General features: G+C 40.7%; 2 protein-coding genes across 2 annotated transcripts; one reads left to right on the top strand and one right to left on the bottom strand.

The window, feature by feature from the left end:
* Nucleotides 1–13,390: 13,390 nt before the first annotated feature.
* Nucleotides 13,391–25,868, top strand: lto1 (LTO1 maturation factor of ABCE1). Its single transcript, XM_080885330.1, has 5 exons — nucleotides 13,391–13,476; nucleotides 13,541–13,646; nucleotides 13,729–13,799; nucleotides 14,703–14,820; nucleotides 18,640–25,868. The coding sequence occupies exons 1-5, from the start codon at nucleotides 13,418–13,420 to the stop codon at nucleotides 18,709–18,711; spliced, it is 426 nt and encodes a 141-aa protein (XP_080741456.1). The 5' UTR covers nucleotides 13,391–13,417; the 3' UTR covers nucleotides 18,712–25,868.
* An 8,038-nt stretch (nucleotides 25,869–33,906) lies between these two features.
* ccnd1 (cyclin D1) lies at nucleotides 33,907–39,884 on the bottom strand. Its single transcript, XM_080885831.1, has 5 exons — nucleotides 39,317–39,884; nucleotides 37,790–38,005; nucleotides 37,018–37,177; nucleotides 36,715–36,863; nucleotides 33,907–36,637 (listed from the first exon to the last, which is right to left on the bottom strand). Exons 1-5 carry the CDS (start codon nucleotides 39,512–39,514, stop codon nucleotides 36,482–36,484), a joined length of 879 nt encoding a protein of 292 aa, XP_080741957.1. The 5' UTR covers nucleotides 39,515–39,884; the 3' UTR covers nucleotides 33,907–36,481.
* Between the last annotated feature and the right edge of the window lie 32,205 nt (nucleotides 39,885–72,089).

The following is a 72,089-nucleotide window of genomic DNA, read 5'->3' as shown; positions in this document are numbered from 1 at the left end:
TAGTAGTTAAGAGTGGGGGGGTGGGGGGGTGACAGCATGGGGTCACAGGAAGGGTGGAGGTGAGGATTAAGGGGCAACAATGAGTTAAATATTCCCATTGTAGAGCACATGGAGGCCAATGCATCCCCCAAGCATAATTTGTCTGAATGTCTATGTGTGTGTGTGTGTGTGTGCGCGCGCACGTACACACACACACTTTGTGAGGACCAAAAATGTGACTGTTACTACACTTGTAGGGACGAACAGTCCCTTATGGGGCCCAAATTCCAGGCCCCACAAGTTTAAAGGCATTTTTGAGACTCAAAATGTAGTTTTAGTGTCAGGGTTACAATTAGGGCATGGTTAGGTTTAGCATGAGGACTGGGGTCAGGCATTTGTTTTTGATGGTTAGGGTTATGGTAAGCGGCTAGGGAAAGCATTATGTCAGTTAGATGTCCTCACTAAGATATAAAAGTCAAGTGTGTGTGTGTGTGTGTGTGTGTGTGTGTGTGTGTGTGTGTGTGTGTGTGTGTGTGTGTGTGTGTGTGTGTGTGTGTGTGCGTGAGAGACTAGAGCTCAGGTCTTGGTCCATGGTTGTTGGAGGTGAAGGGGCTCTCCAGAGAGTGGAGGACCCTTGCTGTCAGACAAGAATCTGAAGAGACCTCCCAGTAGCCATCAGTGGTGAGATCCTGCAGCTCCAGTGCTTCACAAACCTCAGCAGTGGAGGGAGGTAAACCAAGTGAAGATTTCCAGCTGACTCCAGATTTACACATATTATGAGGCAAACGTAACACAACTACCAAACCACAAAACTCTCACCCTGCAACACTAGCAGTACTGGTTACATGTGACAAATACATGTTAACAGTGTGAACTGGAATCACTGGTTTACTACAGGACAGGCAAATGAATGTTAGTGTTCATTTTTCCAAATCGATATAACTAGCATATATTTATACAATAAACTGCAATAAATAAACCAGAAGATTTTTCCACATCGTCTCAGTTTCATGAGTGCAGGATATGGAGATGCTGTTTGAAGTGAATGGTGAAGGTGGTGTCAGAGAGGACACATGAGGATGTTGCTCTATTGCTCCCGATAAAATGATTTTCTTTCCCACTGCTGAATGTCACTGATGGTGCTCACTTTCAGTGTCACTTTAAATGAAGCACTGCCATCTAATGGCAAGAGTCAAACATTCTGCAGGAACACCAACACAGTGCTGTGAAAAACCTGCTCCCCCTTCCTGATTTCTTAAATTTTTATTGCATATTTGTCAGATTTACAAGTTTTTGAGTTTTGGTTTAAAGAATGATTTACTTTATTATAGGAAAACAACGATCTAAACCTTCCTGCCCTGTGTAAAAGAAAAAAAATCCCATTGCTTCCTTGTTAAATCATTAATTAACTGATTAATGACATTTTTTTGTAAAGGTGAGGCCTGATTACTGCTGAATCAAAATACCACAAACAAAACAGGTCCAACAAAATGAAGCAGGCTAAAAGATCCTGTGGCAAACCATCGGTGCCATGATTCAAAGAAACTCAAAAACAGAACTGCACTGAGCCTCTGTCAGTCTAGAGGGTTACAAAACCATTTCTAACCATTATGGGGAAACTTGGAACAGTCCAGAACTTTGCCAGAGTGACCAGACTACCAAAATCACTCCAAGAACACGTCAACAACTCATCTAAGAAGTTGCCAAAGAACTTATGATGAGACAAAAACTGATCATTTTGGAAGGTTTGAGTAATATTACATAAGGCATAAAAATAATAGCATTTCATAAAAAGAACATCACCACAACAGTGAAACATGGTTTCGGTGGTGTTGTGGGCTGGTGCTGCTTTGCTGCTCAAGGACCTGGATAAAAATGGAGCCCTGAATTCTGCTCTCTTCCAGAAGATCCTAAAGGACATAATCCCAAACACAACAGCAACTCCAAGAAAGAAAGAAAGAAAGAAAGAAAGAAAGAAAGAAAGAAAGAAAGAAAATGAGGGTTTTGGAGTGGCCCAGTTTGGACTTAATCAGATTAAGATGCTGTGGCACCTTAAAACAGGCTGTTTGTAAATGCAATCATCATGTAAAAACTGCATTTTGTATTTACCAGGGTTATTTATTTCTAGAATTAAAATTTGTTTGACAAATGTGACAAATATGCAAAGAAATATGAAATCAGGGAGTGAAAAATACCTTTTCACAGCACAGTATCATTTCATGTTGGGAATCCCGTTCTTTGTAAGCCAAAAGACAATATAATAATAAATGTGTTGTTCAAACTTTTCAGGGGTGTTAGAAACATGGACTGAGTTTGTGCTTAAAGTGTGACCAAAAACACTCTGCTCTAAGCATTTGCTTCTTGAGCAACCATAAACATAGATGTGGTTTCCCTGATGAAAATACAAAGACTGATGGATCACTTCTGAGCAAACTCCAAGTCTGCAACATGGTGGTGACATCTGGTGAAAGACGAACTACCAGGAAACAAAGCTACATCAGAAAGACCTGCATCCTGTACTTAGCCCCAAACAGTTCATTAGTCCACTGAGTTCTTTTTTTTCAAAGATGTATCATTATCCTTCTACCTTCATTGGCACATGATGAGTAAACATGGTCACGTTTGATAGTTGCATGCATTTTGCAATATTCCTCATTTACAAACACAGCTGCTCACATATGCACACGTGCCCCTGCAGCTGTCTTCCAGGCCAGGCTGTGTGGGCATGTTATCTGCACGTCCTGACATGTTTGGCTGTATAAAGAGTGGTACAAAGTAAGCAGCCTGTGCCGTTATAAATCTGCACAGGTGCAATAAATAGTAGTAGCGAAACATAATATGTAAATTTCTTTTACCGCATGGATCCAGACCTGTCAGTGGCTGTTTGACGAAATTATGCTAAATCATATATTTAGTTACATTTGCTTTATACCGACTTGATGATGTAGACTTACCTTTTTATTGCCAAGTGAAAATGATTCAATGATGACCAATCTGTATGTGTATGGCCAGGTGTTCGTGACGTACTGTTTAGAAGAAAGCCTGAGGTTTTATGACATTTACATAATCTTTGTTTTTAATGGAAAGTAAATCTGCTGTTACTGTGTAAGATAAAACGTGGTAGTCACAAGGTGACATACTGTACATCCATGTTTATTATGCCCCATCTTAGAGAAGCAAAAACATGAATCGTGTCTGTGTTTGCTCAGCCTATCACATACCTGCCCTTCACCTGCAGTAGGGGGTGGAGATGCTGCATGGTATGTCAGTGTAAATCTTTAGCATATCACAAAACACACACACAAACACACACACAACCCCTTCTGATGAGTTGCTTCTTTTGAAGTTCTCAGTTTACTTTGTCTTTGGCCTTTTGGATAACCTCTAAACCTCCGTAACACAGGCAGAAGGTTACTCTAGTTCAGGTTCATTTCATCTTTGGAAGAACGGACTTAATATATGTATTTTTACCTGACTATACTTGTAAAAATATAGTATTTAAAAAAGGGGGACACTTGACATGACAAACAAAGAAAGATAAGCACATTCAGTTAAAGCAATAACATGGACACATTAGATTCAATTAAAGCATTAAGATGGGATTTAAAAAGTATAATGCATATGTGGTATAGGGCATATGCATATTAATAACATTGTTAATCAGACTGTATAGTCTATGGGAAGATATCAAATATCCTTAGTGCTCAGTTGATCAATGGCAAACTAATTTCACTCTCAGAGTACAGACTTGTGGTTCCTGGAGTTTCTTAATAATAATGGATTGGATTTATATAGCGCTTTTCGGGCCCTCAAAGCGCTTTACAATTCCACTATTCATTCACTCTCACATTCACACACTGGTGGAGGCAGCTACAGTTGTAGCCACAGCTGCCCTGGGGCAGACTGACAGAAGCGAGGCTGCCATATCGCGCCATCGGCCCCTCTGGCCAACACCAGTAGGCGGCAGGTGAAGTGTGTCGCCCAAGGACACAATGACCGAGACCGTCCGAGCCGGGGCTCGAACCGGGGCTCGAACCGGGGCTCGAACCGGCAACCTTCCGGTTACAACTCTTTGAGCCACGATCGCCCCAGAACCAGCCAATCACAGACTTGGATGCAAAAAAATCTGATCGGCTGCTCTGGTCTCCAATCAGCTCGAAATGACGAAATGCAATATCCCAGAATGCATGTTGTCCAAAACTCAAACGAGGCAGTGGCGGAGGAACACAGAGGGGCGGAGTTTGAAATATTACTCTTTCTGGGTCACAAAATAAACTTTTAAGATATTTTCATGTGAGAATGTTTCTGTGTAAACTTCAAATATCTGCTCGATTCATCAAGACATCACATATTTGCATAAGTGCTCTGACGTTTTCGGAGATGCCTGTTACCCACCAGCTGACCGCATAGCTGGACTGGCCATTGGGCATACCGGACATTTGCCCGGTGGGCCGATGATGATTTTTCATTTTTATGTTTGTTTGTTTGTTAGTTTTTGTAACAATATAAACAATGAAAGGTGGTGGATTAGCCAATTGGTCATGATCAACTCTGGGCTGGACCAATTACAATACATCCGTATTGAGGGGAAAAGGAACGCGATTCGTCCCGGACTTCAGCTACAATGAAAGAATAAAGTTACGTTGAAACCAAGCACACCATTGTTTTTCTTGTGACATTACCAATAAGTCTGATGTGTCACATGACCCTCTTCCTATTGAAAAAACAAAAGTTGTATCCAAGATGGCCGACTTCTAAATGGCCACCATGGTCACCACCCATCTTGAGGAGTTTGCCCCCTCACATATACTAATGTGCCACAAACAGGACTTTAATATCACCAACCATTCCCATGTTATTACAGTGTATCCATATAAATGGCCCACCCTGTATAATAAGTATATAATAAAAATATATCATACACAACATGATATAGCAAGAAAATGTGGATTTTGTTCAAAGGGTTAATAAACATCTCCGTTCCAAAAAACAGAATTTTCTGGCTATCTTTTTGATGGGTTAAGACTATGATCAAAACTTTGTTCTCTCCCATACTTTGTTTTTGTCCTGTTTGTGGTCTCTCTATTCTGTCCTTTCTCTGTCTTCGCTATCCACTCAGCCTCCAACCAGTCACATCAGATGGCTGCCCCTCTCTGAGCCTGGTTCTGTACTCTCTTCCTGTTATAAGGGAGTTCTTCATGCCCAGTATTTCCAAGTGCTTCTTGTATAATTGCTGACAATGTCCCTATAATAATGTACGGTCCTTACATCACTGTGTTAAAAATGTACAATTTTTACTAGTCATATAATACAATGGCATCTGGCTAAAGACAGTGAGCAAAATGCTAATGCTGAAGCTTCCTATTAGGGATTAATAATCCAATCAGTCACATCACAATACCTAAAACCTGATCTTTCAGTTACAGTCTATGTAGTAAAGCCTTTCCTAATGAGTAACCCTGTGAGCCAGTAGTTCAGGTTGCAGATCCTGCCCTGATTTAAGGCCCGATGCCACAAGTGTGAATGTCCCCATTATCCGAATATGTACACAGCAAATCCAGCATGTCCAAATTAACACTGTCGGATTTGATTTCAACACTATTAAAGTGTCTATATGGGTCCACACCAGAGAGTGTTAATTTAACTCTTTTTGGAGAATTGGTACGTTAACTCTGATTTAGTGTTAAACACCAAATCTGTCTGGAGTTGATAATTTAACACTTGGTGTTAAGAGTTTATATATTAACTCTCAAAGAGTATTTTAGTTTAACTACGTAAGAGTTATCTCCTAATTAATTCTAAAAAGCGGGAATTTTACTGTTCTGAACTTCTAGAAATTTCTTTTGGAAATAAACATTTACTAAAAAGATGCAATGGTTTTTGAAAAACATTTATTCTGAACTGTGCACCACAATTTCAAAACATTTTCTGAAAGATGTAACAGTGTACATGTTCTCACTTTCATTAGAATTTTGTTTATCAAAAGGTCTGACATGGTAAATGCAAATAACAGCATCTCATCACTTATTTCTTCAATACAATATGCATGTCCTTCATTCATCCCTTTGTGGAACTTCAATGCACTTCTGCTCTCCCCCATATTCCATCTTCACAAGCATATCCTGTGCGGAGATTGAATAAAAATTAGTTGACACTAATTAATGGCACAAATAATCCAGTAAACAATTGCAGCACAGTAAAAAAAAAAAAAAAAAAAAAAAAAAAGGAATCCTCTTTGAGCCATTACTTGTGTAAAGTATTTTCCCAAAAGACAAGGACACAGGCAACAGGTAATACTGAACTAAATGTAAAACCTCAACCTTTTTCATTTTTACCTAAACCGTGTGCACAAAACTCTGGAGGGATCTATGCTAACGTAGAATCCAGTCAGGACGCCTGCTACTGCTGTTTGCTCGTTTGTTTGTTTTTTATGGGCGATCGTTTTCAGGCTTCAAGTAGCACCATTATACCAACATTTCACATTCTAGACATTGTTTTAGGTGTATTTGACCAAAAGTTTGACTGAAAATTCACATGCAAGCTTTTTTTCAAGGCTGTGGTATTTGCCCACAAACAATACCTTTCAGCTAGCTAAAACAGAATATTATGCTATCAGCGAGCAACATGGCTAATGCCTTTCACACAGCTTTGTCTCAACTCCAAAGAGCCACAGAAGTAAAAGCTAATAATAATAATTGAAACAATCTTTGAAAAAAATGACTTACCAAGCAAACAACTCAAATACAGTGGGGCAAAAAAGTATTTAGTCAGCCACCGATTGTGCAAGTTCCCCCACCTAAAATGATGACAGAGGTCAGTAATTTGCACCAGAGGTACACTTCAACTGTGAGAGACAGAATGTGAAAAAAAAAAATCCATGAATCCACATGGTAGGATTTGTAAAGAATTTATTCGTAAATCAGGGTGGAAAATAAGTATTTGGTCAATAACAAAAATACAACTCAATACTTTGTAACATAACCTTTGTTGGCAATAACAGAGGTCAAACGTTTACTATAGGTCTTTACCAGGTTTGCACACACAGTAGCTGGTATTTTGGCCCATTCCTCCATGCAGATCTTCTCGAGAGCAGTGATGTTTTGGGGCTGTCGCCGAGCATCACGGACTTTCAAGAGATTATCAGTGGTCTTGTATGTCTTCCATTTTCTGATGATTGCTCCCACAGTTGATTTTTTCACACCGAGCTGCTTGCCTATTGTAGATTCACTCTTCCCAGTCTGGTGCAGGTCTACAATACTTTTCCTGGTGTCCTTCGAAAGCTCTTTGGTCTTGGCCATGGCGGAGTTTGGAGTCTGACTGTTTGAGGCTGTGGACAGGTGTCTTTTATACAGATGATGAGTTCAAACAGGTGCCATTCATACAGGTAACGAGTGGGGGACAGAAAAGCTTCTTACAGAAGACGTTACAGGTCTGTGAGAGCCAGAGATTTTCCTTGTTTGAGGTGACCAAATACTTATTTTCCACCCTGATTTACCAATAAATTCTTTACAAATCCTACCATGTGGATTCATGGATTTTTTTTTCACATTCTGTCTCTCACAGTTGAAGTGTACCTCTGGTGCAAATTACTGACCTCTGTCATCATTTTAAGTGGGGGAACTTGCACAATCGGTGGCTGACTAAATACTTTTTTGCCCCACTGTATGTAGAGCAAAATGTTCTGAAACGGCTTCACTTCAGCTTCGATTGGAGCCGTGCTGGGGGCGGAGTCTGTGAATTTACTCTGTTGGTGTCATAGCCCCTCTAGGAGTTCAGAGTTAAGAGGTCAAGAGTTAATGTTTCCATTGTAACACCTCCAGATTTGACAGAGAAACACTCATTTTTAACACTCGATTTTAACTACTATCATTTTACACCTCAGAGTTACATTAAAAGAATGTGACTCTGCTTAGAGTAAAATTAACTCTACTTTTGCAAGAAGACTATTAACACCAAAACATTTAACACTTTTGAATTTGCTGTGTATGAAACAATTTGACCAATTTTTAAGTCCTGGGAAGGTTGCCATGTAACAATACATCCAATTTTTTTTTATTACTTAGTTTTTAATAAAGGTTTTACATATTTTTTACAACAGAAAAGGAAAACAACAAACAACCAAAAACAACAATAACAAAACAAGCAGTCGACTGAAAAGCACAGCTTTTTCCCACAAAGCAATTCTGGCAGTGAGAACATGACTTTGTATTCATGAACTGACAGCACATCTACAGATGTAAGAGCAGCCTAGGAGAGGCATGCAGAAGTTTATATAGATGTGAGTAGGCACAAACAGGAGAAAGAAAAAATTTATTAATTTAAAAAAATTTCGGATAGATTTCAACTACTTGTCCCATCTTGTGGTATAAATATTAGCTTGCAACCTTAACAAAAAGGTAAGTTTTTCCATTTTATGAATCTCCTCAACAACGCTCAACCAGTCCAGAACAGGGGGGTCAGTACAGAGCCACTTACGAGTAATTTCTAAATAAAATGTTATGACAGGCCGTTGTTTTGATTTAAAGCCTATAGTTTGTTCTATCTTTGATATAACATCTTCCCAAAATTTAGAACGTTTTCGACACGACCAGAATATGTGGGTATGGTTTGCAACAGTTTCCCCAGCATGAAGAATTTCCCCGTGTTTGTTGTTTTGGTGTTATGAAAAATCGTACCACGTTTTTCCAACTAAATTCTCGCCAGTATGCAGAGGATGAGTTTGAAATAGCAGTCTCACACATATTGTCCCATCGCTCAGAAGTTATAACTGAGGACAACTCTCTCTCCCATCTTCCCTTTATATAATCTGTTGAAGTTCCCCTTCTTTTTAATATGCCCTGGTAGAGTTTAGAGATAACTGACTTACATCCCTTAAAGTATGTTTGTGAAATCAGATTAATTATTTCATTGGGTTGTGTATTAATTTCTTTAGTCACGTAATTGTAGGTATCTGAAAAAATCATTTTTTCCTAGCTCATATTTTTCTTGTAATGTTTGAAAACTTTGCAGGCCTTTCTTATCCAGTATTTTACAGTATACATTAATGCCTTTATGCGACCAGTTCTTAAATTGTAAATCCAATTGGCTTGGTTTAAACTCAGAGTCATAAGCCACCCACTTAAGTACTTGAATGTGGTTCCTTAGATTTAGTTCTTTCACTAACTCAAACCAGATAAGCAATGTAAAAGATGCGAAAGGGTTCAGTTCTTTCTGGTGGGCTGTTGCCAGCTTCTGATCACCTATCAAGGCTTGTATTGGAATGACCCCACACATATTCTCAATGTCGTTCCGTCGGGCCCCATAAGTGTCATCACACCATTGTATAATTATTTTGAGTTGAGCGGCAAGGTAGTAATCTCTGAGACTTGGGAGGGAGAAGCCGCCTTTATCTTTATGGAATAATAATGTGCTATATTTAATTCTAGGTTTCCGCCCCCTCCAAATAAATCGAGATATTTGTTTGTCCCAGTCATGGAACTGAGATTTGGGGATTTTGATAGGCAGAGACATAAACAGATACAGTAGTCTGGGTAGGACTGACATTTTAATGACCTCCATTCTTGCACTAAAATCAAAAACAAGTGTTGACCATTGAGTGAGGTCCTCTTTAATCTTTTGGTTCACGGGCTCAAAGTTTTTTTTATACAAGCCATCTAACGATTTAGTCAGCCATACTGCTAAATATCTAATTGCTTTCAGAGACCAATCAACAGAATTTTTTTTTTGACCTCACTCAACGGGCTATAGTTAAAACTTCAAATTTGTGTTTTTCCTATGTTGAGTTTGTAACCAGAATACATCCCAAACCTTCCCAGCAAATCTAAAAGGGTCCGGATGGACTGGTCTGGATTCGACAAGTACAAGAGGACATCATCAGCATATAGTGCTATTTTATGTTCTCTTGAATTAACCACGACCCCATGAATACTATTATTTTCTCTTATTGCCTGTGCTAAAGGTTCAATGTAAAGAGCGAAAAGAGTCGGAGACAAGGGACAACCTTGGCGAGTAGATCTTTCCAACTTTATACGGTCCGTGACTCGTCCATTTATCTTGACTCTCGCGGTAGGCATTGAATATAATGTCTTAATACTGTTAATGGAGTTTTCAGCAAAACCAAATCTTTCTAGGACCAAAATCAAATACGTCCAGCTAACGCAATCAAAGGCCTTTTCGGGATCCAGACTTTTTAGTACCGCTTTATGATTACTTCCTCTTACATTATTGATTATGTGGAGAGAGGGTCTTATGTTGTCTTGGGTTTGCCGGCCCCCAACAAATCCAGTTTGATCTTCATCAATCAAATCTGGGATGAACGAGTTTAGCCTATTAGATATAATTGAGGCGTAAAGCTTATAATGTTGGTTTAGGACTGATATCGGCCTATATGAGCTGCACAGCATTTTGTTCTTACCGTCTTTAGCTATAATTGTTATGATTGCCTCAGACCATGATGGGGGTCTGATGATGGGGGGCCGGCAGGCCATCTGTACCTGGTGTTTTGTTATTTTTTCGTTTCTTTAAGGCCATTTCCAATTCTTCTTCTGAATCTGTTTGGTTAGGCATTCATTTTGACACTCACCAATTGATGGCAAATCTAATGAGTTAAGAAACATTTTTATATCTTCTGTATTGGCTTGTGCAGGTTGTGTGTATAACATTTTGTAATAGGTTTGGAATGCCAAGTCAATGTTGTCAGCTTGAAAGGTCTTCTTACCCTCAAATCACCCTCACCATCAAATAATGTGTACAATGCACAGCCAACTTATGGAACAAAGCAATACTTCACACAGATCAACTGGACCTGGCCTCTTGTAACTTTACATTTGGCTTGGAAACTTTCATCATACCTTTAGAAAATTGGAAAAAATATTCTCAAACTACAAAATTGAGAAAACATGGGATTGTCAAAATTATTTCCTTCGGGATTAATAAAGGATTCTGATTCTGATTTCGATTTATACCCGATATATAATTTAAGTCTATGAGGGTTTGGAGGTTAGAGCTTTTAAAGTGGGCATTGGGCCTAAATCGTTTCAAAGGTGTTGTCTGTTTTTTGTGAGGTTTCAGTTCAGCTCAGTTTTATTTACATAGAGCACAGATCGCCTATGAATAACATTTAGTAGGGACAAAAAAAATCTTGGATCCCCTGTGGCCCCTCCACAATGACAGGCAAACGGCAGGTCAGCATGTCTCGTGGTAGCTCTGCTACCACTGCTGTCTGGTCTTGTGTGAATAAGAAACACACTGTACAGTGACACATGTAGATTCTGTGTGTCAGCATACACATAATGTGGAGGAGGTGGAGGGACTGAGTGATTTTCACAGCAGATTTTTCCATTTGTTAAAAATTAGATTTAAAAATATAGACCTTCCATTACAACTTGTAACATGAAGGTGAAAACACTTGACATGAATTTTCACCCACAGAAGAGCCAGTGGGCTATGGCCTCATAGAAAAGTTTGCTGAACTCAATCATTAATCTGTGATAGTGTTGCTGATGGTCCCTTATCCAAAACCTCCAGCTGTGTTTTCACAGCTGGCAGATAGAAAGCACAGAAACACGTTCTTGGCAGTCAAACACTTCTGGACTTCTGAACTGTTTAAGATAACTTGTTTTCAAAGGTTAAAGCCATTACCCCGCTGACCAATGCTGCCCATGTTGGCACTTAGCTTTCTTTTAGAAGAATTATTAAATGGCCAGGTCAGCATACTCATACTCACTCACAGAAACCTTCCTTCATTATTCCACTTGGTTTGCAGTGCCCCCTGCTGTTAGAAGGCCACATTTCAAATAAAAGAAAACAGACCTTTTTCATCCAAAGCTCTATAATTACATAGGTGTCTTGCAATGTAAAGTCAGGGTGGTCTGGCTTATTTACAGTTTGCTTTCTTTTAAACGTTTGGCAGGCTAGACATGCCATTTAGGTTTGCTGTGTTTTCTGTAATCTGTAATGTTGAGGAATAAACACCTGGTTGATCTGCACCTCATCTATGTCTCAAGCCTCCTGCTTTATTCCTGCTGTTAATGGCCAGTCCAACAGAGATGAGATTCACGTGGTCTAATTAAGAGTGTCTTTGTTTCTGTAACAGGAGTAAAACAGGAAATAGCACAGAAGCTTAGTTAACAGGCCAAAGCCGTTGGTGAGGTTCCCTAACTGCCAATTTATTAAAACCTAGTTTAAAACCTCAAGTATTCCATTAGTGGGCACAACAAAGTACACGGCAAACTAAAACACAATACTAAATAAAGAAAGATGTAAAGAAAAATTATATTGCTTACATTACTTGCAAGAGTGTACACCCATTATGCAAACTGTGCACTTGACCGACAGAACCTGCAGCATTGGAAATGGACAGGATTAAAACCACACTGATAAAAATGACTAAGAAATAATTCTAAAAATGGAGGCTAAATACTGAATAAATGATCCTTAACACACTTAACACACTTAATCCTTACTTAACACACTGTTTGCTGCTACAACTACACGTTTCTTTTCCAAATATTTATTTATGAGTGACTTATGTATGTATGTATGTATGTATATATATGTATATATTGTACTATTCTTAGTTAGTGTATTGTCTGTCTTGTCTTAATGTTGGTTTAAAATGGAGCACTGTAACAAAAAATAATTTCCCCCAGGGATCAATAAAGTATTCTGATTCTGATTCTGATTTCATGGTATAGAAAAGGTCGGTACTGGCTTAGTGTTAGAAGGGTTTAATAAATATACATGGTAATAGCACTCAATGTAAAGGTGCATTAATTTAACGTACAAATTATTCATTTATGATTAATAAATAAGGCAAAAGGTTAAAGGTAACATGCTCTTTTCTATTTACTAATGGTATTTTTTATTCTGTATATGTTGTAGCTCTCACGGTGTGTTCACGTACAAAGCTGTTTCATAAAAGGATTGTGAACCATCGGCTTTAGAGACCATCTTTTATACCGGGGATGCTACAGATTCATGCTGATTAGGAGCTGGGTGAGAGGACTGTTAGTCATTTTCTATTGTGAAAGACAAAAGAATTCAAACTTTATTACAGGACTTGAACCCCATGTAAGTTCTCCCCAGCAGTAGTAAATGAACAACTTTTATGAAAACACTTAAAGTTACTCACCAACACACAAAACATTCATCTTTGCTAAATTAGGCTAAATTACAAGCACCGAATTATACTAAAACAGCCGTTTGGGAGCTTTAAGATTTGGCTCTTTTGTGGGAGCTGAAACTTTGAAAAGAGCTCAAACAGGCTGCTGAGAAACTGCTTCATTGGTTTCTATGCGTTTGTCAAAGCAAAAAATAAAATCAAAGAAACTCATACCGTCTGAGAACACTTTCCCTCCTACCCTGGGGGTGGCACTGCCGCCGGGTTCAGAGTTCAGTCAGATAACAATTTCCGGCGAGTTAGCCGGAAGTTGGAGCAATGGCCGACGTGAGAATGGACGATGACCTGTTTGGTAGCATTGTGTTTGCAGAAGAAAGGTGGGTTTAGTGAATAGATGCTGCTTCCTGTAGCAGTCTGAAGCTCAGTTTCGTTGTTTCACAGGTTCCGAGATGAAGGCTACCGGGAAGGTTTTAAGAGGGGGACCCGCCGAGGGCTTCAGGACGGCCGCAGACACGGAGCTAATCACGGGGCCCGGCTGTCCTGCGAGGTGAGGACAGGACCCTTAACTGCGTGATTCAACGTGAACCTCCGGGTGCTCAGAGAGGTTTACTGTCTGTTGTCTCTGACAGATGTCCTTCTATTACGGCTTTGCAATCACGTGGAAATGTGTCCTCCAAAACAACATAGATGGCAAATCAAGGTAGGACCGCCTTAAACACGATCCTCCAGCCGTTCCCGTGCTGCTGTTCATCGCCACAGCTCAGCTAGTACAGGCGCTCTGCGTCTGTGAAACTCTGTGATCGCCATGTTAATCCCGAATAACACAGCACCGTGATGAAGTGCTAGTTACAGAGTGGACTGAAACCTGTTCAGGATCCGTGTATCGGGCTCTGTTGAGCAGGTGTAGTTACAGGAGATAGTTCGCATTGTTTCTCTCTGATGCTGCTGTGAGTGTTAGTGCTCTTTTTAATGCTCCGGAGGCAGTGTGGCAAATGTCAACGCTAGACTCAAATATCCCTAGAAAATACAAAATGCATTTTTTACAGGACAAATCCAAACCTACATGGCCCGATGTGACAAAACGATTCCTCCTAAGCTTAAAAGTAGGTTTTGCCAGTTTGCAATGAATCGTTTGCAGTATAACTGGCAGTGAGTCTGGCACGTTGCTGTGAAGGAGTTTCAGCCTAATCTTTGTAGAACTGTAGAATGAACAGCCTGTTTAAAGTCGTGACAAAGCATCTTAATCTGATTTAAGTCACATTTTGACTAGGCCACTCCAAAACCGTTCAGTGGTGGACTTGCTGCTGTGTTTGGCATTATTTGGCATTGTCCTTTAGGAGTTTCTGGTAGAGAACAGAGTTCAGGCCTCGATTTTTATCCAGGTCCTAAAGCAGCCCCAGCCTGCCACACTACCAACACCATGTTTGACTCGTGTTCTTTTTATGAAATGAAATCATCATTTACAAACTGCGTTTTGTATTTATTTTAAGCATTTACTGCTCCACTCCTTAGGAAAGAAGTTATTTGTTTCACCTGGTCATCACTCTTAGCTGCAGTGTGTGGAATTGTTACAGCTATGTCAATCCAACTTGTGTGCCATCAGAAAGCGTGTGAAAGCACTGGACGCCCTCCTTGGAATGATCCAAAGCTCTCCTCTTGATGATCCGCACTCTCAGAAGCTACAGGATGACATGGACAAGCTTCGAGCTAAGTTCAGACAGGTACTTGATTTCTTGTTTTAATCGGAGCGGAATGAAGGTTTTTGTGGAGCCAGTGACATGATATGAAATCAGACTTTGCTACTGTCACTCACTGGTTTGTGGATGATCGTTTTAAAGCCTTGAGTCTGAGATTTTGGTTTTTCTCTATTTGGACAAAAAAAGAGGTTTTTTTCTTCTTTTTTTTTTGAATCAGCTAGCTATTGGGCTTGCTAGCTAGCCTGGCTAGCTGCAGTTTGCTGAGCAGTTGCACTGTGCAGTAGGGCTGCTCGATTATGGCAAAAATGATAATCACGATTATTTTCACTGAAATTGAGATCTCGATTATTTGACGATATTTATTTAACCCTTACGACCTACTATAGAACCAAGTCCGCCAGAGCTTATATTACTTTTTTACATGCTGTAGTGCCATTTGTGGGAGCATTTCAAGTTGCTATACAACTGATATAGCCCATATTTTAATAATATGTATGCATTAAGTCCATAGTAACTACATACATTGGGGCGACCGTGGCTCAGGGGGTTGGGAATCGCATCTGTAACCGGAAGGTCGCCGGTTCGATCCCTGGGCTCTCTGTCCTGGTCGTTGTGTCCTTGGGCGAGACACTTCAACTACCGCCTACTGGTGTTGGCCAGAGGGGCCGATGGCGCGACATGGCAGCCTCGCTTCTGTCAGTCTGCCCCAGGGCAGCTGTGGCTACAACTGTAGCTGCCTCCACCAGTGTGTGAGAGTGAATGAATAGTGGAATTGTAAAGCGCTTTGGGTGCCTTGAAAAGCGCTATATAAATCCAATCCATTATTATTATTATTATTATTATTATTAATTGCAAAAAAAGTGCAATAAACTACAAAAAAATTGAAAATCGTTTTTGGTTTTGTTTACATATATTTCTACTTGGAGAAATTTAAGAGGTTTATCCCTCAAAACTTTAAATACAAAAAAGTTGCAAAAAATAGTTTACAACAACAGGAAATTTATTTTGAGTGCCTTCATAGTTTTATTTATTTTTATATACTGCAGGAAAAACAAAAAACAATCCTATGATGCAAATTTGCAAAGAAAACAGCATCAAAATAAACTACCGTATTTTCACGACCATAAGACGCACTGTACTAAAAGGCGCAGTCTCAGTTATGTGTGCCATTACTGTATTTAACACACACATAAGGCGCACTGGATCATAGGGCGCATACAAGTACCGTATGCGTATTTAAAAATAAAGCGGGAGCAAACCTGAGTTCGGTACCTTACTCACATTTTTATTACCAATAATCGTCATCATCAACAACACACAAGCATACAAGTGTGCGTATTTAAAAATAAAGCAGGAGCAAAACAAAGTTTGGTACTCACATTTTTATCATCAATCAAACCCATCGAAGTCCTCATCCTCTGTGTCTGAACAGCTGCGCTGAATCTCCATCAAACATCCCAGGTTCACTGTCTTCACCGTCAGAGTCACTTTCCGTGCCGTGCCTCGGAAATGATGCCGGCTTTTGCGAAAGCTCGAACAACAGTGCCAGCAGACATGTTAGCCCAAGCATCTACAATCCATTGGCAAATTGTGGCGTAACTCGCCCGGCGTTGCCATCCACTCTTAGTGAAACTGTGGTCTCCACCGGTCATCCATCGCTCCCAGGCCGCTCGCAGCCTTACTTTGAACGGGCGGTTCACACCGATGCCCAGCGGTTGGAGTTCCTTTGTCAGGCCTCCCGGAATGACAGCAAGCTCACAGTTCATTTGATTCACTAGTTTTTTCACATCGGCTGTGAGATGGGCACGCATAGAGTCACAGATTAAGAGCGATGGTGATGCGTGGAAAAAACCACCTGGTCTCCTTACATACACCTCCCTCAGCCAGTCTTTCATCATTTCCTCATCCATCCAGCCCTTCTCATTTGCCTTAATGATGATTCCTGCTGGAAACTTCTCTTTAGGCAAAGTCTTTCGCTTAAAAATCACCATAGGCGGCAGTTTCTGTCCATTAGCATGGCAGCCAAGCACAACAGTAAAAGAAGACCTTTCATACCCCGTTGTGCGTATCGCTACTGTGCTGGTCCCCTTCTTCTCCACAGTGTGACTCACCGGGATGTCAAAAGTGAGCGGGACCTCGTCCATGTTAGTGATGTGGCTGGGCTGGATGTTTTTGTCGCCGATGTGTTTGCTGCAGTAGGAGCAGAAGATGGCCAGCTTTTCCTTATAATCCGCTGGAAGTTGCTGCGCTACCGTAGTCCTGGTCCGGATGGAAAAATGGCACCGTTTCATAAAACGAAAGCACCAAGACGGACCTCCTTGGAAATGTTCAATGTTCATCTCTTCAGCTAGTGAAACTGCTTTTAGCCGAATGGTGAAGTCGAAACGCTTCTCCCGCTCGCTCTTTGCTCGATGATCCACCGCTCGAGTCTTTCCTCCAACTCGGGCCACCTCGCCTTATGTCCGCGGAAACTCAGCTGCGTCTTCTTGACCTGCCGGAGCTTGTTTTCCAGCTTCCTCCATTTGCGAACCATCGATTCGTTAATCTTAAATTCTCTCGCCGCTGCTCGATTTCCATGTTCCTCCGCGTAGCTGATGGCCTTCAGTTTAAACTGTGCTTCGTAAGCGTGTCTCTTTGCCATTTTCAGGGTTGTTAAAACAACGATGTTCCACATAATGCACATACCTGTCCTTTTATACAGGTATGTGCAATTTATCCCGGTATATACGATCAACGCCCACACTTCACCCTTTAGCGTTCTCATGGTGTTCTCTACTACGTCCTCCTTACAACACATAGGGCGCACTGCACTATAGGGCGCGCCGCACTATTTGAAGAAAATCTAAGACTTTTAAGTGCGCCTTATGGTCGTGAAAATACGGTATTTCCAGCAGTGCAATTCGACTTCTCAGCATCCCAGCAACTATTCAGAAAAGCATAAAGTCAGACATGACTTATAAAAACACCAGTATAGGCTCTTAAGGCCTACAAGTAAAAAACTACATTTTCTGCGAAAGTGACGTCACTTCCGGTTTCGGCCAGGAAATGGCGGACATGCGATCGTTCGCGCTGACGTCTGTTTCACTGTGGGAAGTGTTACGAACAGCTGATCGGATCGGCAAAGCGTGTTTCTGGAATATTATGTTTTTGTTCCTGCAAGAGCTTTTTATGCAGTTTTTGCAAAGCTTTATGTGGAAGGAAACCGTGACTTAGGACAAGCTGATGGCATCAGATGTAAGTACAACTCCTCCGGTTTCATATGCAAAACAAATTATTGCGCTAGCTTACACGGTTCCGGTTCTACAGGGATTTAAAAATAGTTACACAACACGGAGCGTGCTGCTCTGACCGGCTTTAAAGGGTTAACAATGACTTTAAAAAATAATAACATAGTGTGCAACACCACTGACGTTTTTTTACCTCTCTTTTCAACCAACAGCAGTCACTCTCCTCTCCAAATAACTCCTGCTTAGCTTTCCGAGCTTCCCTCGGGTCCTCTTAATCAGCGGTCTCCAACCTTTTTTGCGCCACGGACGGTTTATGCCCGACAATATTTTCACGGACCGGCCTTTAAAGTGTCGCGGATAAATGAGGGAGGGGCTAATAATCGGCTCCGTCATTTTTAATGATCGTTGAAAGCCCAGATCGTAATCGTGATTAAAATTCGATAAATTGAGCAGCCCTACTGTGCAGCACAGTTCTTGGTTAATTAAAGATACCTCTGGTGTAGTTTCTCAGCTGTCTCCTCGTTTCCCTCTGTGTGTATAGCAGATGAGGCTACAGTGTCACCTGATTCAGTGTTTTCCATATTTTCTTCACTGCTTTTTTGTTGCTGCTGTGCAGGTCTGCTCTATGCTCAGTGTCCCAGCTGACTTCAAGGATTACATCAGCGTGGCTGAAGGCACTTCATTCTAAGTCTGTCTTGATGGTGAACCAGAGCCGACCCAGCGCCCAGACACAAGGTGGAAGCTGATTTGATGTCAGCCTTGAATGCCCCAGCAGATATGGTCTGCAGTGGATTCATCTGAATGCTGGGAGTGTGAGACAGTGACAATCAGACAAGAATTGTGTGATCTTTGATGATGTAGAAAATGTACTGTCACTACAGACCCAGAAACAGGAATTTGATTGATTGATTTCCTACAAATTGATTTATTGCAGTTTTTTAGTTGACTACAGAACTAAACATCAGGACAGTAAGGCGGTGAAAGTTGTGTCCTTAAACATGTAACATTAGATTTGATGAAATAAATAAGATTATTTTATCTAGATGGTTGCTCTAAGCCCGACCTTCCCAAAGTGTGGCGCCCGCCCCCTAGGGGGGGCCAGAGCCATTGCAGGGGGGGCGCGGTATGAAAAGGGGGGAAAACAACGCTTGGACACTGCCAGCACGGGGCGCCCACACAAACGCAAAGCAGGAGATGAAGCGTCGCTGAATATGTTTCCAAACCAACTTCATTCTAAGACAAAGACTAGAAAATCTGGTGAAGCAAATCTTCCCTTTGGCTTCACCTGCACAGGTGCAGAGGTAGGTCTCCCTGCAGGGTTGGTTTCCGCTGTTCAAATCACAGACAAACAGGATCCCACAGCTGTTTATGTTTTTGAACCCATGTTGCACAGAGAGGCATTTTTTGAAAAATGTATTGATAACAATGTTGAACATTATTACACAGGAAACAACAACTACACATAAAATAATGACAGCGTGACGCCTCTGCCTTTGTAAACGGAGGGACAGTAACTGTGTGTAAAACCTGCAGACAGTCAGATTAACAGTATTTCGTCTCTATCATTCTGCAGTTCATCTCATGTAAACAATAACGTGGCCACAGCGTGACGTGAATAAAGGCGCATACCTTTGACGCTGCGTGACCAACTCTGTATTCCTCGTCCACACGGAAACGCAAAAAAGGAGTTTAAAAAAAAATCTCAGTTTTGATTCGAAACATTGTTTACGTGGACGAAACAGCTGCGTGTTCAAAATCACCCGTGTAGGTGCGGACGCAGCGTAAACGAGTTAGTAGTTTATTTTATTACTACCTGTAATTTATTGCTGTTTACTTGTATTTGCTTAACTGTTTACTAAATGTTTGAGGTGTGAAATAAACAGCAATGGAGCAAAATATGGGCGCGTGTGGTTGGAGGATGTGCGTGTGCGCGGTTGATGAAGGTGATAAAGTACATTAAGGTGAGGTTTTGAGGGTGGAACATTCTGTTGAGGAAATCGGATGAATTCACAGATAAATTGTACATCAGTGTTAAGATCAGCTTGACCTTCAGTATGTGTTTTTTAATAACTGTTCTTACAGTTTTTGGACCACGGCCTTCACTGAATGAAAGTGCCCGCTGCAGCGTGTCGGTGTCAGCACGCTACAGTTGTTTAGAAAGGAGGAGCATAGAGGGTATGTTACTGAAGTAAATACAGTGGAACCCCGACTTACAAATACCCCATTTAACGAAAAATTCACGTTACGAAGGCACTGAACGGCAATATTTCTGCCCGTGTTACAGCAAAATACCCGCGTAACGAAATCCGCTGGCTCTGATTGGCTGAGCCCAGAATGCCTACAATGCCTTCCGAATCATGTGACAACCTCTTGGCTTTCGTACTTGCGCTTCGCTGTTCCACTTGAACCACGTATTGTTGTTGTTTTTTTGTTTTTGTTTTTTAATAAACTTTATTTAACAAACAATGAGTATACAACATACGAACAGATGAAGTATACAAAACAACAGAACATGAACACACAAAGCCAGGGGTAAAGAAAAAGGTAACAATTATAAGAATACACGCAAAAATTCACATACATACATTGTTTTGAGAGGCTTTTTGTTGGTGGAGTCTGATATTGATTGTATGTACATTTTCACATCCTTAAAATAATGACAGAAACATGGTGTTTTGTTAGTAAACTTACATTTATGGATAAAAAATTCAGCTAAAAGTATTAAGAAATTTATCATAAAAAACATTTCTCATACTTCTTGGGGAACTTAAAGAAACAGAATAAAACATTTTCCCATCGTAAACAAAACTCCCTTAAAATATGGACAATAACAAAGCTGCTAAATTCTTCCAGAATCTCTGTGTAAAAGAACAGTACCAAAAAAGATGTGTCACAGTTTCTGGATGATCCCCACAGAAAGTACAATTAGTATTTATGTCCCTTTTAAATTTTACCATGTAGTGACTGGCTGGATAACATTTATGTAGAATTTTAAAAGAGACTTCTTTCACCTTATTTACAATCAAATATTTATGGGGGACCATCCAGACTGTCTTCCACTTGATATCTGGAACATATCGGTTCCAATAAGATATTATATATGGGAGAGAGACGATATCTTCTTGGAATAAACTACGTATTCTCTTATTGCTATTACCAAGTTCCTGTGAAAAGCAGATTTTTCCTATTGGTGACTCAGCTGGATCAGGGAGAGTGACTGAGGTAGAGATCGAGCTGTCAGTGTTTTTATATAACATTAAAGTCCCTGAGGGTATGGCACCAAGCACCATTGAGAATTCCTGAACATTGATTGGAAAATTATATAGTGCAATAAAGTCGTTGTAAGTAAGTAGTTGTCCCTCTTTATTAACCAGCTGAGCCATCAATAGGATCCCATTTTGGAGCCAAGTTTCCAGGAAAAGTGATTTATTTTTCTATAAAATATCTCTGTTGTTCCAGATAAGGTATTTGTGAGGTGAGAAGTTGTGTTTATAAATGAGGGTCCACGCTAAGAGGACCTGCTTATGGAAGGATGAAAGCTTTACAGGGAGTTTCTCAACATTGTAATTACAATTTAAAATAAAAGTAAAGCCACCAAAACGAGAGAAAATATGATATGGTATAAAGTTCCAGATAGAGGTAGGGTTTTAAGAAAATGTTTAGCCCGATTAATTTTGAAAGTGTTGTTTAAAGTAGAAAAGTCTAAGACGTTAAGCCCACCTGATTCGTACTTATTCATCACAACAGTTTTTCTAATATAATGCGTACGGTTTTTCCATATAAAATTAAAGAGCATACGGTCAATATCTTTACTACTTTTCTACGACGTATTGTTGTTGCAGTTAGCAATTAGCCTATAGCCTGTCGTTCACTCAAAAGGCGCGATGGGTGCTTCGACCTACGAAAATCTTCGATTACGAAAGACCCTCGGGAACGAATTCATTTCGTACGTCAGGGTTCTGCTGTACTGTGGGTTATGACTGAATGGACTTTTGAACTGAAATTAATCTTGAGGTGAGTTGATTTGCCTTTTTACCATCACTAAAAGTGGAAATGAAACACTAATGTATGAAGCCTAACTTGCATCATGGCTCTCAGAAACTGACACATGTAGCGCTGTCTCTGCGTCTGGATTTAAGAAATAAGTGCTTCAAGTTTTAAAAACATGTTTAGCGCCTTTTTTCTGTTCGTATGGAACATTCTGTATTGACAGAGGACGGCGCCGGGCTCAATAGTATAAATTAGCCTTTATACATTTAGTGTTTCGTTGTCTTATAATGTAATAGTAATCTGATATGTGTTTGTTAAAGCAGCAAGCAACAGATTAGACATGACATTTACAGAAATATGACAATTAGGTTAAAAACCTACGGACAGGCGTGTGGGGGTGTTAAAACTGTGTGTGATGTGTGTGAGCATTAGTGCTGTGCAAGTGTCATTTCTATCAAAGTGGAAGGAGGCTGCTCCTCCATCAAAAAGCACGAAAACAGTAACTGAAATAAATGCACAGAATCACTATATCTATATGTCTTTCTATTTGTTTGTGGTAAGCCTTGTTTAAGTGGTGATAATTATTCTGAATTTCAGGAGCAGTACCACACCTCATACTCTCCCCCCGTCGGTCCTCTGTCTATCTGTGCCTCATGCACTAAAACCCACTGTTCTCATTTCCGTGGTTCCACAGTGGTACTGGAGGCCAAGGTAATGCCATCCAGAGGAAGAATCTGGTTAGATACCATATTTCTAAGATTTTCAGGGCCCGAGTACAATAACCTCAGACCTAGATGACCTCTAAAGCAGGAATTTAGAGGTCATTCATGTCTTTAAGACATTCCTGCAGTTTAACTAATTGCTAAGTGTTACCTGTCTTCGTTGATAGAAGTTGGGTTCATCTGCATAGCAGTGAAATGCTATGCCTTCTGATGATACTGCCTAAGGAAGCATGTATAATGTAAACAGAACTGGTCCTAGCATGGATTAACTTTCCTATGTGAAGATGACTCTCCCTTTACATGAACAACTTGGAGTCTATTATTGGGAGGTGTGATTTAAACCAATGCAGTGCAGTAGCCTTAATACATATAGTTTGCTCTAATGGTCTAAAGTGATGGCTTTTTAAGTAATTGTTTAACTGCTGCCAGCTCGAAGGCCTGCGTTGTGTAGCACACTAAGAGAGACAGGTTGATCATATTTAAGCTTGAAGCATTAATTAATGGCAGAAGTTCTTTGAACAGTTTTGTAGGAATGAGGTCAAAAAGGTACATTTTACTGAAATTACTGAAGTTAACTCAGAAACATCAATTAGAGAGTCTAAATTAATAACCTTTGTAATTAAAGTAAGAAGTTAATGAAGTCATTACTAGTTAACATTAAAGGAATGATTGGCTCAACAAAGCTACAGTTCAGAAGAGAAACCTGGTGTTGTTCTTATTTTCTTCAATCAATGATGAATATTAGGATTTTCTAGCTTTACGGAGGGCTTTTTAAAAAAATACAAAGCAGTAAGCTACTTAGCTCCTGGCTAATTGATGATCTTCTAAATGAGTGAAACCCCGTTTCTGCTGGTGCGCATTAAATAGTGACAACAGGGAAGAGTGCCACAATCTCCACTAAACGGGCTGCCATGAGTCAGTCTGTGCAGGTAGAGTCACTGCATTCAACTCCCACCTGCACACCTACTCTAGTTACTCTTGCAGTCTGTATGTTTGAATGATTTGGCATGATCCTCATTACATCAGCTGCACACTCCACAGAGGCCCAGAGTTCCTATAGATGTCAAAAATATCTGGAAATGACGTGTTTTTCTTTGGGAAAATAAGACTGAAGGTTACCTAAACAAACTGATTTTTACAGTTTTACATCCTTTATACACTCAGCACACTCTACAGCCTGGTAACGTGGAAACTTTAAATAAATTGTTACATTTAAGAAAACAGCAGCAGACGGTTTCATAGAAGTGTAATTGGTTATTTTCATGTAACAACAGGACCCAGAGTCCACATTATTATCAGCAGATATATTCACTCTGGGGGAAAACAAGTGAAGGAGACCGTCAGGACCAAGCTGGGTTTCTGAGAAACTTTCTTTCATCACCCCTGTCCTGTACCAGATGTCCTGCTGACCCCCTGAGAGAGACATTATTTTAGAAACATCAGGAAACTGTATCTCATCACAGGAATCCAGAAGGAATCCCGATCTTCACCAGCAGCTCCCTCAGAGGGAGCTCTTCTTCAGATCACCACAGGCCCACTGCAGAAGCTGGACAAACCCAGCACTTTATGAACACTGTGACATTAGGAGGACTCACGTCGTTCTCAGATAAAGCACAGAGTCTCTGAACCTTTACCTAATGATGTTATATTCAGTCTTGTGGAAAGTTCTTCCACAAGTTCTTCGATCTAGTTTTATTTAATGCTATCTTAAAAATCTACGTATCATGTCATATTCACGCAGCCGACACCGTTATATGGATGTATAATCGCTTTGACTTTTTGACTTGAACCTTTTCAGTAAAACAGCTAGAAGCACACCATATAGTAGTTTAGCCTTTGTACTTTTTTCATCAGCTAATTTTGGAGTTACTGCAAATTTATTCCAATATTTTAAAATGTATTCAGCAGAGTGAACATAGAGGACTTGTCTGCTGTCACTGGGTGATGCTGAGGGCTGAATCTGAGGGCAGCTCCTGTAATCAAAAAGACAGAAGAATCAGATGTGAAGTTTATCCCTCAAAGCACAAAGAAAGTCTGAGCCTTGCTTGTCTTCACACACTTTAGGATCTGTACAACATTTTATCTTTGGGACATTGGTGCTTTTTAAATGGAGATCTGCAAAGATGAGATGGAGCAGGTTTCCTGGTTCAGTCGTGTTGCTGCATCATGGTTACCTGCAGGCAAACAGAGACAAACATGGCGATATTATCAGTGTTTGAGCTGCTGCCTGAGCTCTGGACAACATATATTAATGCTTGGCATTATTTCTTTCAAATGAAGTAAGCTGTACAGAGTACTGCACATGTAAATGTGTGAAGAATATCTCATTAAGAATAATTCAGATTCATTTTGAAATAAAATATTTGAAACAAACTCACTAAAACTATATACAGAGATCTAAAGAGTCAGTCCTGGAAAATAAAGCCCTCTCACCACCTCCTTCAGCTTATCTGGAGAAGTATCTAGCCTTTTCCAGCCTAGCCAATAGATGTAATCTCTCCAGCATGTCCCAGGTGTATGCTGGGGCCTAGGAAACTAAGAGAAATAACGCTTTTATTCTTCTCAGGTTTGCTGGGAATTGCTTCTTCATTCATGATTCATTCAAATCTTAAGTGTGACCTGCATCCACACTCTGTGCTGAGTTTTGTCTCAATATGCTACAAAATTCCTGATAAGTTAAAGGACAAGTCAGGTCAAATTCAATGCGATCAATTCCATATGACTATGGAACTGGCTTCCAGTAGTCTAATTCCTTGGAATTGTTAGTCTGCCTGCCTATCTATCGGTTCTTGTACTCTCACCCGCGATCAGCTGATTTTGTGAGGAGGAAAATAGTGGCACAGTCTGCAGCGTTGATATGGACCTGGGGCGATTCTAAGATCAGCGCTTTTGGGGGTGCTGAGCACCGAGAGAGCTGCCCAGCCAAGCAAGATAAACTTGACTCGTCACGATGAGACGGCTTCCCCGTCTCTGTCTGTCCCTGCATCCTTAAATGTCTTCAGTTGTCTCCAGTTCTCTCTGACTGTCTCCTTGGTGCATTTAAACCCCTGTTCCTCCCTGTCCTTGTGGTCTGTTTTCTTTGTCTCCATTATCAGTCATCATAATTTTACCATCTCTGTGCAAGTCTGCAAATTTCTTTATTAAATCATAAGATTCTTAAATTCATCAAGTCTCTGGCTGGGTCCTCGTCACAAAACATGACACCACTGTACATTTTAACACTATTTAATCCCACATTCGTGAAAGAAAAAAACACTTTTTAAAAGTCTGTAACAAAACCGTCAAATCTGATAAAGGTTATTTAAATGCTGCAAAAGAAGAATGGATTGGAATAAAAAAATACAAATCCTAACCTTAAGTACTGGGGGAAATGATGAATGATGCTCACAGTGAGTAAGAAGTAAACTGACTGCATTTTTTGGATAGAGATTCACTTTTAATGTGTGTGTATAATATAACATAGATACATAAAAAATACACTCCAAAATTAGAAGAGTCCTTGAAATGTACAAATGTACAAAATATTAATAAAAAAATATATAAAAATGGAGGCAACTTTGCCTGTGGTACAATGTATGAAAAGATCTTTACTGCAGATACTTCTATGGCTCTACCGATTTTTTTCTTTTATTTTAACCTATGTCGCCTCACCTTGAGGTTGGCAAATCACTTTTGGTGGTCAACTCTCTCAAGCAGTTTAACAGTTTCTGTTGTGCCTGTCACTGCTCCCTGTCTGTTTTCTTACCTGGTTCTTCCTGACCTTGTACTTTCTCCTCATGTTCCCTCTTTCCTCTCTCCCTCTTTGGACTGACAATCATACACAAATAGATTGTGTTCAATTAGATGAAAAAATTACATTAATTTGAAAAAAAAAAAAAAAACTATTAAGATCACTAATACAAAAAGTCCTCTCAGTGTACTTTCAACCAAAAGGCAAATAACCAAACCACATGTACATCTAATAAAAGATATAAATATTGAAACACTGATCCAACATTATCCTTTATTGATGGATCATTTGATCTTACACTTTTACCTGAATGTTGCCCCTGGGTTTAATATGGGCACACATGACAAAATAAGCAGCTTCTCTCACTCCATTTCAAACAGGACAGTGGTAACAACAGCAGGCTACGGACAATCTTAAGTTTTAGATTTTAAATAGGCTGTATACATTTCAATGGGAGTAACAGGACAGTGAAATGTTACTGATTTTACTACAGAGCAGGATGGATTGTAGAGTAGCAAACATCGTCGGCAGTAGCGGTCCTAGCCTGTTTGGTGCCCTGGGCGAACATTCCCTCTGGCGCGCCCCCCCCCCCACATAAAACGTTGTGTGTATGTATAAATGTGTGTATAATATTAAGGATTGTACATTAAACATAAAACTGTTGTCGGAACCATATTGAATTTCACCAGAGAAACACACACACACACACATATAAAGAGAGAGAGAGTATGCATAGTTGTTAGGAGCTGGGTTCTGGTTATGTGGTGTTTTTGTCTGTATGTGTTTTTTTGGTGCCTCCCTTTTTGTATAGGTAGGCGGGGCAGCGAGTCACTGAACCTGGCACACCTGTTACTCATCAGATGCATTCTTCAGAAGTGTTCTTTAGGAGCTACCTGACAGAAGACTAGTGTCAGGGAGTACGGCTGCAGTGACGCGACTCGGCTGACGTCGCAGTTGAATCGCACGGACGAGTGTGGTGGGAAATTTGAAGGTGGACGTTACGGACTGAGTGAATCGATTCGTTTTTGGACTTTGGACTACGGATTAGGATCACGGATAGTGGCAGTTGGCATAAACTGGTATGTGACTGGCTGGAATGGCGTCTCTGGTAGATGAGGATTAGGGCTGCCACGATTAGTCGACTAGTCACGATTACGTCGACTATCAAAATCGTCGACGACTGATTTAATAGTCGACGCGTCGTTTGAAGCTTTGTAAGATCCCAAAAGACGCAGGAATGAGTAGCAGGATTTAAGAGTGTAATAACGGACTGAAACAGAAGATGGCAGCACTGCATGTACACTTGCAAATTCCAAAACACAATGGAAGTGCTCCAGGACGCTAGGGGCAGTGTTGAGCTCGATTTGCAAAATAAACGGCAAGTTTGTCTGTATGGGACGGTCTAGTCTCCGTCGCGCTTCCCAGGTTGCCTAGCAACCATGATACTAACCGCTGGAAACGTGTCATACAACTTTGTTTGACAGAAATGAAGGAGAACATATTTTGTTAATTTGTTTGTTTGTTTGTTTCTACATGAGCTTTGTGTGATTTGATAAGTATCTGAGGCTGAGACCACAGGACAGTAAAACATGATTGTTGGGCTTCATTTTTGTACTGAACAGTCATAAAATCATCACATTCTCTGTAAGATTAAGCTCAGCTATTGAACGGCGCATATTTTGAAGTAAAGGCTTTAAAACCAAGTTAGTACAAACATGGCTAATGTCACATAACTTTCCCGACATGTGGCCAACAGTAATGTTTTAATGTTCTTCATTAATAAACATTTGCACATAAGTGACATAATATTCAGTACTTACTTCTGAAAGTTTACTCTTCGGCCGCTCCGCTTCCGCCGTTTTTTTTTTCCGGCAAAATTATCCACACCACCACCGCACTATGAAGTCTGGGATATGTTGGGCCATGAAGGCTACACCGACCCATCCTTAAAATTCAGGGAAATTAAGGACGCATTTGAGGGCTGCATTTCGAGCAGCCTTTGAATTGGGACAGCCTTCGTCGTGTCGCTGTGACGTAATCGGCCTTAAAATGCAGCCTTTAAGGCTGCAAACCCTGAATTGGGATACAGCCCAAATCCGGTCATTGGTACTTCCTGGCTTGTGTAGTAGTTACTAGGTAACAAAAGCTCAACACTGCCCCTAGCATCCTGGAGCACTTCCGTTTTGTTTTGGAGTTTGCATGTGTTTTGGAGTTTGTACGTGCTTTGTCTCTAGGGGCCACCATAAAAATGCCACCTTTTTCAGAAACATCCAACTAATATATTTCAGCTAAATCACAAGGGGAAAGAATTGCAACTTCAGTTGGAGCTTGTGAAAAGATCTTCTTCCTTGCAGGGAATTTCTTCCTCCCACTGTGATCCCACTTGAGGTTGTCCTATCCAGTGCTGGGTGTCTCTTCATGCTTTTGGACACTCTCTCCACCAATATCCTATTTCTTCACAATTATTATAGATAGTAAACATCTTCGTTAAGGCTAGAGAGCTCCCTGATTTCTTTCGGGTCCATATTCCTTGTCATGATATTTGCTGTTGATGCATGATGCGCTCGTTTGGAGGCAGCCCCCACATTGCTGGAACTGGTGGGTTTGGCTGCTGTTGCTGCTGTGCTAAGGCTGCTGGTACTGCCTGCTGTATTTCAGCCTTCAGATCCCTAGATGCTACCAATATTTATCCAGACCTTGCCTTTGTGTTGGCGGCTTCCATGTTCTTCTCTGCAACCTGACGTTTCAGCATCTCTTCTGTCAATTTTTCGATTTCCTTGCAATGTTGATCCTGTCTTTGACACATCTACAGTCTTTGGATTGCTTCTACCAACAGTTGTTTCAATTGGTCAGTTTCCCTCTGTAACTGCTAAAAACTCCTGGAGTTGCTTTAATGTAGTTTCTTCATCTTTCCTCTTTAGCTGAGGTGCGGCCTCTGCAGCTGCTGGTCCAGTCTAAGTTTCTTTTACACTCTGTGTTGGATGATTCTGCATCTCCGCTTCTTTCAACATCTGGTACTTGAAAAACTCTTCGAGCGGTCTCATATTTCTGGGACCATAAATGCCATTTTACTTTCTTATTTAAGTCTGACTATTGTGGTTCAAATTCCCAGCTTACTTTCAATTTGTTTTGTCTTGATGTTACAATCAATCTAAATATACCCTATATATTTTGGTGTTTATGTATTTATTTTGTTTGTAATTAGTTACTTAGTTACTTATTTCAGCTTCAGTTATTTTATTGTTCTTATTTTCAATTTCTTTTATTACTCAAAAAAATATTCTTTTTTAAAAATTGTTTGTTTTTATCTATGATTTATTATTACTCTGGTCTTTATGTTAATCAGTCAATTGATTTTCTTTGTATTCTTTTAAATCCTCAAACTATATTTCTTATTTATTTTAATCTATTAATTAATTATTCTTACATTATTTGATTTATTCCATCTATTATCAGTTCCATCTGCGTCCACCACGGGCTGGGGAGTGATCTGCAGTGTCACCCTCCTTCCACCAGGTGGAGCCAGATATCATCCATCCATCCATCTTCTTCTGCTTTATCCGGGGCCGGGTCGCGGGGACAGCACCCTAAGCAGAGAAGCCCAGACCTCCCTCTCCCCAGCCACCTCCTCCAGCTTATCCGGGGGAATACCAAGGTGTTCCCAGCCAGCCGAGAGATATAATCTCTCCAACGTGTCCTGGGTCTGCCCCGGGGCCTCCTCCCGGTGGGACATGCCTGGAACACCTCACCCAGGAGGCGCCCAGGGGGCATCCTTGTCAGATGCCCGAACCACCTCAGCTGGCTCCTTTCGATGTGGAGGGATGGTTGAACTTCTCACCCTATCTCTAAGGGAGAGGCCAGCCACCCTTCGGAGGAAGCTCATTTCCACCGCTTGTATTCACAATCTCGTTCTTTCGGTCACTACCCACAGCTCGTGGCCATAGGTGAGGGTAGGGACGTAGATCGACCGTTAAATTGAGAGCTTCGCTTTTACACTCAACTCCCTCTTCACCATGACGGACCGGTGCAGCATCCGCATCACTGCGACCGCAGCACCAATCAGTCTTTCGATCTCCGGCTCCCTTCTCCCATCACTCGTGAACAAGACCCCAAGATACTTGAACTCCTCCACTTGGGGCAGGAACTCATCCAAGTGGATGCCTAGCCAGATATCACTTATTCTTAATCCTACCACTAGTTGGCACTAATTTATATATTTTATAATTTTTTTTAGCTGTAATACCGTCTTTTGCACACATAGTGTTGCACTCTGTTGAATAGACCCGTGGTTACTAGTTCTTCACTTTTACTCAACCAACAAAGAACAACGACAAACAAAAGACATACATTTACCTCACTTTGCTGCTTTTATGGGAAGCACGATATCCAGTGTTGGGAAGTAATGGAATACATACGTATTTAAAATACAAAATATAAGTACCGTATTTCCCGGACTACAAAGTGCACCTGAATATTAGCCGCACAAGCTAAAATCAGGGGAAAATCCTGTTTTGCACATACATTAGCCGCACCTGACTAAAAGCCGCAGGTGTTTCAATGTTGACTTCTCATATGTAAGAGAATATGCACAAAGGGAATGGTCAGGAAAGAGATGGCTGTTTGGAGACATCACTTTTATTAATATTTTGAAAAACAAGTTATGGGCACATATTTGCATAACTTTTTAGGTATATGTACAAGTACTGGTAATTACAAGTACGAAACATGTACTGTGCTTCATAAATGAGTAACAAATGTAGTACATAACAATAACCTGCAGCACACCAGAAAAATAGATCCGGGCTACCTTTTAGGCTCAGGTGCAGCGACACGGCTTTAACAAGAAGAAAAGTCAGTCATTCACCATCTTTCTCTTCTTCCTGCGCACTAAAACCACCAAAGTCCTCTCCTCCAGTGTCGGATACAAACAGGCTCAGGATGGCTTCGTCATCCACTCTCCGCTTCTTTCCTTCGTTGTCACTTTCAAAACCAAACAAATCCTCGTTGTCAGTGTCAGAGTCGAACACCCTCAGAAGGGCCGTGGCGGTGTCCTCCTCTCCATCATGCAGCAGTCCAGCCCTTCAAAATCCGTTGGTGATCGTGGATGTTTTCACACTTTTCCACGCTGTCATGCTCAACTCCACCGGTGGATTCTAACTTGCTTTTCGCAAGTTTATCGCCGCTCGTCATCCACGCCTCCCGCTGAACGCGTAGCGCTACTTTGAAGTTTGTTTTTCGCCCTACTTCGTATGGCACTACGTTGCCTGGTGGACGGATATGTGACCAACATACCACTCTTGAACCCTGATTCTTGCATGCAGAGAAGTATATAAACACAGTGAGTTAAAAAGGTGACTGAAGAAGAAACACTCAGAGCATCGTAGGAATCCCCCAGCAGCCTAGACCTATTGCAGAGCCAGAGGGTCCAAACCCCATCGCCATTTGGGCCAGAGCCCAAGGGTCCTGAGCTCGCCCATGCCACCGGAGCTGTGGGTTTCTGAGCCAGCACCATCTGTGCTGCCAGAGCCCGAGGGATGTATTCAGTTTGGTCCTGCTTCATCTCGTTCTGCTCTGTCTGTGCCAGAAGGTCATCCCTTCCGTCACGGCAAACCGCCTGAGGAGTTCCGTCTCTTTCGCTGCCGCTGGCCACTTGCAAGACTGCCTGAGGTGTCCCATTGTCCAGAGTCTCCGTCACTGGCCGTGTCTCCTCTGTCGTTGGCTTTCAGAGTTTCTCCATCTTTGCCATCAGCCTCTTGGTCCACCATTTAATCTTTACCTCCACTCACTTCCTCTTCTTTATTTCCAAAGTCATCCTACAGCTACTATCTCATGCTGCCTAGCTACAGTCTCCCCTGACATCACCCCACCCCATGCAGTCTCCCATCTCTTTCCGATTGCACCTTCTGTACAAGATGTAGTTCACCTGTGTGCATCATCCTCCACTTTTACAAGTCACACTATTTTCCTCCCTCTTCTTGAAGTACATGTTCACCACAGCCATTTCTATCCCATCACTATCTGACTTTCTATAGTTCTCCCCTTAACATCATGTCTGCTCAACACCTCAGTTTGAACAGGTGTGATGTTTCACCTGTTACCTTCACCTTTATGTTCTTTTTAGGTCTATGTCAATCACTACCCTCTCCCCACTGGGAACACTCTGTACCACTTCATCCAACTTCAGAATTCCCCTCCAATCATAGGATCCTGTTGGTCCTACGTTTGGAGATGGCCGAGTTTGTAAACAACACAATTATACAGATTTCAGATTGCTTTCCCTCTTAAGGATCATATCATGATGATTATTGTGGGGTCTTTACCTTACAATATAAAGCCCCTTAAGACAACTGTTGTTGTAGTTTGGCAGTTTAAAACTAAAGTTGAACTGAATTGAATTGAAAGTCCCCAGGGCTTCCTGGGTGACTCACTCACTCATGAGCCATGTCAGGCCTTGGAAATATTCATTGCAATCGCATTTGTCAATTGTGGGTGTATACATTCAATCCCGGTTGAACCTACTTTGATTACCTTTTCCAGAACTGAAATCTCAACTTCCATCTTCCCATCAATCAACTTATTGTTCATGGTTAGACTCTTACTGTCTACGCGCCAAAGTCCAAGGGATCTTTCAGGAATGGTAGTGGAACTGATTTTTGACCTATTATTTTCTTATCTCAAACACAATGTTTTACAGAGCAGGTTAGGTCTGCAGCATGGCAACATAGCCTATTAAGAAATGATCTATCTTTGCAACATCTAAATCCCAAGTTTAACCCTGAAGTTATCTTACTAAGCCACAAATCTTAGCTCTGGTCTTCATAGTTCTGGCCTCCATCTCTCATGCCTTTCTGCTTTAGAGTGAGGTGGAAATAAAATGAACCCTGCCAGAGTTTGATCAATGGTTTTAGCAGGCAAAACTTCAGTAGTAGCTAGCTTGTTTTTGAGTGCTGCTAATGAACACTGAAAGTTATGCCACACACAGTCCTACTGCCAGACTGTAAACTACTGCTGAAAAATAATCCCTGAACAAGAAAGAAATTACTCTGCAACCCTTAAAAACTATATTACACACTTGTGACGTGTATTAATGTGTTTGGTATAGGTAGAGTAGGTCATCGACTAATTGAAAGTTTGGTAGTCTGATTCCTGGCTGCTCCAGTCTGCCTTTTAAATATCCTTTAAAAGGCAGACTCTGGTAACCCCAAGGTGCTCTTTGATGCATCCATCACAGTAGAAATGTTAGAAAGCACGCCGTAGAAAAAGCATAGTGCTTTTATGAATGAGGCATGCTGAATAAAGCGCCAAGTACTCAGGTAGAGTAGAAAAGTGCTATAGAAGAACCACTCCATTTAATATATTGTTCAGTCTTGCAAAAACACATTCAGTTATAGTGAGCAGGTTTGAGCTCCTCTGGACCAAAACAGGCAACCAGTTTTCCAGATTCCATCTAATGTTTTTATTGTGTTGTCAACACAAGGATGAATACACCGTTCCAGTTGCAAAAAACTGGCATGAAGCAGACACAAATGTGTGGAATGATTTGTGAAAACATTAAAACAGTCTATGGCTTACTGAGCATGACACTGAATCTACATACAAATTCAAATCAACTCACTGACAGTTGGAGCAAAAAGCTTTTTCTTGTATATAAATATAAAAAGGGGAAAGGAAGGCCACTATGGGCCTAAAAGGAAAGATAAAGTCTCTTTCACCGAGACAGCTTAGCACTCAACAGAGTTATACATATCCCATTTTCTGTTATGGCACCAGTATCAAAGCATGCCCTGGACTCGCTGGTTTCCATTGCAGATGCTTCACCTCAAATAGTTTTATGCAGCTAGTAGGCACTGAACCAACAAGTAGAATAGAATATAACTAAACGGAAAAAAAAGACTACAAATTAGAGATAGTTGTTGACTGTCACATGAGGTATTGTGGATCAAAGCATTTCTGTACATTGTCTCATTTTTCCTTGTTTTTGGAATATTATGGAAAATTTTTCTGTAGTTATGAACAAAAAAAAGATCACATAGAATACACAAGAAAAATAAACAAATGAGGATGTCAATAACAATTTCTATGAGAAAGTTCAATCCTAAAATGGCATTATATCGACATATGTATAAAACAACCAAAATGTAGCAGCAAACAGGAGAAAAGCATGGTTTTTAATCAATTTTTTAAACATGTAGCTGGAATTTATTTTCTATAGCAGCGGAATACAAGGAGTGTTTCTCTCCTACTCTATCCTTAATGTACAATCAGAAACCTATTTTACAAGGTTCCTACACAGTGTGACATGCTCACAGAACTCACGTTTCCCACGCTTTGACTCCATGTAGTAGAGAGCTCTCCTTGCTCATGGTAACCTGTCCATCCGTATGTATAAAGTATATATCAACCTGAACATGACAACATCCCCGTGCTGTGTAGGAGCCCTTGTATGAAATATACAGCAGTAAGACGCACCCCATTGGTGAGCCCTCAAACTTTTTGCCACTTCTTTTGCTGGCTTCGCTTCCCTTTTTCCTCTAGGCAAGTCCCAAAAAACGCACACCACGTCTTTTAGGTTTGTGCAAAATCAAGTTAATATTTTCACCACTCTCTTTTTTTAAGCTTCATTGCCCTCATAATCTATGACACGTATGTGAGCTGGGCTACAGCAATGGAGAAGAATTACAGAGACTAGTTGCAGTTTGACCTGTTCTGGAGGAAGAAATAAGCTTGAATTTAACGTCAGCTCATGAAGCCATGGTCAGCATGAACCTACAAAGATAAATAATATGTTTTACTATACAAAAATGATTTGAACTATTAAAATAGTACTTTTTACGTTTAGCTCTGGGCCTTTAACATTTGGCTTTGCACACATTTAAACCTATAAAATCATGACGTCAGAGCAGCTCTACCTGTATGAAACACTGAGAACTGGAAGGCAGCTACAGCGAGCCACGGTGCTGAGCAGCTTTCAGTTTCTGCCACAGTGCTCAATTCTGTGTCCCACACCATGAATCAGATCCAGGCATAACTGGGTGTAACTGTCAGCAAGTACTCCCCACACTCTCCATCATCAAAAGACTGTTTTCATATTGTTTTACAAACTATCACTGTGACTTTTAGCTGAGCCAGCATCACTGACCAAAAGTGCTTTTCTTTAGAAAACAAAGTTGGAATGAATTACGTCTAACTACACAGAGAAAGAACAGACTGTGGACTGCTCTGTTTATATTTGATTTTATCAAATAACAGGTAAATGGGTAAAGCAAAAATCAAAGATTGACCAAAGAATTTCCCTAGTCCAAACCTTACAATAGCAGTCCAAAGTCTTTAAGGGTGATAGAATGTGAGCATCTCACCCTACGTTTGCTTTAAGACAAACAAACAAACAAGCTTTGAAGAACAGAAGCATAAAACTAACTAACTGAGAGGTTTAAAATGATACATAATAAAGTGACTAAATATAAGCAAGCAGGGTATATGAGTGTCTGCACTACAAGACAAACATGGAAACTTGGGCAGGAACTCTAAAGCATTCCGACATAACAGAAAACGAAGTAAAAGACGAGCCTCTTGCTTTCACGTGAAGCCCTGATGACAGACTATGAGAACCTACTGTACACTTTGGGATGTTTTAGTAGGCATGCTCAGTCTGCTTTAATTGAAAGATTCCTAATTAACGTGTGAGGGAATAAGAAAAACATTTGCCTCTGTGGCTTCAGCTCCAGCCCCACAGAGCTCATTGATATTCAGTGTCTGTTCTCTCTGGTACATCTCTGTAGAGTTCATTTCTTTTCCTGGCCTGGGAGGGGACGCTGGCAGGACATGTGACAGGGGTGAGCATGGTGAGCATCCTATCTTGGCAGCCGTAGTGGACAGCAGGCATGTGAGTGACACGCTGGAGGAGGAAGGGAGGGAGGGAGTTCAAGTGGGGTGCCCCATCCCTGGTCCGCCCGTTACCACCCTCTGACAACTTTCCCTCCATCACTGCTCATTGTGCGACGTAGGTCCGGGTCGCCTCAGATGTTGATGTCTCTGACGTCTGTTGGGGTGCAGGACAAGTCCGCGTCCTCGTCAACTCGTTTAGTTTCTGTTGTGCCATTGTGCTGTTGTGCCTGTCGCAGGCTAGACTCCAGCAGAGACTCTATCTGCTCCTGACATGACCGCAAGCAGTCCTGCAAGCACAGAATTGAGACTGAGTCAAGACCAATTGCACTGCAAACATCAAATAAGTGACAAAACGTTTCCATACCGGGTCGCTACGAATGACCTGCGACAGGAAGTTAGTGAGGTTCTGGGAAGACAAGGACGCATCTTGGCTCTTCAGGTAGAGCCCTTGAACAGCTGCTGCTACACTCCCTGCGGCCACCATTGAGGGAGGGCTGGCAATGAAGTTGACATCTGTTAAAACAGCACAACAAAGTTTTCCAGGGATGAAAACAACTGCACGCTCATTGCTAACCTGAGAAACTCAGAACTCTGTTTTCTGCTTACACACACACACACACACACACACACACACACGCTTGCATTAAGGACAAAGTTCATGTCACACCTGTAGCACACAGTGCCACAAAGGTCTGGGCATGTTTCCTGAGGATCTGCTTGGTGGAGGGATAGATCTTCAGCTTGGACAGGAAGTGCTCGATGAAGTCATGAGGAGTTACTGAAGCCAGATCCCACTTGAGCTTGTTGAGAACCAGCAGCTCCATTTGCTGTGGACGGAGCAGAACAGAGGGAGTCACTCAAACTGATCCGTATACAGTACAAGTGTCTGTGGTGACATGTATTTATTCTAGAAGTTATTTTAGGTTTTAAAAGTTTTATCTAATCTGCTTTTTCTTAAAATGACATTTGACATCAAGTTTCTGTGTCCCCATCCCGTCCAAATGTATACAAACACAGTCATCCACAAAAACATATGCTGCAGTGTAGGAACATGAATAATTGAGATATGCTCCTTTGAAGGGGAGCACACAATAGAAGAAGACTGTGAGACTGACTGGAGCCAATGTTGGTTATTGGCAAGCATGTGCAGGTCTGTCCTATGACCACTAGGTGTTGCTGTGAACCAGATTTTTCTTGGCAGCCACTGAAACCATTCATGAAATCAGAGCGGCCTCCAGCCACCATGGGAAAGTCATCCGCAGCCATTCAGACACTGCTGCACATTTCTGCTCTTAGTTCAACGTCATTTCAATACAGTTTCCTCCCTCCCACCCACCACGGTGACACTAACCAGATAAACTGCAAACATTAGGTATACTGTTCAGTGCATATTGTGCTGTATGTGTTATGCAACATCCAAGTGTGCAGAAGTCAATTACCAGCAGTTCCCCGGGCAGGACCGAGTTGTCCGTGTAAATACAGAGTTTCTCCGCCGTTAAGGGCACAGTCTCCTTCATTTTTGATGCTAGAAACATGCATGTGGCTCCGAGCAGCTGTAGTCTTGTTTTCCTGGTGGCCTCAACTGATAGAAATCTGTCCAAGTAGTTCATAGCGAGCGGAAAAACCTCCTCCTCACATTTCTGTTCCTCGCAGACCTGGGAGGGTAGACAAAGCTATTAGAGTATGCTTTTGCTCGGTTCCAGGAACTTCCAACTCATGTGCATTGCGGAGTCTTTGTCTCTGCGTCTTAATCCGTGCACAGCTGTTTGCGTTCAAGAGCCGCACTGACGACAAACGACATTAGAACAAATTACAGTCTGCACATTAAATATGTTTGAGTTGTTTCAATTTCCTCACCACTCTATTTAAAAAAACAAAACGTAATTTCAGACCACACCGGAATAATGGCAAGTTCACACGCAATGTATTTATTACGTAGTTTGGAGTGTTCAGCACAGAAAGCAGCCGAGAATTAGTTTGCAGTCAGTTCTGACTGAGACACAAAGGTGGCGTCCATGCAAGTTCCACACTCCAATTTCAACTTCGTCATCTTTTCAAAAAATATTTAGAAATATTTAAAAATTATCTGGCCGTGTTAAAATAGGATTTAAATGATCCTTATCGAATGACTAATCGGATGGGACACAAATGTACCCGACTGCAGTCCAAGTGAATTCAAAAGAAAATGTTTTTTGCGACGGGCTTTCACGTGTTGCAGGCAGCACTTCCCCCGGCGCCCAGATGCACAATTTCAAAAATTAATAAAAAATACAAGACAGCACAGAATTCATTCCAAAACTACACGTAAATGTTTAAAAACATCTCAAGTATTAAAGCCGACTCCAAAATGTCATTTCTTCATTTTACGCTTTCTAAGAATATCCATTTTTCGTGGCGACCTTCACACGCAGCCCGGACCGTCGGCAAGCACAACAAAGTTTAGCAGCGGACAGCAGCTAAACGAGCGCCAGCAGGCACCGTGCAGCCGTCTCATCTTATACAGGCATTTCTTTCCGATATTACAAAGTTATTGTCATTTCTGTTGACATTATTGATTTTTAAAGATATTAAAATCTTCCTCCTGTACGACAACAAAGATGGCGCATAATACTGGCACAGAGCAGACTGCATACGTGTACATTGCTGTTATTTCGGAATATTTTTTCCGATCTCGTCAACATTTAATGCAAGAAGCAAAAACATGCGGAATCCAAAGAAATAACTAAGAAAGGCAGCCGACTCGTGGTGGAAAGCGAGAGGCCGATCTCCGCTTATAGGTGAAGGACCACCCAGCACTCATCGGGACTTTTCAGAGCCTTTATGTAACATGCACAGTAAAATAGCAGACGGAGCCGCACAACTTTCATATAACGACCAATATGCCACCTTCGGGTGTACACAGAGGTTAAGCAAGCGACACGCCGTCGGGGAGTTGGAAGCAAAAAGTTAAAGTCAAATAAACCAACCTCCAACATCCAGGTGGCAACTATTTTTCGCATTTTTGGTACAATTTCTTTCTGAACACACTTGAAGTAGTTTGGCGAAGGCAAGTAGTTTTCTTCGGCCTTGAGCATGGTGTGTAGAACTCGGTCATTGAGCAGGTTGACGTCCTGGTAAGCTCTCCTGATTGAGTCCACCTCACAGCACAGCAGCTGGTCCTCCATAGTAGGCTAATTCTGCTTTGAGTATATTTATCACTGCCGATAAAACTTTCCTATCTCCGGGTTAAGACGTCACCGTGTAACAGTAAGAAGACGCCGGAGCACAGAAACCCACAGCCAGCTACTTTTCTCGCCACTTTCTTCTTACTGGGCTGCCGCTGCTGCGTGCTGTTACTCCGACTGTGTGCGCCAGCCCTCTGGAACAAACCACTTCGCACTGCGAGACAAAAACCCCTGCCTCGCGCTCACCAAACACGCACGAGAACACACACAAAGTTTATCAGCGAACACGCACGGCGGAGGAGATGACGTCAGCTGTTGTTAAGTGTTGGGGGTGGGCAGAGGCGGCAGGGGGTCGGATCAAAGAGATAAGCAGTCTGCAAAAGAGCGCGCGAGGAAGGGATTCTATTATAGCGCTATACATATATATAAGAAAGAGAAGGGAAGACCTCCCTCCTCGCGTCTCTCCCCCCTCCTCCTATAGCCTGGTACCTTCTAAAGAGGAGGTGGGAGGTCCGGGGTCAGGGAGACGTCTGTCCCTTTTGGAAAGGATATGCCAGGGGGTGGTTGCTTGTTATCAGTAGGGGGCGATAGAGGCTCACAGCCCTCTCTTTTCATATTGTACTTCCTCTGTCTGTGACTGAATGAAAGCAGAAGCTCTGAGCAAACATAAGGTGAGCACGTGGGACAACAGTGAGTTGCTGCTTTAGTCATTCACTTCTCTGACTCCATCTAGCATGGGAGAACACTGGAAAGAGTTTCCCAGATCAGGCTATAATAATTATAGCTCTATTATCAGCTGACTTAAAGGCCAGTTTCCTTTTTTCTTTAGCAGAACATACATTGTATTATTGTAGGGTCTTTACTTTACCATATAAAGCGCCCCGAGGCGACTGTTGTTGAGAATTAGGGCTGCTTAAATCAAACTGAATTTAACTGAATAGCTTCAGTACAATTCTGTTAGCACTGAACAGTGTAATCATATATTTATATGTGTGTGTGTACCTCAGTATAATAAAATGTTAGGAAAATAGTCAAGATTAAAGACTTTCCTGACTCTCTCTCTCTCACACACACACACACACACACACACACACACACACACACACACACACACACACACACACACACACACAAACGGGAGGAGACTGGCGTTAAACCAATGGGAGGAATTGCTGTTACTAGGCAGATGTTGGTGTATCTTTTCATGTAGGGAAAAGTTCAGTGCACTGGAAAACTTGACATTGCTATTGATAATCCAATCAAAGTCCTTTGACACAGTCTTTTAAAATAAACAATACAGACGTTTACTACCGACGGTATTTTGTTCACCAGAACCACCAGGAAACAATTTAGATCAAGTTATTAATGGAGCCATGCAGAGATGTATATTCTGACTTTTGCAGCTTGATGAAAACTATGAAAGTGTATTTAGCTGCTTAAGTTAAAAATTAAATGGGCACTCTGTGCACATTTTAATCTATTTTCAATATGCATTGGAGCTTTTCACATTCCTGAAATTCCTGTCTGAGCTAGTGGGTACCGTAATGCCTGAAGCAGGCTTCACCTCCGTGGACAAAGCAAGAAGTCACATTAGAAGCGTATCTGCACTCTGCTGTGGCTTCGAATGAGCGTATAAATGTACGAATAAATGATTCTGTTGTGTAAAACCTGTATCCATCTATTCAGAAATGTTTCACAGATTGGCTCTTTTTTTCAAACACTTATTTGTGTATTACTTCCACTTTAGAAAACACACTGGCCTTTGCTGTATACTTTAATATATATTATACTCTGTATTTTATTGTAGCTGCTTTGTAACTGAATCATGCTAGTAATCCATTTCAGTGGTGAATTGCTGGTTACCAATTTGAGCTTTACTGTTTTATTTATAGTGTGTGCATGTCACCTGTGAAGCTTTTATCATTGTTTTATATCGTATTTTTACCATGATGTCATTCAAGTCCACGTTGTTATTATGTATACTCTGCAGACACAGATGCTAATAAAACTGATGAATGATTGTAGTCTGCTTCACTGACAGCTTTCCTCTGTGCCATTTGTGTCTCTTCAGCCCCTCGTGCACAGTCAGATATGGGTTTTCTCAGGGAAACAAAGAGAGCTGGAGCATGTGACTTTTGCTGTGAGGCTCTTCTAGCAGCTTTATGGTAACAGGGAGGGGTGTTTAAAGGGACAGTGGAGGGTGACATGACACCAGCATACGTACTGATTCAGACTATCCCACTACTGCACAGCCCATGGCATATAGCCCATTGCTATATGCAATTTACCATATCAAGGCCACGGCTTGATAATGTGGATTCAAACATATAGCAATAAACTATTAATGGCATCCACCCATTCTCTTGAACGTCATCTTTGGCAGGACGTGTGGCATAAGATATCCATCTTTAACTCTCTGTTGACACATATAACCAAACTCATCTGTTGGGGTGTTTATCAGCAAGATTAAACACAATGACCAGGCCTTTCATGATAATTAGTGGAGAGGTTAAGCATGGGTAAATGACGGCCCCATCACATGTTTGTGTTGATCACGTTCTTCAACATTGCAATGTGAGATGTGGATATTCTTTTAGCTAATGATGCAGTAAACTGGCATTTATTAGTTTCCCAGAAGTATACAAATTCACAACGAACCCTGTAATTGAAACTGTATGCAGATATTTATTAATCAATGATACAGACGCTGAAGGTGATGGAAATACGTTGGTGCATTTACAGAGTGTCTGTGTATCTGCGTGTGTGTGCTCATTTCTGTCCTCCAACTCACACCCTCCCCCATGCCGTTTGTACTTCTCAGCTTTCTGTCATGTGGGGCACTTTTTGCATAATGCTGAAACCTTTAGAGATGAACTGTATAAGGCCGTATTCCTTCACATTAATATGCATGCTCATAGATAACACAGTCATACTATTGCACACCTAGATGTGCCACATTGAGGTAAACTTTTGTCTGTGATGTGGTGTGTTTTTCTGAGATTTTCTTTTACTCGTGTGTGGTTGATTATCTTTCCTATTCTGTGCAATTTTTGCATAACTGTGGCATACTCAGAAACTTTGGTCTGCTGCATGTTGAACATTTTTGTAGTGCAGTCGGTTCACTTACAGCAAAGTTAATATCTATCCGTCTGTGACGAGGAATCAAAGCTTTGAAGTAATAATGTGTGTTTGTGTGTGAGAAGGCTTGCCTCACACAGAGAAGTAGGAGAGTTTTCTTTTTCCATCTGAATGAAATTCCTTTCTTAGCTGAGGGCAGGGCCACAATGACCCTGCAAAGATGGATAGGGAGACTGTCCTGTGAAGTGATCCGTTAAACCAGACAGACGGAGGTCATTCTGTGTGTTTGTGTCTGTGAGTGTCCACCATTTGCACCATAACTGACCTAACAGCACCTGGTTTCTAGCTGGATGAGTGACAGACATTTAGGACCAAGGGCAAGGATAACAGGAAAACCCCCCTGGTGTGATGAATCAGTAGGTGTTTGGGAACGGCATAAAGGTAAAGAGAAATGCATGCAACCTATACCCCCTCCCCCTCTCTGTCTCTCACAGGCACACACACACACACACACACACACACACACACACACACACACACACACACACACACACACACACACACACTTCAGACTAGATAGTACTGCTTTGAATAGTTTCTGTGAATGAGGCTGTGGTATCTAACTCGGGTGTGACCAAACAGTGCACATCCATTATGCTCAAAGTGTTTTCATAACAAGTGCCACAAAAAAATACAATAATAAACTGAGCAGAGCCAGCATACAATGCCTTCCCCTCTCCCACATGTAGTTTCTCTGAAGTATAACCCAATTAACACTCAAAGCTATTTGAAGACCAAAGTTTTGCAGGTAGGTAGTTACAATTGGCAAGTATTTGCTAAGAGTTTAAGTTCACAGCTAACATTAGGTGCTGCTGTGGAATTTTACATCTCTTTAAAAGTAAAAGTAAGTACCCACTTGACTAAAAGATATACATTTTTCTATTGTGCACGCTGACGTCTTTGGTTGGGCTGAGTCCATTGTGAGCTGTAAATCAGCATTCTCTCAGATGCCAGGGGTCACAATGATGATCATTTGCCTCTCAATTGACCTCCTCTGTGTTTCAGGGTGGCTGCAGAGATCGTGTATGCGTACGCATGTGAAAGAGAAATACGAGTTCCATGTGGAATTATCATCACACAAATCTGTTTACTGGGTTTGTGTCCTTTTGCTCAGTTCTTATTCAAACTGCGTAAATGTGTGCAATCTAGAAATGAATAATCAGTGATTCTCACATATTGCCCAGAGGAATTGCTTGGGAGTCACTCGAGAGGCTCATAAAAGTGCACTGATGCCTCACAAACATAACAAAAGTATCTTTTGACAACTGCTGTTCGAGTATTTGCAGTTGTGCTGATCCAACAGGCGTTAACATTCAAACAAGGTCCTCGGTCTGCCTCTTGTGTGACTTCCTGCCTCATGGTGGTTGAAATGTTGTTTTAGCATCTCAAACTAGTTTATCATACAAGTGTAATTTCTTACACATGCATGATTTTATACGTGTACAAAAAAGCTATTCAATCTTCAAAGCAGAGATATTTGTGTTCATTGAAAGCATGCTAACTGTTTCTTCTAATAAAATTCAGACCAGAGGGTTCAGTCCATTTCTAGTTCCAAGTGTTCAACGATAAGAAAACGTGATCAAAAAGAGCAATAATCTATCTCAAATAAATAGCTTTCGGACTTAATAATGGCAGGACTTCAGTTGCTGGTAAATGGCCATCCTTTGACTCCTGCATTTACACTTTATTTACACAAAGTCAGTCTATTTTTAAAACAGTATTATACTGTACTGTGCCACACAGCATGTTGTTCCACACAGGAAAATCACACATTGTTCACAGTGGTCTGTTTACTCTGCACAACCAGACATTGGTGTTCAGTTTAGCCTGTAAAATAAAACAATAGTTTGGATGTAGACTAATGAGCTCAGAAGCATTTGTTTGGATTTGTTTTTAACTCTTATTCAACACTCCCACTCCATATTACAAAATACATTAACCCAAATTCTAAATTGTGCTTTACACTTTTAAGAGCCTTCTCTATCTTACAGATAGACACATGAGCTCACACAGTGATACTGGCGTACTTGATTCTCTGGGGAGGCTCCGTTTGAAAAATATGAAAAACTAGAAAGTGCATTTTCTGAAGAAACTGCAGTGTGAATGCTTGAATCTGAATGTATGCACTGAAATGAATTAATTGCTGAATTTAAGTTAAAAATTTTGAATGAGATGAAAAATACAGAAATTTTCACCTGAAAACAAAAGTGCTGAACTGCTAAAAGCTGAAGGTTACACAGAAGTTGGAAAATAGCTGAAAATGTTTTAAATGTAAATTAGAAAAATCTAAGAAATGAGAAAAGAAATTTAGACTAAGAAAAACAAAAAGAAAACATCTGAATGAATATTAAAAGTTCATATTCTTTGAATCACTGAATGACTAAAATCTGATCCCTCTGCTTGGATCCACACAGTTTAAAAAATTTAAAAGTCTGAGCTTTGAAAGACAGTGTTGGAAAGAGAACAACGATGGTGACGTTTTGAGGGTAAAATGATGGCTGTAGAGCAAACACTGTGGACACAGCAGCAGTTGAAAGAGAAGTGCTTAAGATGAATCTTGGCAGGTGTGAGCCTGGTTGCTATAGTGACTGCACCCAATGGCTCCATACACACGTACACAGACATGCACCTCACTTTTGCTGCTTAAAATGAACAGAAAAGTCAGGCCGAAACAAATCGTTCCTAAATGAAAAGTAAAAGTCGTATTGACAAAATTCTTTCACCGTGAGCGACAGCAATGTCTAGTCTACTGAATTCTCAGTTTTCATGCCTGTGGAGTTTATTATATGGACGTGGTGACAGTGGAAAGACACCATGCTCTTCTGATTTCCAAACGAACCTTCTGAGCCATTTTAACATTAGAGTCTATGGAAGAGTTGGAGGGAGGAGGCTGTGCATTGGTGACATTTACGAAAGAACCATAACACATATTACAATAGTAAACACATTGGATGAAAGAGGACAACGATGGCTACGTTTTGAGGGTAAAATCATACCTGTAGAGCAAACGCTGTGGACACAGCAGCAGTTTTAAAAAAGATTTTAAGATTTTTTTTTTTTGCTCCTCTCACTCTAGCAGTTGAGCTGTCTCACTCTAGCCCCAACATTCCGTCCCATACACACCCATTATAAACTCTGAATCGGGTGAAAAAACATCATGAAACTTAAACTGGAACTGAAGAAAAAGTATAATAGATATTGAAAAGATAAATACAAGTTGAATAGTTGAATGTCTTGTCTTCGTTTTAAAGTTTGAATGGTGGCTCTATGTCAATGTATGTGGAAGTAGATACAGTTTAAAGAGGAGGAAGTTGAATGAGAATTTGAAGGGTCTCTCCATTGAAATACATTATAAATTTTTGTTATACCCAAATACTTATTTTCCACCCTGATTTACGAATAAATTCTTTACAAATCCTACCATGTGGATTCATGGATTTTTTTTTCACATTCTGTCTCTCACAGTTGAAGTGTACCTCTGGTGCAAATTACTGACCTCTGTCATCATTTTAGGTGGGGGAACTTGCACAATCGGTGGCTGACTAAATACTTTTTTGCCCTGCTGTATCACCATCCAGCTAAAGGATATCGAGATGAATTTTGGGCCATATCGCCCAGCCCTAGTACACACTGCGATAGTTATACCCTTTTGCACATGCTCTACAGTAAAAAAAGAACAAATGAGGAAGTTTCACAGGTTACAGTTATCAATCATATATTTTTCATCTCTGTAATAGTGATGTGCAAATCATGAACGAATCGTTCAATACTCGAGAATCACTTCACTGAATCGTGAATCATGATTCACAAGCCCAACTGACTCACTAACTCATCCCTGTTGCTGTTAGCAAACTAATTTCATTAGTAGAAATATATCTAGCTTATAATTAAAATTCTGTGGAAAAAACAACAGCCAGTTTCTTAACAAAAACATTTCTGCTCTGAACTGGAAAAAAAAACCCTGAGTAGAAGCCCACATCAAGACAATCCGGTTGTTCAGTCTGACGTCACTAGCCGTGTCTGGGTCTAAACTCCGCTGCAGGTCCATATATCAAACGATCACTGTGGCATTACTGAGAGTTGAAAAACTGTCTAAAGTCTTTCATCTTTAATAAAATGATCAGCGTTCTGCTCTACCAGGTGTAACAATTGAGTTTAACATCCAGGCATCCATGAAAACGGAATTTATGACATTTAACGGAGTTAGAAGTTAGCAGGAAGTTAGCTCGCTAGCTTCTATCTAAATACAATATAGCATGTCCTGACTGCGGGGTTTTGGAAACAAATTCAAACGTACAGCTCTGTTATCACTTCCTGTCATGATTCGGCTGTGTGGCAGGCAGGAGAGGACCCAAACGCACACTCACGGGGACACGGGGAATAAACTCAGAGAGCTCAGATTTATTGCTGGAAAGGCAGATCACGGGTAATATAAAACTAAACTGGGAAAAACTAAATATAAAGCTCACCAAGAAACACGGGGAGAATCACACACAGCATGAGGGAGAACGCGACACCGAACTGAGGGAGACGCAGACATAAATACACAGAGGGTTAACGAGGGAAGTGGGAACACACGGGGAACACAGCTGACACAGATAACCATAACGAGACAGGGCAGGAGTGAACACAACATGATGCATACTGACGAGAGACTGTCAAAGTAAAACAGGAAGTACACGGAGGTTCAGACAGGAGGAGAGAGAGCATGGGGAGAACATGGAATAAAACACAAGAAGAGACGAGGGCTCACAGATACACAGGGGCACACAGGAGGTAACCAAATAAGGAACATCTTAACTAAATAACCTAGGAACCAAGGCATAAATAGGGAACAAAATACAAAAACACAAAAACTAAGAATACTGGGCCAACATGGCCCAGGACCATGACTAGGGTTGCCAACTCCCTGAAAAATAAATAAGGGACACCTCGTGGCCAGGGCCGGGCAACCCAGTTGTCTTCACCCTTCCCAGTGTGGTGAATTTTCTAGCTTTTTTTTTGTGTGTGAAATTATTTTTTACCATTTGACTTGAATTTGATTTAAGCAGATGCATATTCTTTGTGATATGACCATATGGGAAACAAATGATCATTTAGCTATTTATTTTTAGCTCAAAATGACAACATTAACACAGTAAAACAGGTCTCTTTCTTAAACAGAAGCCTGTCATGCTTAACTTTTGAGAATATAAGTAAATCTTTCTTTAAAAGAACTCTGTCCTGCTTAACTTAAAATTATATAAATTAATAGAAAACAATAGAACGAAAAATATTCTTGTAACAGTGCACATATAGTGCATTTAGTACAATTGGCTTCAGCTGAGGTATTATTTCAGCTTTTCTAATGCTAATCAGCTGCTCCTGTTTGTAAACCCGCTTGTTCCCATGATTACGCATCTTAACTCATCATCATTATTCATCTATGTATTACTTTTATGTATTAGTGATCTATTTGTTGTAATCATCTATCCTTGCAGTTGTTTATTACACAAAATAAATGATATTATCACACTTCTGGCCACATAGCGCTGATATTCACTGCACATGCCCATATTAACCTTAACCAGAGGGTTTAAACAACAAACCAGTGTTTACATACCATATCTGCTTCTGCCGTGGCCTGGTGGACAAGAAATTGGTTAAGGGTTCCCCGAGCTTTCACGCCCCTCATGTTCTTCATGTGCCCACCACTAGAAGCATGCCTATGGAAAAAGTGCGCCGGCACACAGTGCAGTGCGCTTTAAAGGTGTTATCGTGCACTTTTCCAGCCAGGTGTTTTCCTTTTCCCATTCCTCCCTGTACTTTTGCAGCCTATTTTTCTTTCTCTGAGGGGAACAAACATTGCTGCTCTAATGCTGGGCTTACACTGTGCGGTTTTTGGCCCATTTTGAGACGATTTTTGAGTCGTGCGACCGTTTTGGCGATCAGCCCGATTTTGGCCTTCATCGTGCGTCGTGCATCGTAAAGTATACGTGGGGTAACGAGACATGATTAACACCTCACGACCACTGCTCACACGCAAACACGTAAACGTCGGTGAAAAAGACGGAGCAGCACGGCTGTGCAGCGTGTGATCTGGACACAAGCGATGGAGGCACAACTTGTAGAACTTTGGAAAGCTCATCCGAGCCTTTTCCATGTGGCATCACAAAATTATCACGACCACAACAACCGTGAAAATAGTTGGATTTACATGCTGCTCAATCACAGCTGCCTGATCAATGTTTTTCATTAGCAATTTAGCAAAGTTGATGGTGGTGGTGTGTCTGTGTGAGTGACAGACAGAGAGGGAGAGCGAGCGACAGATTTTCTGTTATAACCTTCATTTTATGGAGGCACAGTGTGAGCACTCAGGTCGCATCAGAGCATCGGGCGGTATAGTGTGAGACCTGCATCGTGACCTACCAACTTCTAACCCCTGCGAGTCAATCGTGCAGTTTGAAAATCGCACAGTGTCTGCCCAGCATTAGGTGTACTGTCGTCCGAGACTTGCACCGCAGTGTCGGCGTTTGTTTCCCTGTTGGCCAGGCTTGTTGTTGTGGTCATCTGTTGTCTTCCGGTATTTTCTCCGCAAGCGACCTTTCCTCAACCAATGAGATGAGCGGTAATCTGAATTGTCATACTCGAATTGTCATAAGTGTGCTGTCAGCTCATTGGTCACAAAGCAGGAGAGGGGCTGGGAATTATGTTTTCCAACAAAGCGTTAATTCCATTAACATTTATAGACTACTTATTACGGGACAAAGTGCGTCCCTTACTAGCTCAATACGGGACGTGTACTTTTGCTTCTAAATACGGGACGATTCAGTTTTTTAAGGGACAGTTGGCAACCCTAACCATGACACTTCCAGCATAAATGAAGACAGAAAACTAAACAGCAGTGACGTTTGTAGGGTTACTGAAGTTTGGCTAGCTGGTATATAATGATGTGCTACGTGACCACTAGCGACACAGCTATGTTAGCATAATATAAACAAGCTAACTTTTTTTCCACTGGATAAAAGTTAACGTGAGTGTTCTCAGTGGTCAGGAACAAATGCAATCGCATGGCAGGATGCTGTAAAAGGACCAAACTTCAGCCAGGAGAACAACTGAGATAATCCATCCACAATACGAGGTTAGTCATTCATATACTGCTGCATGGGCTGGGCTGTAGTTACATCCTAAGGTTTTAAAAACTGAGCTTAAATAAATGATTAGCGGTAATAAAAGCCGAGGGAGGTCAACAGTGATCACTGACTGTTTTAGGAGCTTTTTGAGATTAAATAGAAGAAAATACAAAACATTAAACATGTTAACAACACAAAAGCCATATTAAACGCAGACTACTTTAGGCCCGGAAGCAGGATTCGTCGTGTCATCACTGAACAACCGGATAGCTCTTCAGTTCACAGTAGCATCGCTCTGCTAACATGCTAACAGCACATTTGAGTTACTCACCCGCTCCCTTCCTGTGCTGAATCGCAGCATGAACGAATCACTCCCTGGTCGTGTCCAAATTCATGGGCTGCATCCTCCTGAGGCCGCATTTGTAGACCGATTACATCACAGCAACGCGCCGAAGGCTGTCCAAATCCGTAGACTCCTCCGAATGCAGCCGACAAATGCGTCCTCCTTTTCCCCGAATTTGAAGGATGGGTCGGGTGTGTCCTTCGTGGCCCACCATATCCCAGAATTCATAGCGCGGCCCAGCCAAACTCCAGTTTCCAACAATGGCGGCCGCTACTAAGTTTTAAAATTACTCTTATTAATCTTTCTGGGTCACAAAATAAACTTTTAACATATTTTCAGGTGAGAAAGTAGCTGTGTAAACATCAAATATCTGCTCGGTTTATCAAGACATCGCATATTTGCAAAAGTGCTTCGACATTTTCGGCCCACGTAGACCGCGAAGGCCGGGTCCTCAGGAGGATGCAGCCCATGAATTTGGACACGACCCCTCACTCACCCCCTCCCTCCCTCACTCACCCCCTCCCTCCTGGCTCACAGCTTCTTCTTCTTCTTGGTTGGTAACCAATGTTAAGGCGCATTACCGCCCCCTGGCTCACAGCTCAGTGGACATTTAGATGAGAAAATATATATTTGACACATTTGAGGAAAATATTAATAAAATAAAATAAAAATAAATAAAACAAATGTTCCCTTTAGAAATCTTTTTTTTTGCTCTTTTTTGCTCTATAAAAATCGTTGTTTTTCTTTTTCACTCAACTCATCTTAGCAGTAGGATTTACATGAAAAGAGAAACAAATTAAGTTTGAGTGAAAATGTAAATTTTTTGAACTCTCTGGTCACCTGACTCAGTGACTCAAATGACTCAAAATCCGATTCACTTCGGTGAGTGACTCATTCAAACTCGATTCAGTAAAAAGAAACGAACTTACCATCACTACTCTGTAATATTCTTGATATCTAAATTGAGCTATTCGTATATATATTCAATCTATTTCTTATATTTTTTTAAACTTAGTATTACAAAATTTGTATTGTTTAATTTGTTTAGTCTGTTACTGTTATTGTCTTGGAGCAACTGCAGCCCACATCATTTCCTTAGGGTTTGTTAAAGTATTCTGATTCTGCAGCCCAAAACAGGTTTTGTAACTTAATATTGTGGTGCTAAATGTTTGGTTTCTTTAAAGGAAGAGAACAAAGATGCTTCCACAACAGTGGACTTGAAGAGTGCAAGCGATAAGTGGTTACAATCTACATGGATGTGTCATTTTGAAAATGAGAGGAAGTAATATAAATCTTATGATTGGCATACAATTCCTACCCATCATCCCCACACACAAACAAAGTAGTTCCTAATCCACAGAGATGGCTTCGACCGTCTATCTGGGGCAGATGGTACGCCCTGCTGGTTGCCAGGCCATGACCCTCCTGCTTTTGATCCTATTAGCAGGTGAATGAGGAGATGGACATTAAAATGACAGTCCGGGACTGACTTCCATTTGGCCACCCAACCTGAATACTCAGTAGCCCATATATTTCCCCCATTGAAGGGCTTCCACAAATTCTACAAAATTTTTAACATCAAAGTGTGTTCTCAGTGGTGTGGAGAAAGACAATAAAGTGAGACAGACACTTCAGGATCAACCAATAATATGAGTACGAGTTTGAGTATGAGTATGTTTTGTAGGCACTTCATATTCTGCCAGTATATAGTGGACCCAAAATGCAGGACATCACAGACTGGAGCTGAAGTCAAAGCAAGCTACTGATGCTTATCAATCCAGTGAGTTAATAGAGTCCAGAAAAAAAACTAGAGAACAAAACCAGGGAATCTGGCATTCTGGCATTTTTTAAAAATTGCTTAAAAATGCTCAATTTATTCATATCTTTCAGGGGGGAAAGTCACACTGATGATGTAGCAGTCTCAAAAACTCACAAAAAACTGCATGTATCAAATATGATACATTAGGTGTTAAGGGGTTAAACATAAATTATTCTCGCAACCAAAAAAAAAAAAATCATAAATTCACAAAAACTCAAAAAACAGCATCCAAAACCCAGGACGATGACACACTTTAAGGTGAAAGGTTTCAAAGTTCAATCTTTCAGTTTCAAGTTCAGACTTTATCAAAGAAACATTAAAGCAATCTACTGTGTTTGTAGAAGGAAGTTTCCTAAGCTGATACTGACACTGCACCTTTCACTTGATTCAATTCAATTTTATTTATATAGCGCCAAATCACAACAACAGTCGCCTCAAGGCGCTATATATTGTACAGTAAATCGTACAATAATAGATACAGAGAAAAACCCAACAATCATATGACCCCCTATGAGCAAGCACTTTGGCGACAGTGGGAAGAAAAAACTCCCTTTTAACAGGAAGAAACTTCCGGCAGAACCAGGCTCAGGGAGGGGCGGGGCCATCTGCTGCGACCGGTTGGGGTGAGAGAAGGAAGACAGGATAAAGACATGCTGTGGAAGAGAGACAGAGATTAATAGCAGATATAATTCAATGCAGAGAGGTCTGTTAACACATAGTGAGTGAGAAAGGTGACTGGAAAGGAAAAACTCAATGCATCATGGGAATCCCCGGCAGCCTACGTCTATTGCAGCATAACTAAGTGTAGTGAAGCAGATTTTGGGTTAGGATTTTATGTGATGTCCGCAAATGCAGCACTAACGTCCACACCTTCCCAGCTAATAATTACCACTACCACATGGAGGCATTTGGCAGTCTTTTCCGATTTTGTCTCGTTCCGTCTTGTTCGTTTTATTCTGTCTTGTTGTGGCCGGTTATCTTACAAACGTTTATGGACTGGCCTCGACTGACTCCTGGTTTTATGGGCTTTTACTCGAAATTGTTTGCTATATTTTAATCTTGCTTTTATAAAGTACTGTAACTCAGGGTGTATTTGTTTTATTTATCTTTTACTATTTTGTTTAACGTTTTATGCTTTATTGCTTTAGTGGAGGTGCGGCCGCTTGTTGAGGGGCTAGGCACGTGAGGTGGAATCCGCTCCCCAATGCATGAGAGTGTACACACCAGGCATAGGTAGATTGCACCATCTAGATTTCAGTGTGAGTGATAGTGAGGTTTGCAGTGGAACTACACGGGTGAGTAATTGGTTGCACCCTTGGGCACTCCTCTCTGTAGGTTGCCTCCTCAAGTGGCCGGTCTCCACCATTTTGTTTAGTTATTTTATCAAGCTGTTATGGTTTTAATGTAGCCTGGTCATTTTTATCATTGTTTGTTAATAAAGTGTTTTAATTAACTATCTTGCAGTTTCAGCCCTGCTACCTTAAGAACTTTTCTGATTTTACAGCTCTGTGCTTTTAGTAGTTTTTCTTAATACATTTTGATTTGTAAAACTGATCTGTAGTGATGGGATTTCCGGCTCTTTTTAGAGATCCGGCTCTTTCGGTTCGGCTCACTTTCGGCTCCGAACCAGCTCTTCAGGTTGTTTTGTTGCTTTAATTAATTTATTATTCACAATAATATAAAATTATGCACAAAAGGAATTACTAACGTAAAAAAAAAAGTGGTTTTATTTATATATGTTTATATATAAATATATGCGGTGGCACCTAGAGACAAAACACGTACAAACTCCAAAACACATTTCTAGCATGAACTGAACTTCCAAAGCAGAGCTACTAGATCACTTAAATTACACAATTGAAAGCATGTGTGTATTGTTTGTGTATTTATACACAGGCACTCATATATATTCAAATAATTAAAAAAAAAATTCATTTACCTGTTACTACCACACACCAAATCCGGTCGTTGGTACTTGCTGGCTTGTGTAGCCACAAGATAACAAAAGCTCAACACTGCGCCCAGCATCCTGGAGCACTTCTGTTGTCTTTTGTACGTGTTTTGAGTTTTTATGTGCTTCTGAGTTTTTACGTGCTTTGGAGTTTGTACGTGTTTTTACATGTTTTGGAGTTTTTACGTGATTTGAAGTTTGTATGTGCTTTGAAGTTTGTATGTGCTTTGTCTCTAGGGACCACCATAAATATACTTTTATTTATTCACTCCACATAAAATGTAATAAATAAATCATATAATACAAAAATCAATTATTCACATTTCAACTTTTAACTTTAAATTTTCAGCTTTTTCCTTTTAAACCAATTTAAAGTGAAAACAACACAAAACACTGCAAACCACAACACAATTAAATATAAATTAAAATATGAAAACTAAAAGAACATGCATATTCTCTGTCATATGGGCCCGCATGAATAAACTTTCTGAATCCTTTATCATCTGCAACCGAAAATAGTTGTGGATGTTTACTATACCTTTCTAATGTGGCGTTGTTGTCCCTGGTAGTGATGGGTCGTTCGTGAACGAAATGGCTCTTAGAGCCGGGTCTTTGACGTGAACGACGCGAGCCGGCTCCTTATCGCGAGCCGTCACGTGGGTTTTTTTTTTTTTTCTTTCTCTCAGCCTCTCTCTCGCACTTTTTTTCTGCTTCACTCAGCAAGCGAGACTTGTGCTTTACGCTGGGCAGAAGGGGGAGGGGCGGTAATTACACTCAGTAACACAGGAACAGATCCAGAGGGGGAGAGAGAGAAAGAGAGCCAGGGACAACAACGTCACATTAGAAAGGTATAGTAATCATCCACAACTATTTTCGGTTGCAGATGATAAAGGATTCATTAAGTTTATTCATGCAGGCCCATATGACAGATAATGTGCATGTTTCTTTTTGTTTTCATATTTTAATTTATATTTAATTGTGTTGTGGTTTGCAGTGTTTTGTGTTGTTTCACTTTAAATTTGTAAAAGGAAAAAGCTGAAAATTTAAATAGTTAAAAGTTGAAATGTGAATAGTTGATTTTTGTATTATATGATTTATTTATTATATTTTATATGGAGTGAATAAATAAAAGTATATTTACAGTGGCCCCTAGAGACAAAGCACATACAAACTTCAAATCACGTACGAACTCTGAAGCATGTACAAACTCCAAAACACGTAAAAACTCCAAAACACGTAAAAACACGTAGCTGTGAGGGTTACAGCCTTAAAACATTTATAATAAATACTTTTCACTACTTTGCGGATTTCACTTATTGCGGGTTGTTTTTGGGACGTAACCCCCGCGGTAAACGAGGGTTCACTGTAGATTGAATTAGCGTGCACATTTGCGTAATGTAACATGCAACTATTTTTGCTTAAAGTTGAAATACAAAGATTTAACTTACCAGTTTGCGTGGAGGTTTGAGGAAAAGTACTCCCTATCGACTGTAGACTGAAACAAACATGTCCAATCCCAGGCAAAACCACCAAAAACAACTTGTCTTAATTTTTCCTGACAAACAAGTCCAGACATCTCTTCGGTTCCAGTTCCGGGAAAAATATGGGAGGGGCAACAAAAACTTAAAAATAGTGAAAGTGCTTTCAACTAAACATGATCAGTAAACATCAAATTTACTTTTATTATTTGAGTGTTGAGTTTAAAACTTATTCTCTTATAAAAAATTGAACTTAAACTATTTATTAGAATGAACTTAAAATAGAAAGGACCATGTTAAATGTATTCATTTTAGTGCATCACATGCAAAACAATATAGGTTAAGTGCAAAAAGCTTCCACCAATGAGTTCTGTCTGACACAGTTATATGATTTTAGTTTTACAAAGAAAATTAATTACCATCAGTGATTATAGCTAAACCATTTGAATGCAAATAACTTTTGGGATTACAGTGTAGTGTGTACTGTGCATTAGATGGAGGAGTTGAACAGGCAGGAATGATTTCCTGTGTCAACCTGCTGTCCCAGCATGCAATAGCATAGAGGATGGTAGTGGCCACAACAGACTCGTAAAAAATTCTGACCATAGATGTTGAAGGACCTCAGCTGCTTCAGAAAATGGAGGCGACTCGGGCCCTTCCTGTAGAGCGCAGTGGCGTTTTTAACCCAGTCCAGTTTATTGTCTATATGTACTCCGAGGTATTTATAGTCCTCCACAATGTCCACATCGACCCCCTGGGTTGAAACAGGGGTCAAGGTTTTCCTGGTCTTCCTAAGTCCACAATCAATTCTTTGGTTTTTGTCACATTGAGCTGCAGATGATTCTGCTCACACCACGTGACAAAGGAGTCGACCACAGCCCAATACTCTGAATCGTCACCCTCACCAATGCATCCAACCACCGCAGTCATCAGAAAACTTCTGACGCAGGTCTCTGTGCAGTGGCTGAAGTCTCTGGTGTAGAGGGTGAAGAGGAAAGGGGAGAAGACAGTCCCTTGCGGTACCCCAGTGTTGCCCCTGTGTTGCTGATCTCAATATGTGCCTCTTCACAATGTTGAAGAAGCACATATTGTGGTCTTCCTGTGAGGTAATCAACAATCCAGGACACCAGAGAGCCATCCACCTGTATTGCTGTCAGCTTATCACCCAGGAGGGTCGGCCTGATGGTGTTGAATGCACAAGAAAAGTAAAAAAAACATGACTCTCACAGTGCTCGCTGGCTGGTCCAGATGGGTGTAGACACGATTGAGCAGGTAGATGATGACGTACTCAGCTCCGAGGCAGGGCTGGCAAGCAAACTGAAGGGGATCCTGATGTGGTCTGAAAGACGGGGGCTGGTCACGTATGAATCTTTCCAGGGCCTACATAACATGGAATGTTAGTGCCACAGGCCTGTAATTCTGGGGGCCACTGGGACTTGGGTCTTTGGTACAGTTACAAGACATGACGTCTTCATTGGGACCCCCTGCAGACTCAGACTCAACATGAACATTTATTAAAGACTCCACAAAACTGGGGGAAATAGGCCTTAAGGACACGGGGACTCACCCCATCTGGTCCTGCAGACTTGCCTGAGTGGAGTCTTCATTTTTCTCTGAACCTGGTCATTAGTGAAAGTGACAGGTGGGGTAAGGGTAGTGTCAAATCTGTTGAAAAATACATTCAACTCATTAGCTCTGTATCCACTGCCCCCAGCTCCCTTGCTGTTGGATGGCCTGAGTCCAGTGATTGTCTTCATGCTACTCCACACCTCTCTCATGCTGTTCTGCTGGAGTTCCACTCCAGCTTTTTCCTGTAATTGTCCTTAGCCTCTCTGATCTTGCCCTTTAATAATGCCTGAACCATTCTCACCTCAAAGGCAGAGCACACACCGAGGAAGTCAGCAGTCTATGACATAGCCAAAAAACAGAGAGACTGACAACCATTCACACTCTCATTCACACCTGTGGCTATTTAGAATCACCAATTAAGAGTGGCGTGATGGTTTGCTTTTAAATGTTTCTCTGCCAGGTAAGTCCTCTCTGTCTTTAACTTGTGTGGTTCAATCTCTGGCTACGTCTACACTAATCTGGATAAATTTGAAAACTGCGTTTTCGTCTAAAATCTCTGCATCCACACTATCATTTTCAATCGTTTCTGACCAGTAGTTCATTCACACTGAAACAACTGAAATGCTTACATTCCTGTATTGCACATGCATGAAACGTAAGACGATTTCTGTCTGCCGTTTATTTACTTTCCAGCTCTTTGAAACGTCACGGTGAAATGTCGAGGAAAAGTGTTTTAAATCGACTGACAATGAGCTGGAGTTGTTGCTGTGAGTAACACAAAAGTACAAAGTTGCAAAAGCGAGTGAGAATTAAGGAATTTGAAGAAAATCTATCTGGAGCATGTACAAACTTAATCTTTGGTTTGTCAAAATTGAGAGCAAACAAAACAACTGCTGTATTATGCCCTCCGCTATCTTAGTTTAATTGGTCACATGACTGCATCATATGACTAAAATGTGTCATAGATTCCGAAAGCCGAAAGTTACGCTGTCCACACAGGACGCGAAAACGGCGTTTTCAAATGTATCCTCTTTGGAGAGCGTTTTCAAACCCTGCGTTTTCTTTGACCGAAAATGCGATCTCAGTGTGGACGGAAGGCCAAAACGGAGAGAAAAACATATTCGTGTGGACATGGCCTCTGGCTACAAGCTGATTCTTGATAAGAACAGATTTTTCCTGATCAGTGCTGCACCCTGTAACTCCCTGTTATACGATCCAATTTAAAACAATTTAGAATATATTTTATAAGTCTGTGGGTTTAAAAACTTGTTTAAATACAATTTCACAGTTGTCCTCATGAGAATACAGGAAGATTTTGAGAGAATGTCCTTAGTGCCCTTATCTGTAGCTAGTCGGATAAGCCTAGTTAAAATGAATGTTTTGCCAAAATTTTATCCCAATTTTATCCTCATATCCTTTATCAGGAAACTTGATGGCATTGTCTTGGGCTTTGTTTGGAATAAAAAGCCCCTAAGGATAAGTTAAATATTTCTTTATAGAGGCCTAAACGGTTAGGAGAAAAGGTGATGTTGAATTTCATCTTCTATTACTGGGCAGCTACCCTACACATACTACCCTACACACGGGGCGACCGTGGCTCAGGGGGGTAGGGAAGCGTATCTGTAACCGGAAGGTCGCCGGTTCGATCCCCGGGCTCTCTGTCCTGGTCGTTGCCTCCTTGGGCGAGACACTTTACCCTGCCGCCTACTGGTGTTGGCCAGAGGGGCCGATGGCGCGATATGGCAGCCTCGCTTCTGTCAGTCTGCCCCAGGGCAGCTGTGGCTACAACTGTAGCTGCCTCCACCAGTGTGTGAATGTGAGAGTGAATGAATAGTGGCATTGTAAAGCGCTTTGGGTGCCTTGAAAAGCGCTATATAAATCCAATCCATTATTAAATGTATAGCCACAATGTCACTTTGAGGTACACTTTTAGGTACAGTTGTTTTTATGCAAGCCCTCTTTTTACATGTTGTGGGATCAGTGTGTACCTGTACTGTAATTTGCTGTGGGTCTGGAAAATAAAGAGTTAAATCTGCCATCTCTGTAGAAGAGAGTCAGAGATTAATAATAACTAATGATTAAATGCAGAGTGGTGTGTGAGCACATAGATAATCCAAAAGGAGCCTAGAGCCTATTGGAACACAACCAAGACAGGATTCAGGGTCACTGATCCAGCCCTAACTGTAAACATTATCAAAAAGGAAAGTTTTAAGCCTATTCTGGTTCCATAGAAGATGGTCCTGAAAGCTGAAGGTGCTGCCTCCTATTCTACTTTTAAATCTCATCAGAACCAGCAGTCTGAGAGTGAAGTGCTCTATTGGGGTTATACGGTACTATGAGGTCTTTTATTTACCCTAACCCTCAAGCCATTCATGTGTTTACATTCATGCTAACCACTACTACTGAGGTGGGTTTTGAGGCAAAAAAACATTCAAAGGTATAGAATAGGTTCACCGGGAGCACCTGCAAGAGGCCCTGGTCTACAAAATCATCAATTCACACCTTTAGCAGAAATTCAAAAGTATTCGAAAGGAGACTGGGGACATTAAGTCTGAAGGGATCATGTCATGCAACTCCATTGTTCAGGTGGCTGCACAGAACTGTGGTTGTAAGGTGGTTGATGCCTGTCGTGGTCGTAATCCCCAAACCAGATGGTAAACACCGGAGGTGAAAGGAGTCATCAACCTGAATTGAGTGCTATTGAGCTTAGTTAGCTTGTGGGACTCCGGAGGCAGCTGACAAGTACCAACAGGCCAAGTGGAATGCAGCTCTGGCAGTAGCCAAGGCAAAAAACTTGGGTATGTGAGGAGTTAAGACAAAGTTTTAGTTGGCCTCCAAACTATTTTGGCAAATCATCAGGTGACTCGGGAAGGGGAGGTGTTGCCCTATTCAATATGCACTGAGAATATAGTCAGAATGTGGGAGGAATACTTTGGAGATCTTCACAGGCCCACTGACATGCCTTCCATAGTGGAAGCAGAGTCTGGGCTTCTACTTAGGGTGCTGCCCCCACTGACCCAGCCCCAGTTAATTCTCAGAAAATGGATGGATGGATGGATGGTCATGCTTAAAATAAACTTTCTGTTACCCCCAACAAAGTGCTCAATAAAAGGTTCACTACTATTGCTGTGCTAGCTGAGTAAGGCCCGGTTTAGACTTGCATCTCAGAAGCTCTGATTTTTATCAGTTTTATATAAGTTTTAAATAAACACCGGTATAATACATTTTTGTCATAGCAGAAAGGATATTTTGTGTGACTCATTAAATTTTTAAGAACATTTGGCCTTTGAGTTCATCATGTGCATATTTCACATTTCCTTTTACCATTAGAGATCAATGAGCACAAGAAACAATGTCTATTATTTAGAGGCAGCTGCTATAATAATGACTAGCAATATTATATATGATAGGCTATTTCTGTCACTGTAAGTGTTTTTCATTATTTCTTATTAAGCTGCTCCCTTTGTAATTTTTAAGAAGTCTGGAACAAAACATGTTTTACACTGCTCCATAGATTTGTGTTTTATAACACTTAAATACTGCCTAATATAATCAGTTTCAATAAATTCTGAGAAAACAGACCTCTTAATGGCTGCACATGACATTACTATGTTACAGCACCTATAGACTCAGGAAGCAGAGCAAGGTTGTCAATTTCAGCCATGAAACAGTTGTCCCCCATAAAATTAATGATCCACACACCCTCCTGACAATGGGAGGCCCACGCTAATACAGTATGCTGCCACACATTAATCGTCACAAACCTAAGCTGACATCTATCAAATGGAATTAATACCTTACTACAACAGATTAAAGTTGTTGATCTAAAGAACAGCGCAAAGGGCGCACAGGCACAGTTTTTTAATTAGTAGTATCAGGGGATAAATGTGGCTGACTGATCTGGCGTTGGGTGGTGTAATTATTAAAGTAAATCCCCTATGGTCAAACATGCTACCACAGCTGCTGAATGTATTGATTATCACACATCTATCAATTGAGGATTACAAGACATAAGGCTCACAAACAAAGAATGCAAAACAACCACATAGTAGCAAGACAACAAAACGACAAAAATAAAGTAATGGTTTTTTATAAGATGACTGAAGGCATATGCTTCCAATTAGATTTAAAGACAAAATTTATTTATTTTTTGTAAACCTCAAATGAGATTAGCATGGTTGATGTGTGACTGACAGAACCAGTTATAGTTGTCATGTTAATCTTCACTAGAAAATATAGATGAACAAAACTCTGCATCTGGCATATTTGGAATGAAACAAACATGGACAGTAGCTACCCACAGAAACTCAGAGGAAAAGGACATCCCAGTGTTTGACAAACAAAATACCACACCAAACCTTACTAAACATCAAGATGGGACCACCCTCAGCCCAATGGCTGCCTCTGTGGAAGAAAGGGTAATTACAGGACAATGCCAGGCCCAATTTTCAAGAGTGTTTTTAGTCAAATAATGCATCATAAGTCCCACTCAGGCCAGTTTCCTGCTGAGTCCCACTCAGTGGGATTTTCTGATAGCTGCATAATTTAGGTTTCACATTACATACTTCAGAACTTTACTCTTTCACTTACCAAAATGTACGGAATAATAAGACTTCGCTATGTTTTTGATGGAACCAAGATATAATGTTTGGCATAAATGTAAATAATGTAATGGGGAGCAGTGAGGAACATTCTCCACATAAGATAAGTTCATTCATATGCTACACTTACCATCAAAAGACCAAAATAACATTATCAGATAACTACTTAATCAGCAAATATAAGAACATTACATAATACCTTAGCCAACTGTCCACATTTTTCATCAGATGTACCATTGTGCCAGTATATTCCAGTCTGGTCCATATGGTAGCAGAAGCTAGGAAACAGGCACCCAGGATTAATTCAAACCTTAGAATAACACATGGCTAATGAACCCATTAGTCTATAATTATGCTCTTACTGAAGGGAGGTGAAGAGGTGAAAGAGCTAGTTCCATTTGAGCCAGTCTTACTTGTGTTCACTACCAAATGTTTGGGCTGAAAGATACTGGGTCCGAGCTTGTTGGGATCTTGCATTAAATACCTAGCATTGGAGTGTTAAGCCACATCATTGTTTCTGCAACAAACACAGATACTCTGGTGCTTTTTATGGGCCCAAGATTTTCATTCTTTTTGCACGAGTTAACCAATAATGTTTTTGGGTTAAATAAAAAATCCTTTTTTTGGACTTTAACCTGTGCCTAAGTTTCCTTTGCTGCTCGGTCCATCACAATGATGTTTGTCAAGCGCACCAGCACCCTCTTATCTAATCACCTATGATTGGTCACATGCTAAGAAGCCCTGACAGTAATAGCCAATTAGGACTATGTCTTACTTAGGTCAAACAGCTTATAAATAAATTATCTACAAATAACGAATTTTGCCCTGGAATAAGTCTAAAAAGAACAAAATAGAAATCGATAAAAACACTTAAATAAGCAAAAAATTGTAAATCTAAATACTGAACACAATCAGATCATTTTATATCATATTTAGCACTATGTGCTGGTGTCAACATTCTAAAAAATATATTGTAAAAAGTATAACATGGTATGTCTTGATGCATGCTCAATCAACCAAGTAACTAAATCCCAAAAGGTTGATCTATTCATCTGGACATTTTCAGTGGGAGAAATGTTTCATCACTCACCCAAGTGACTTCTTCAGTCTCAGCTGACTGCAGTTTCCCCAACCTTATAAACAGTGTCTTAATTCCACCTATTTCACATACAAGGGTCATTACTATAGGCAGAAACATGGGTGTGCCATGGTTTCCCCAGTTTCACCCATTGTGGCCAACTTTTACATGTGGGAGGGGAAAAGAGGGCCATGTTATGCTACCCAGGAACACAACCAAGTCATTGGTTCTGGTATGTGGATGACACCTGGGCGAAAATCAAATTTCAGGATGCACCAAAATTCACGGATCACATTGACTCAGTGGACCAACACATCAAGTTCACCAGGGACGATATGAAAAGTGGCTGGTTAGCCTTCTTAGACTGTGAGATTTCCATCAGTAATATGGGACATTTAAAAGCTGCACATATGGATCAGTATTTAAGGTTTGACTCTCACCATCCATTGGAGCATAAACTGGGTGTCATTGGGACACTACAACCCGTGGCCGCTGTGTCCCCACAGACACAGTGGCCAGGGAAGCAGAAGAACATCACATCAAGAAGGCCCTCTGAGTAAATGTGGTTATCCCAGCTGGACATTTGTCAAAGCTGAGAAGGTGCCTAAAGACAGCTCCAGGCGATCCAGGAGAGAAGAAGGACAACTGCTACCTAAGTAAAAACCCTTACAGATCCCATATGTGTCAGGAGTATCACAACAGTTGAGACACATTTTTTTTCTAAACACTGAGTCTCTGTGGCTTTTAAACCCCAAAACACACTGGGCTAAAAATTGGTCCACCCCAAGGATCCGGTCCCCCGACACAAACACCGTAACGTAGTGTACGCTGTTAAGTGCCAGGGGTTTGCTGTGATTTATACATCAGGGAATACAACTCGTCAGGCCAGGACTCCACTATTTACACCTACAGACCAGTGGACACTCTTTCAATGATGAGGATGTAACATCCTGGACAGAGATGCTGGTTTGAGCAGGCAGTCAAGGAGGCCATTTATGTGAAAAGGGAAACCTGCTGTCAGCAGAGAATTTAGAAGTCACTTGGATGAGTGATGAAATGTTTCTCACACTGAAAACGTTACGCCCTGATGAACAGAATCAACCTTTTTGGGATATAACGAGGCATCTAGTGGGGTCCCAGAAAATGGTTGGATAGATTAACTATTCCGTTATAAAGGACTTTCTTTTTCTTTTTCAGCCACTACCATTGACCTTATTGTGCCTAAAAAGGCATTTAAAATATGGTTATATTACACTGACTAATTACTTTTGATGCAGTATGGTTTGATAATGAAAATGGCAAAGAAAACACAAAAGGTATAGCCCAGAAATGAACAAAGAATCATTTATATGTACAGTGTTTGCAAGTAGTTCTGAAACCAAAACCTCCTTTTGCATCTAATCAACACCAATCTTTATATTTGGCCCCAGAGGGGCCGATGGTGTTGGCCAGAGGGGCCGATGGCGCGATATGGCAGCCTCGCTTCTGTCAGTCTGCCCCAGGGCAGCTGTGGCTACAACCGTAGCTGCCTCCACCAGTGTGTGAATGTGAGAGTGAATGAATAGTGGCATTGTAAAGCGCTTTGGGTGCCTTGAAAAGCGCTATATCAATCCAATCCATTATTATTATTATTATTATTATTTTACTAATGCAACATTAATACTACAGGCTAGGAAGCAATAGTTTATGAATGTAATTTCATTGTCTTGTGAAAGGAAGAGGCCAGCACCAGCAAGTTATTGTTCGAGCTCCTTGTTCCTGTGACATCCATAAAGTATAAAGAATAAATCCATAAAGTTTAATATTAATGCAGATGAATGCTGTAGAAGTGCTCTGCGAAACAAATGTGGCCCCCGATTTGCATTATGTTGAATCCTGCTGCAGCTGCTGTTGGCTTATGTAATGTGATGCTCCATATGCTCCACATGACTAATTACATTATACAAAAAGGATGAGGAAAGAAGGAGTATTAATGTAGAGGAGAAAGGTTGGGACGGGTGGGACAGAACAATGACTAGAAGGATAAGGAGGCCTGACACATGAAAATTAGAAAGAGGGCGATGAAATCGAAAGAACACTATAATTAATTCCTGTTCCTTCAGTTTATATCAACAAGTGTGATCGGCTGTGCAGCCTATATCTTGCTGTCTTCATTCTCAATAGTCTCCAATCAGTCCAAATTGATTGTGATAGCTGCAGGCTCTGACCTACTTTATAGAACAATAGCCTCCCCGTGGACAGGACATTCTGATGGTTTTGTTTGGAGGTCATCCAGGCTTGGACAGTGCAGAATGGGTGAGGAGATGGGTGGGGTGAAGCTTAACCCCTTCATCCTTTCAGAGGCGCACAACTATCCTCTTTGACCTGAAACAACCAAATGCTAAGTCTGACCATAATGTTCACCTCAATCCTAACAGCTTCCCACACCGACCTTTGTGGCCTCAGTTCATTTCCACTTGTAGTCCTATAAAATTTCTTTATGTGAGGAACTGAATATACAGACACAAACAAAAAAACATTTTTATTTATTTATTTATTTATTTATTTTTTACTTTTCCAAAGCTGCAATATTAGGTTATTTGCTACATTTTGGTTAAGAGCCTTTTTTTATTCAGTCTGGTTTGCATGAAAAATTTAGTTATTCTAAAGGGCACAACTCAAAGAAAATATATATGGTTTTGTATCACAGATACAGGGAGGATTTGATATCACTTAAAAATTGATACACTGGAATAATTTTGAGAATTTTTATTCCATGTGATAAATGCCAGATGAAAAAGGAGAGCAGCATGTACGTACAGTGGACCAGTCATATGTCTAAGGAGCTTGGAAAGAATAGCGTCTGGACTCCAGACGATGACTGAGGACCTTCACAGACAGACCAGTCATATCCTGAAAATGTTTGAGTGTTGAAGTGTATATTTCAGAAATGTATAGAAATGGGATATAACAGGAAGGCAAATGCTGAGCATTTAATGGCATGTGCTAATCTCTTTCGTGCTGTTGGTTTTGATCTGATGTTTCCAGTCTGTTACGTTCGTGTTTCCAGTGTTCATGAAGTCTTTTGTCCAGGATATTTGCAGTTTCTGTACCTACATCTTTCTTTTGTTTGTTTGGATTCTAATTTGCCACTGAATTGGTGGTGCAATTCAGTAGCAAATTAGTGCAGCACACATCCTCCCACTGCAAGTCACCAATGTGCCAAACTGATCCAGGAGGGAAATAAAAAGTTGTTACCAATGCTTCTTGCTGCAACATACCTACTAAGAGACCATCATCCCAATGGTAGCTGCAATGTTCATATTTCCATCCGTTTGTTTCTTTTGACTACATGTACTAATGTGTGCCTGCTGTAAATTTTGCTAGTGAGATGCAAAATACAAAGACAGAATAGATCTTGACAGACAGAACTTACAGATCGCACATTCTACGCTGTGTATCAGCAGGAAACTGGCTTAAAGCAGCCGCTGCTTTCTGCCTCCAGCAGACAGAGACAATGAGTAATTTTTGGCCCACTACACTCTACATACTGCATTCTAGTTGTATTCTGAAGGTGTAGGAACTGATACACATAAACACACATTTGGTATGCCTTGATAGGGAGGACTGGATGTTCATAAGAGAGGCCCTGCATAAAAATGGAAAAAAAGAAAAAGCAGCATAGACAAGCCTGAAACCCAGAGGAGTGGTATATAAATGAAACAACCACAGATGATAATAAACATGCAATCAGTAAAAAGGATTGTGCTGCAAAGAGCTTATTAGGCTCTTTGCAGCACTTATTAGCCCGGATAGATTTGACAACGGCGTTTTCGTCTGAAAACGCTCCGCGTCCACACTAGGATTTTCAGTCGTTTTCACAGAGTTGTGCGTCCACATTGAAACGGCCTCAAACACTTATGTTCCTGTACTGCGCATGCGTGAAACGCAAGAAGATTCGACCTGCCTCATTTCTGTCTGCTGCTTATTTACTTTCCAGCTCTTTGAAACATCGCAGCAAAATGTCGAGGAAAAGCATCGAGTTTTTTAAATGGACCAACAATGAGCTGGAGTTGTTGCTGCGAGTAACGCAAAAGTACAAAGTTGCAAAAGTGAGTGAGAGTTAAAGAATTTGAAGATAAGCTCTCTGGAGCACGTGCAGACTGATATTAATCTTTAATAGCGCTGTCAAAACTGAGAGAAAACAAAACAACTGCTGTATAATGCCCTATCTTAGTTTGATTGGTCACATGACTGCATCATATGACTAACATGCGCCATCATTTTAGAAAGTTTCCGTTTTCGCTGTCCACACTGCAACGCGAAAGCACCTTTTTCAAGTATATGCGTTTTTGAGAGCGCTTTCAAAACGCTGCGTTTTCCATGAGTGAAAACGGCGTCTCAGTGTGGACGGGAGGCCAAAACGGAGAGAAAACAATCATTTTTCAAATGAAAATGCATTAGTGTGGACGTAGCCTTAGACATGATTTATTTTGAGCGGCTCATGAATGTGAAAAGAGACACCAGTGTTTTCCGGGTATTGAATTCCATCCCAGCAACTGTGGAATGGAAACAACATGATAAAAAATGGCAATTAATTTAATTTATTTAATTCTTTCAGGTCTTGGAAAAGCCATTGGAACAACTGAGAGGCCAAAACAAACAACAACCGAAATACAAGTGTCTTTAGTCCATATTTGGACTACACACAAAAAACTACTATGGCATATGATTGCCCCTCCCTGAGGAATAGAATAGAATAGAATAGAATAGAATAGAATAGCCTTTATTGTCATTGTACAGAGTACAACGAAATTGGAGTGCCACTCCCTTGGTGCAAGTTTCAATAATAAATATAAATGTAAAATATAAAAAGTACAAAAAAACAATCGTAAGTACTCAAACAATAGTATGTACAATGTATACAGGATAGCAGCATTAATATAATGACAGTATGAATAGCAGCATAATATAATGACAGTGACGGTATGGAATAGGTTCAATTGTTTTTGTGCTTATTTACTACGGTGATAGCTCTGGGAAAGAAGCTATCCCTGAATCTGTTTGTCCTGGTTTTATGTGACCTGTACCGTCGGCCTGACGGTAATAGTTCAAACAGTTGGTTGCTGGGGTGAGAGTGGTCCTTGATGATATTGCCAGCTCTGCTGAGGTACCGAGAGTTTGCAGTGACCTCCAGGCTGGGCAGAGAGCAGCCAGTGAAGCTCTGCACAGATTACCCTTAGCATACTAATATTCATGGTCTGAATATTGTTTTTGTCACCAGTTCCAAAAATCATGTTTGTAGCCTATTTATTATCCCTTCATCTGTTAATTTAATGCTGTCATCTTGTCAGAATTTTATATTTCTCTATACTTTGTTTTCTGAATATACAAAACTAATGTCACTTTTATTAGCCTCAGGTTTACTTTACTCACAATATGCCAAATGCTAATGTGCTATTTATTATTATTATTATTATTATTATTATTATTATTATATAACATGCTTATTTATTTTGAACATTGTACACATTATGCCTGTCACTCATTTTAACATTGAGTGACAGTGATTGTAATATCATGTAATATCAGAAGGTTTTTTTAACTGTGAGGAACGATAATTCTAGAGCACACTGTTCACTTTCCTGGAAGACAAATCAATTTTACTCACACAGCGCTATCGCCTGTATAAAGGCGCTTTATATTCTAAGGTAGCCCCTACAATAATAATGGATGATCTGATATCCTCGTGTTGGTGTTGTTCCCAGACCATCATGAAAATGTTGTTCCAGGTTCAACATTGCAAGTGACCAATCACATTGTTGTGACGTTATTCATTTGCGCGCCAAGCCATTCGTGCATTTATGAAATTCCAATGTTGCAAGGACAATATCAATTCTGCTTACTGTTTATTAAAGGGTTACGGTTAGGATCCGTTGATCGGCGGACAGAGGCGGTTTCACGCAGCTTTAGTACAGTTTTTTGTTTTACGCCGGTTTTTCCCGAAGTCACAAAAGTATGACATCACAATATTCTGATTGGTCACTTGCAATGTTGATCCTGGAACAACATTTAGTATGATGATCTGGGAACAACAACAACACAAGGATATCAGATCAACCAATAATAATAGTCAATAATAGTACTGTCAGTGTTGTATATATTTGTTCATATTGAATAGAACATCAAAATTTGTTTGAAAATTTAAAAAAAGAGAGAGAGAAAGGCTAAAAGAAAAAAATGCACTCGTTTTCCTCATTCATGCTGCACTTTTTTCTTCTTCTCTTCTACATTTTCTACCTTGGCCACAGAGGTGGGACCAAGTCATTGTTTTGCAAGTCTCAAGTAAGTCTCAAGTCTTTATCCTCAAGTCACAAGTCAAGTCTCAAGTAATGTCAGGCAAGTCAGAGTCGAGTCTCAAGTCACTGGTGTAAAAGTCCGAGTAAAGTCACAAGTCTGAAACTTTGAATTTCAAGTCCTTTCGAGTCTTTAAAAAAAAACAAAACGAAAAAAGCATGTTGCAGTTATGCTAAATGTAAATATTAGACCATGTAATTTTTAATTCTGTGCTTTTCTCAACACATGACAAAATAGTGAACTTAGAAAATATACACAAATTGTGAAATTGCACCTCTTTAAAATGCAGCTCAATTAAACTTAGTTCCAAGAATAATTTTCACCGACAGTTCTGAGATAAGCTGCATGTTATTCTTGGATGCCCTTGTAGGGCCGGCTTAAAAATCGCATTACAAAAATATCATACACATTAAAAAAACTGTATCACCAACGTAGCCTGGACAACATTTGCTAGTTAGATGAAGTCAGCTATCTCATATTTATATGCATATTTATAATCATACGGTTCTTGGAGTGAGTGCATACACTCGTGAAGTTTAGTAACTTCAGGTCACTGCAACAAGCCCAGGTACAGTTTACCGACGGATGGGTGCACGACCTTGAAATGCACCGTGTAGAACGAAAGACCATCGTACCTATCATAAGTTTACCAGTCTCACAAATTGTCTTCATAAATACACATTCGTTAACCGTTTATTAATAGGACCTTTGAGCTCAACGGTAATTAATTAGCAGTGGAAATAATTTCTGGTAGCATCACAGAAATGTAGCAGTGACAATAATACTGTATGCTGTAATCATACTGGACAATTAGTGATACAAAAAACCTGTTTTATCCTGTGAATAAAAGTAAATGTTTTTGTCAATGTACCATAATAACAGAAGCGAAACGCAATATTGTGTCAGGACAATTCACTATTTATGCACAATAAACAAAGGAGCATAGCGCGACAATTTCTGTTCAGCGCCAGACTTGCTTGTAACCTATATCACCAATTATGTTATGAAAATGACGTATTAACTACTAAAAAACACTGACCTTTGTGTAAATGCTTGGAGCAGACTAACCTGTGAGCTGGAGTGTTCTGGGACGTTATATTTTGTCTTTGAATGGCTGCAATCCAGGCCATCCGTCGCCTCTTTGTTACTTCAGAAACATGGCTCGAACAATTTCTCTTCAACGACGTAATCCGATAAAACCGATCTCTTTACCCGTCGGCTTCCCGTGGCTGTCATGCGACCGGCTATTGCAGTTAATAATACAACGGCTTCTTGACATTTTTGTGTTTCTTTTTATCGCTGTATAACTGATTTTAATTGAAAGCCTGCGTGCGCTAGTACCTCTTGCCACGAGTTCCCAGAATCCTTTGCGGTTTTACCCCTGAATGACGTCACATTTTCAATCTCTATATAATATGCATGTTAAATTTTATATTTGGGGTGAAATATCAAGTCTTTTCAAGTAAACCGGTTCAAGTCCAATTCAAGTCCCAGGTCAATGGTGTAAAAGTCCAAGTCAAGTCACAAGTCTTAGAACATTTTTTCAAGTCAAGTCTAAAGTCATAAAATTAATGACTCGAGTCTGACTCGAGTCCAAGTCATGTGACTCGAGTCCACACCTCTGCTTGGCCATATTGTACAGCACACTCGTTTCTGCTGCATTTAACTTACAGAACACAAGCTGGCTGTTTCTCACTGTTTAGAGAGCTAAAGTCTGTGTTACAATGGTTGAAAAGGCAAGACTCTTTTGTTAAGTCCAAAGTGACGATGAAAAGAGGAAGTGATGACTCTGTCTCCTGAGTGAGACGCACACAAACTGCTACTTAGCAGAACAAACACATGCTCCTTTCCCTCCTCCATGTTATTCTCCTCCCAAGCTGCCTTTTCATGAATGAAGCTGAAGGATCAAAGTTTCTCATTGGCTGTAAAGCAGACCAATCAGAGAAGGGCCTGGGTTGGGCCTTTAGGCCATTCACAAAAGTTCCTCACTCAGTCTTTGTCTTTCGCTCTCTCTCAGCCATAGAGATAAAAAAAAAGAAAAGAATTCTTTTCAGCACAAAGTCTCGTGTTTTCTGTCACAGAGTCACCTGTAATTACAGCATATTTTTTAAAATATATTATTTACATGTTTGTCATGTAAATGTGCATTTATTTTTGGCCATCAGGTTTGTAGTTAAGCTTAATGTCCACATTAATTTGATAAATGTTAAGAGCTTGTGTAAATGGCTTCATTCACATTACAATGCCAAAATGGATAACTGCACTCTTATTGGGCAGGACAGACACAACAGGATGTTCTGTTTATGATGCCATTTTGAAATTCTACCGAGGCAGATCACAAAAAAGAGAGTTGCTCATGTCTTTAGGATAACTTATTATAGATTCATGAAATGTCCGTTTCCTATTCCCCTTAGCATTCTTACATATGGACAAATTAAACACGACATGAACTCACAGGTGAATTTTCAGTGTAAGCCCCTGAGACACTTAAACACCTTCCATTCAGGGAAAATTAGCAAAAATCTCTTTCTGACTATATTCATGGGCTTTGACATCAGTTTCAGAATTACCTGAAGATACTGGACTTCTGGTGGACTTGTAAAAATGAGTGCTCTATAAGAGGTAGAGTTCTTTAGAGTGCAACACATAGGAGTAAGCTGCAGAATGAAGCTGATCCATTTAAAGTGGGCCTCGGTCACTAAAATGCTGCATGATCAGCATTTATGTTGTTTTTACTTTGCAACATTAAATATAACGACCACTTAGAACCCCTTCAAGCTGCCATCTCTAAACACAAAGTACATCTCTGAATTCAAAACAGTTTGACACAAACTTTCACTTCTAGGAAATCTATGACACAGCTGTAAAACCTGCATTTTTTAAAACAAAATGCATCAAAGTCCAACCCCACAAACACAGACCTAAAAGTTAGTGTTATCGTGCTTTAGTTTTTGTCCCACCTCAGTTACACAGAAATGTATTTTATCAGTAAAAGTCTTATCCAGCTAGGCAGGGGCAATGTGTGGGAGCGAACACAGATAACACACAACTTCTACAGTTGGATCCGAGGCGTGGTAATGAAATGAGAGACAAACCGCTACGCATCAGAACACATCCAAAGTCTGTTGCTGACACTCAGGGGTAGCATAC

This window comes from Rhamphochromis sp. 'chilingali', assembly GCF_963969265.1.
Source record: "Rhamphochromis sp. 'chilingali' genome assembly, chromosome: 6".
NCBI classification, from domain to species: domain Eukaryota; kingdom Metazoa; phylum Chordata; class Actinopteri; order Cichliformes; family Cichlidae; genus Rhamphochromis; species Rhamphochromis sp. 'chilingali'.
The sequence above is the reverse complement of the archived record's forward strand: the minus strand, read 5'-3'. Positions and strand labels throughout refer to the sequence as shown.

Excerpts from the sequence above, each read along its gene's own strand:
- lto1 (XM_080885330.1), top strand. The coding sequence starts at position 13,418 with ATGGCCGACGTGAGAATGGACGATGACCTGTTTGGTAGCATTGTGTTT. Across the intron at positions 13,647-13,728 it reads GGGCCCGGCTGTCCTGCGAG|ATGTCCTTCTATTACGGCTT; the intron begins GTGAGGACAGGA and ends TGTCTCTGACAG. Across the intron at positions 13,800-14,702 it reads AACATAGATGGCAAATCAAG|AAAGCGTGTGAAAGCACTGG; the intron begins GTAGGACCGCCT and ends GTGTGCCATCAG.
- ccnd1 (XM_080885831.1), bottom strand. The coding sequence starts at position 39,514 with ATGGAGGACCAGCTGCTGTGCTGTGAGGTGGACTCAATCAGGAGAGCT. Across the intron at positions 38,006-39,316 it reads TTGCCACCTGGATGTTGGAG|GTCTGCGAGGAACAGAAATG; the intron begins GTTGGTTTATTT and ends CTACCCTCCCAG. Across the intron at positions 36,864-37,017 it reads TGTGGCACTGTGTGCTACAG|ATGTCAACTTCATTGCCAGC; the intron begins GTGTGACATGAA and ends CTGTTTTAACAG.